The sequence below is a fragment of the Primulina huaijiensis genome, chromosome 11, assembly GCF_012295235.1.
Source record: "Primulina huaijiensis isolate GDHJ02 chromosome 11, ASM1229523v2, whole genome shotgun sequence".
Taxonomy (NCBI): domain Eukaryota; kingdom Viridiplantae; phylum Streptophyta; class Magnoliopsida; order Lamiales; family Gesneriaceae; genus Primulina; species Primulina huaijiensis.
The window spans coordinates 3,365,850-3,437,938 of NC_133316.1; the positions used below are offsets into that span (position 1 = coordinate 3,365,850).

Below are 72,089 nucleotides of genomic sequence, written 5' to 3' on the forward strand. Positions count from 1 at the left end.
CAGTAGGGCACGCGCCATTATAACACTATCTTAATTACCCGAGAATACAGAGCGACATCTTATCTATAAGCTCGGGTGGTGTGGGAGCTCTGCATCTTATTTGTAAGCCCGGGTGGTGTGAGAACTCGGTATTTTTTTTATCATCCCGGGTGGTGTGAGAACCCGGTTGTAACGCCCCGAAAATTTAAAGGTCCACGCAAATCACATGCATGCAATTATTAAATTCCTTTGTATTTTAATTAAATATTTTAATTGTATTAATTAATTATGTTGTGCATATTGACATGTTTAAATATATTTTCTACATGGTTGCATTAAAATGTATTTTTAAAGGTTATTCGAGTTGCGATCGAGGAACGGAGACTGAGGGCTGAAAAATAGAAAATATTTTTCATTAAATAATTATTTTTAATTATTTAAAATATGATTGATGATTTTTCATATTTTTTGAAAATAAGAGATTTTGAGGTGATTTTATACGCCGTGACGTAATTTTTATCGGTGTTGGATTTTCAACTAAAATGCGAGCTTTTAAGCAACCCGCCATTTAATTCACGAACTTATTTTACCAAAACCATTTTTATGATTTTATTAAATTCTAATTATTACTTATAATGGGCTCAAATTAATTGGCTTGATAGGCCTAGAGATTAATTAATGATTTAATTAGAGTTTACATTAAATAAATCACACAAACCCTATTCCATACACACAAAAACTCACGCCACCCTCTTTTGCAAAACAAAAACTCTTTCCCCCACCCCATATACTCACGGCACACATACACACATATTGGAAGAGGATTTTCGAAGGGTTCCAAGAGAACAAAAGCTAAGGTTTCGATCCGTTCTTCGACGTCAACGATTATTCTAGCGTATAATACGCAAAGACACGCCATAAATCTTTCTTTTCTCATCTATCACACCATACTATTGCTTTGAATTACTTTGTATGAAAACATGATCCTTTTTTTTTGAACAAATTCGATTTTATGCATTCTTATGTGTTTAAGGTATGAATTTATGTCCCAAAATCATGTTTTATGTGATCTAAAGGGGCTGCCATGGATTAGGATGTTAAGGGGCAAGTTTTACACAATTTTAGGGGTCTTAGAACACACAAAAACGCTGCAAACGACAAAGGAAACAAGATGGGACCAGGTTGCTGTCATGGGAGTAAAGGAGTTCGGTTTTGTGTCCTTGTTGGCATGGCTGGACTGGGCTTGGTTCCAGGGCTAGCCAGGGCCGTGAGGGGTCTGAGCAGGGGTCCTAGCCATGCTAGGATTCGAAAAAAAGTGGGCTGGGAGGAGTCCCAGCCATCGAGGACGCCCACCCGGGAGATCAACTTGCTGTCACGTTTGTGCAGCTGCTGTGCAGGGATTCAGGGGGCTCGGTCTGGGGCTTTGGCTGGGTTGAACTAGGTCCTTTAGGGTCTAGAGAAGGTGGTCTAAGGGTGGGGCAGGGGCTGCTAGGGGTTGGTTCAAGCAGGACAAGAGAAAGAATCAGAAACGTGAGGATGGTATATTACGCGCAGGTTGCTGTCCTTGAAGTCCAGGTGTTCGCAGCTTGCTTTCTAGGGCGTGGGCTGGCATGGGTAGGGTCTGGGCTTAATCCAGGGGTGGTCATGGTCGACTGGGCTTGGGGGTGGCTCGGCTCGAGGTGACCTAAGCTAGCTAGGAATCCTAATACAACTAGAACACAAGACACACACATATGCAGAAAATTGGGTCATGTTCAGTAGGCTTTTTGAGCGGGTTAGGGTCATGGTTTGGGGCTGGGCTTGCACAGTAGGGTCCCTAGATGGGTTGGCTAAGTTTTGGTTCAAGGTGGCTCGGGCGTGGCTCGGGTAAATTAGGAGATGGCTCGGTGTGTTCGATAAGGTGTCAAAAACGAAATTTATAAAGGTAAAAATTGATCCAAGGGTCCACGGGTGTGGCTCATGACTTGGAAGGGTAGAATAAATCATAAAAAGGTTATGTTAAAAATTTGGGATCAAAACAACGAGTTTTGGATTTATTCGGAATTTAATCGCCGCACGAAACGCTAATTATCGAGTTAATCGAAAAGTCTAGTTTTAAGCCTTATAAAATTATGAAAAATTAGGTTTAAGCTTAAATAATTATTATAAGTTTAAATTTTTAATTTGGGAATTTTATATTAAGATTTGGCTGAATTCGGGATTAAAACGCATTAATACGTCACATTTAAAGATTAATTTAAAAGTCCTCGATTTAAGCTAAATAAAAATATGAGAAAATTCATGTAGGCTTAAATAACTATTTGGGACATGTTAGAGTCAATAAAATTAAGAAAAAGTCAAAAACGTAAAATTTTACGTCTAGGGGTAAAACGGTCTTTTCACACCTAAAAATTAGTAAACGTCATGGCAGTGCCCTGAATGCTGTTTTATGTGCTAATATGATTATTTTCTATAGTTATGGATGCTTATGGAATTTTAAATGTTAAAATGATATTTTAAACGTTTATGGGATTTTATAAGTTAAAATGATACTTTAAATGTTTAGGGAATTTTATATGTTTATGATTTAATATGTCAAAATGTTATTTTAAATATTTTGAGGTTAAAATGATTATTTTTAAATGTTTATGAAATGTTCATGATTAAATTATGATTTTTAAATGTCTATAGGATTTTTTTTATGATTTAAATATTGACCTTTAAAATACATGTTGCATGCTTGGTTTCAAAAAATAAAATAAAAATGATATGTTATGGATGATTTTTATAAGTGATGAAAATGTAAAATGTTGAAGGAGGTGAAGTGATTGTGACTAATTCGTTAATAATGGCGATGTCGTGAGGGTGATGCTCCCAGTGGGAGCCCGACGATCGTGTTTCCATTATTGCGAATATGAGGTTATGAGGTTTGAGGAAGAATGTGAATATTGTGAGGGGACAAGGCCCCAGAGGGAGCCCATTTATGGGAGAAGGCCCCAGAAGGAGCCCCGACGATTGTATTTCTATTCGATCATGTTAGGCCAAGGCTCAGTTGACCGGTGAGAGCGTCGCTGATGTCCCCGCCGCCCAGTACTGTAGTTTTATGTAGATGGATCCATCGATCATGTCATGTCATGTCAGGAAAGTCACAATTAACGATCTGAATTCAACAAAGGAAAAAGAAAAGGAAAAGGAAAAATGTTTATGATTATGAAAAGGTTTTATGTCATGTCATGTTGAGGAAAAGGAAAAAGTTAAGGTTTATGTTATGCATATCATGAAAACGTTTTAATTAAAGTTTATGCATCAAGAAAATGTTTAAGAAAATGTTCATGTTTAAAGTTTATGCATCTTCATGAAAACGATATTTTAAGTACAAGTATTTTTCACTGTTGCATGTGGTTTTATATGTATTATTTGTTATAAAGATTATGGTGTGTTGAGTCTTTAGACTCACTAGGTGTGATGGATGCAGGTTATCATGATAATGCTAATGGAGGTCTTGATGGTTGATCCGACTGGACTGAAGGTGCCCATGACCCGAGGACCGACGCTAGTTTCCGCATATATGTTATGATTTATGTTAAAAGATTTTATGACTTTTATCATGATTATGAGTGGTTTTTGAGAGGTTATAGTATGGGCTATACTTTTCAAATTTTATTTTTAGATTTAGAAAAATGTTAGTTGGTTGTTTATTTTAAAATGATGTCAAAAATATTTTATGAAATTTTATGGTTCGGCCGAATGCTATGTGAGATTTTTTATATAAAAAAAAAATTCTAGTACTCTTAAGCGATAAAAAGGTGAGGGCGTTTCACCGGTATCTTATTTATCAGCCCGGGTGGTGTGAGAACTCGGCATCTTATCTATAAGCCCGGGTAGTGTAAGAACCCGGTATCTTTTTTATCATCCCGGGTGGTGTGAGAACCCGGTATCTTTTTTATCATCCAAGGTGGTGTGAGAACCCGGTATCTTATTTATCATCCCGGGTAGTGTGAGAGCACGGCATATTGTTTATAAACATGGGCGATATCAGGCCCCGACATTTTATTCTGAACCCGAGAACTTCGAGGCCCTGCAATTTGTTTTAAGCTCAGGAAACATTAGGTCCTGGCATTTCAGTTTTATTCATTAGTTATATATTATTCGGTTTACATGAGTTTGTTTACATAAGTAGCAAAATGCGGTAATCAAAAATGTATTAAGGAAGTTGTCGATGCCGTCTTACATCTGCTATTCTCAAGGCTACATAATCTTGCCACTCAGATATCCAATCAGTCAATTCCTGAATGTGAAGACTGGTGAAGGACTCGGAGGTTGAGATCTTGTTCAGTTGATGTCATTCCTTTCACAGCATCGCATGCAACAGAACTTGGTCAGTGGCCAGATCTGCAACTCGAGCTACTTCCAGCTCTCGCATGTATTTCCTCGCCACTGCTCTTTGTGCACGAGTGAGGGCCAAGCCGCTTTGGTACATGTTACTGATATCCTGAATTTTATACCAGGTAGACATGACCTTCACGCAGATGTATTCTTCAATGGTCCTCTTTAAACCCTCCAGATAAGGGTGTATTCCGCCCGGTGCTTGAGCGTGTGTATCACCGAAAGTGATTGTACTACTGCAAGCACTCGAATCACTTGAACTCGACATATTGAACTAATGATTATCACCTTTCGTTTCCGCCATCCTATTTATAAGCAAGTGGCATTTAATATTGAAGAAGTTGGAAGGTCTCAAGCCAATCAAAATGTTTTCTCATTTATTAGGAAGGAGTTAATCACAGCCGTTGATCTACAAACGCACAAATAATTAGGATGAATTTTGGAAGTTGAGCCGGGTAGACGAAAGGATGCGCACGAATATCAATGTGCCAGACTTATCGGATTCTCGGAAATGCTAAAGCATGCGTCATAGCCATACCACGCGGATTACCCAGGAACACCAACCAACGGAACATCTGAGCCCGAAAAATTTAAGGACCCAGTACCTTATTCTAAGCCTAGGATATATGAGGTCTCGGCATTCCAGTTTATCATTTATCCGTTATTAATTCTCGACTGACGTCAGTTAGCTTTCAATTATTTAATTCATGATATATTTGTTTACTTATGAAATTTAAAGATATTAGGAAAATAAACGACCGAGACAAACTGAGAGAAATATTTCTTGTATTATTCATTAACACGAATTACATCAAAATATTCCTCTTCTACAGCAGCCTCCCATTTTTTCAACCAACTGGTTAAAACTCCGGTGGAAGTCTTGAGGAAGCTGTCCGAATCAACAATCTGATGGAGGATTTTCCTCTCTTTCCGAAGCATTAGCTGGTAGACATGTCCATCAGTAAAGATATCTGACCACTCGGATATGTGCAAGTATTCTCGAAATTTCTTCATTTTTGCTACTAATCTGGGAGTAGTAGCTTCTCCCGTTTCATAAAAGAACTTCAGCCCTTGGAGCTCTTCCCAATAGCAAAGAATTTTATGGAAGACTTCATCTTCTATAGTAGCTTTTCGAGCCTCCAAAGTAGATTCCTTGGAAGCCTCAGTCATATCCGGAACCTTTGAGCCACTTGCACCTGCCATTATACTCCTTGGATAATAATTTGGTAAGATGATGGAAAAATAGGTGGGTTATTATATATAGGGGGAAGAGGTTGATCACAGCTGTTGATCTTTGAATGCATGAACGGTCAGGATGGGTATTGGAAGTTGTACCAGATAGCTGAAAAGACGTGCACAGATATCAGAATATCATGATTATCATCCTAGGAAACACGAAACGTTTTGGATAAGATTGAAGTTTAGGGCTCACGTCAGCAATATCCACGTGTCAGTACACTGCAATCAACCCTTAAAATCCCAAGTGATAAGGCAATTTTCCTGACCGGTCACACGAGACCAATCAGGACAGCGAGTGGACTCTAGCCTGACTAATTAAGGAGGGAGTGATGATGCCCCGGGACGTCCCGGGTCATGGATAGGCCCTGGGACTTCCTGGGCCATGAATGGTGCCCGGGTCAAGATGGTATGCTCCCAGGCCGATAGCATGACAAGATGGGTTAAGGACCTGAGTCATATAATTGCTCGAGACGAAGAGAGCACAACTTAGAGAAATCACAAAGTGAGCAATCAGTCAGTGAGCCGAGCCATTGGACCACCCGGGACATGACTTCCCCAGGACGTGGAATGCCCGAGCTCTTCTATAATTGCCCGAGAAACATTCTGCTCGGTCACCTCGATATAAGTAAAGCATTTAATGGCGTCAACTTGGTAGGGCATGCACAGCCGACCTATCTCTGACTAGAACATAAATGGTTGGCAAAATTAAGTGGGCTGGATGAGACTAGTATATGATTTGATATGTCAGAATATAAAGTATAATCAGCCACCCTATTATCGTTAATGGTCAGCGCAAGGAACGAGGTCATCATTACAATCTCTACTATAAATATCAGGTTCTTTATTTGTATTTATTTATTCTCCATTCAGATATTAACTCACATTGAATACTCTCATTTATTGCACTTTTACACCAATATCTCAACCATCACTTGGTTACATTGATATTTTATTGAGTCATTCGCTGACTTAAGCATCGGAGTGGTCACGCCGGACACCCTTCCGACACCCATTCACGAGTTCATCTCCTTATCTGCAGGTCACAGGGAAAGCCATATCTCACACTGCTCTTATTCCCTTTATTCTCGAGTGTATATATATATATATACATAGTTAAGAAAAATAAAAAGAAAATGGAGGGCATCCAAACTCGAATATTCTCCTTAATTTCATTCTCGAGTGTCGGAATGATACAAAAAAAATTAATACATGAAACTCAAAATGTAATAAATATTTAAATTTATATAAGAAAATCTCGTTTGAAAATATTAAAATATTCAGTCAACTTAAATATTATTGGTGGAAGCCTCCACCAAAATCTAGGGAAATTATATCCTACGTTGGAAGCAAGTGTTGTAGGATTGACTAGTAAAATAGAATTTTCTGCAAACATTGGAAAGACAAATGTTTTCTACACGGAAGCTGGATTTTTCTACTTGTAAGTTTTTTCTACTACTTCTATTTTACTTTATATATTCGTAATTTTAGAGCAACTCCAACTATTCTCCATACCAATCATGCTCCAATCAATCTCTATATATCATCTCCATTTTGAAGCCATGTACAGTAATTCTCCAAAAGTGTCGAATCCTAGCTGCATCTCCAAATATTTTGGAGAATGACATTATTTACGAAAATGTCATTCTCCAAAATTGCAAATACACCCTTTAAAAAAAATTTCTCTTTTATTCATTTCATATATTTAAATGTTTATTTCAATACTTTTATTAACTTTTAATGATTTTTTAGTATTATTTAATTTATTTCAAGTTTTCTCATTTTTTATTATTTATTTATTTATTGTAATTGAATTATTTTGATGAAAAAAACAAATGAAAATAATAATTAAATAAGATTGTGAAAAAATACATTACATATTTTTTTTGAACACAAATCTAATTAGATAACTTGAGATAAATTAAACATGCATACACATTAAAACATAAAAAACAGTTCACATTAAAACATATAAAATAGACGATCATAAAAAAAAATACACATTGACATATTTTTATTCCATTGCAATGATGATTAAACATTAGTACTCTCCTAGATCGGACCCCGATGGAGAAGTTCCGCTGAAAAACTGGCCAAACAGATTAGAAGATCTGTTGGCTCCATCCCCTTTTGCTGCTCTTTTCTGTCAAATGTTTTGTTGTTCTTTGAGCAAGTATGCACGGAATGATTCATCAACAGACATAGGGTTCCTCCGTAATATTTTATTTTCTTCTTTCCAAGCTAATAGAGCGTTCCTTTCTTTTTGAACACAATGAGTTGTTGTCGATGTACCTCGGCAATCGCCATTGCAGTCACCATTTTCTCACTGCATTTGGCCATGGTGGAAATATCCTTCGAGTAATCTTCAGTGGCTTTTCTTTTGTTTTTTTCTTTTTTTATGCCGATTGGTCGCTTAGTTTCCCTGATGGGCTATCTTCATCTAGGTTTACATCAAACCCAGATAGTCTCGGAAAATCTGGTGTTGGGGATTCTGTGTTGGATGAGTAGTCAGACTTGGAGGAGTTCCTACGATTTGATATGAAACCAGGTAAAGTAGCGTTGGATGACCTAAACTTCTCCTGGTCTTTTAGTAAAGACCATACATGATCCAATCTCCAAGTTGACCCAGATTGCTTAAATAAGTCTTTTGCATCATCAAGCTTTAAGCATGTGTTAGTTGTATGTTATTTACACACTAAAAGTTAAAATATTTAAAGAATATTTGAACATTTGTACTCACAATGTCTTTCCCTGAAGCACCACTTGGGTGCCTAAGTTCCACTTGACGAATACATCCACTAAAACTTTGGACAACCCCACTTATGTTGGACCATCGACATTGAAGGGCCTTCATAGTACGATGCTCTGTTGACGGACTAGTGAGTTGCTTGTTGTAACTGGCTGCCACTCGAGACCTCAAGCTATCATTTGATTGGTTTATGACAATAATAGGATTCTGGGAGATGTCGAGATAAATTGTCACAAGAAGTTTGTCCTCTTCAACTGAGAAACCAGGACCAGGTCGAGATGAATTCATTATGCTTGGAGTGAATGAATTAGGGATGGAAGAGTATTTTATAGAAGGATAGATGTTAGTGGTGATGGTCTACTATAAGATGACAATGGTAGTGGGATAGTGGATAGTGTGGATGTCATTCAAAGGCTTTATCGTTTACTATAAAATGACAATGGTAATGGGATAGTAGGTAATACTGAGATAGTGGGATGGTGGGATGTGACAACTCGATAGTGAGATGGTGGGATAAAGCTTTTGTTTTACTGAATTGATGACATGACAATTCAGTGCCATTAATTATGGGATGGTGGGATGTACCTTTATTTATGGGATAGTGGGAGTGGGATTTGACAATTCGATAATGGGATATTTGGATGTGACAATTCAGTGCCTTTATTTATAGGATAGTGGGATGTGTATTTATTAGATAGTGGGATAATGGGAGTGAGATTTGACAATTCGATAGTGGGATAGTGAGATGGACCTTTATTTATGGGATAGTGGGATGCGACAATGATAGTACTTAAGACTAGTGAATGGTGATAGAACTGTTATCTCACCATTTCGTAATCCAACTCAATATGAATTTTCATGAGGGAGGTCCTTCAAATTTTTCTTTCCTTGCATCATCGTCCTCATCTGATGGAGACGAGGAGTCCGATACCATGATAAACAATGAGCTCCAACTCATTGACCAACAACAAAAAACGATGTCTTTCCAACTTACAAGCAATGCTAGTCTCATCTCCACTTACTTCCAACAACAAGATAACACGCACCATGGAGGATCAATTCATGGCCATGCGGTGATTAATCGAGATAGAGCGGCCGCTGAGCAACGCTTATACAATGATTATTTTTCTGATTCTCCAATGTATGGAGAGGAAATGTTCAAGAGACGTTTTCGAATGTCACGTCGCCTATTCATACACATTATTACATCCATTCAAGAGCATGACAATTACTTCGTACAGAAAGCGGATGCGTTAGGTCGGCCTAGGTTGACACCATACCAAAAGATAACTGCTGCAATGCGGATACTGGCATACGGTGTGGGGGCAGATGCGATAGATGAGTATATTAAAATCGGGGAGTCCACTGCGATTGAAAGTGTAAAGAGATTTTGTCGAGCTATGATAGAGGTGTTTGACGACTTGTATCTTCGCTCTCCTAACGCCGAGGACATTGAAAGACTTCTCCATATTGGAAAACAACGTGGATTTCCTTCAATGCTTGGAAGCCTCGATTGTATGCATTGGAGGTGGAAAAACTGTCCAACGGCTTGGGCAGGACAATATACCGGTCGGAGTGGAAGACCAACAATCATTTTGGAGGCTGTAGCTGATTACGACATGTGGATATGGCATGCATACTTTGGTTTGCCAGGTTCGAACAACGACATTAATGTGTTGTCAAAATCACATCTCTTTGCTAATCTGGCCAATGGAGTAGCTCCTCCTGCTAATTATATCGTACAAGGTAAAGAATACAACATGAGATACTATCTAGCTGATGATATATATCCAAAGTGGGCCACTTTAGTTTAAACAATTCACAATCCACAGGTCCAAAGAAGAAATACTTTGCAACACGACAAGAGAGTTGTAGAAAAGATGTGGAACGAGCATTTGGTCTATTGCAATCAAAATGGGCGATAATCACAGGCCCTGCACGATTCTGGAGCAAACATGTGTTGCATGATATAATGACAACGTGCATTATACTGCATAATATGATTATTGAAGATGAGCGGGATGAGCAGATGCCAATCACATATTATCGCGAAGCACCCATCCCAGAAGTTGAAATGTGCGTGATGAACACGTCCGATTCCAAGAGTTTCTTGCACGTCATCTTCAAATCAAAGACAAATCGGCTCACTATGCACTCCGAGATGCTCTTATTGACCATTTGTGGGAGGAATACTCTAATTCAGAATATTAATCTTTAAATCACGTGTAGTTTATAATTATATCGATCTATGTATGTGTTTTAATGTAATATGTGGCTTGAAATTTGATGTCAAAATAAATGAATTATTTTTAAAAAAATGAGTCACATTTAATTTAATTTGTTTAATATCATATTACATAATTAATATTTTTATGTTAAATAATTTGGAATACAAAATATAAAAATAAAGAATTTACAAAATTTAGATAATATGAGTTGGAGAAGATTTTTGAAATAGAGAATTCAATACTCTATTTTGGATAATAGAGAATGAAAAAATGGAGAATAGGGTTGGAGATATCCTTAGGGCATTCTGAGGATATTTCAGACATTATTCAAAATAAACAGTTATCGATCACGTCCATAACAAACATCGCCATTATGCTATCATCATATATTAATCATTCAGTAATCAAATATATCGTTCGAACCGAACTGGCCTTACGTACATAACTACATAGATATGTTGTTAAAATTGAAATATAATAAAACTGAATATACAATAATTATAATGATAATAGTAGAATTAGTCGATGAGCTTTTACTGTGTAAGTCCATGAAATATTCTGAAATAAAAATTAGCAAAAGAAAAATAGGAAAAAAAGGGAAAATATAATATAATTTTGAAAATAAATTAACGGTGAAGGAAGAGAAGTGACGTACGTCTAAACTTCGTAGGTTAGTAAGATGTCACAATCTTGTTTAAGCCAATTTAGAAAAAGGAAAAAAACAAAGGATAATTAAAATATTTTGCAATATTTGTAAGAATGTAAAAATATGGATAGAGGCATTACACTTAAATAATATAATATTGTTGTGAAAAAGTAAAAATTTACGGTAAAAAATAAAAATCTCAAACTCTCAAAATTATCACACTACGCACTTTATAATATTTTTCTCTCAACTCAATTGTGTTTTTCTTCACAAATGAGAGATCTATTTATAGAAAATCTTTACAAATAATCCAAAAATAAATTACATCATTACATTCATCATCACACACAAATTTCAATATTCAACACCTAATTTTACCTAATTTTCAACATTCAAACATTCAACATTCAATATTCAAATATTCAATATTAAAATATTAATTTTCAACACTCCCCCTTGTGATGATGATCATAATGATTGTCTTCATGACGTGTTTTTATACTGCCTCGTTAAAAACCTTACTAGGAAAAACCCATTGGGATAAAAACCATAGTAAGGGAAAACGAGTGCAGTCACGTAAACTCCCCCTCATGTTGACACGAACAATTCTGCACAGATTTCGTAGATTGCGCATCCCAATATTATATATATGCTTTCTGAATATTGTCGTAGGAAGTGCCTTTGTGAAGAGATCTGATGAGTTTTCACTTCATTGAATGTGACGAACATCAATACATTTATTCTTCTCAAGCTCCTTGGTGAATGCGAAGAACTTAGGAGGAATATGTTTAATTCTGTCGCTTTTTATGTATCCTTCTTTCATTTGAGCAACACATGCAGCATTATTTTCATATAGTATCACAGGCTTCTCGTCGAATGATAATCCGCATGAGATTTGGATATGTTGGGTCATTGATTTTAACCACACACATTCACGGCTTGCTTCATGTAGTGCAATAATCTCGGCATGATTTGATGAAGTTGTTACGAGCGTTTGTTTCTGTGAACGCCAAGAAATTACAGTGCCTCCACGAGTAAATACATATCCAGTTTGGGAATGTGCCTTGTGTGGATCACATAAGTATCCAGCATCGGCATAACCAATTATACTTGGATTAGCATCTTTTGAATACAAAAGTCCAAAGTCTGTCGTTCTTCGTAGATAACGGAATATATGTTTAATTCCGTTCCAGTGTCTCTTTGTTGGATATGTGCTAAATCTTGCCAATAAATTTACGGCAAAAGATATATCAGGCCTTGTACAATTTGTAAGATACATAAGGGCACCGATAGCACTTAAATATGGTACTTCTGGACCAAGAATATCTTCATCATCTTCACATGGACGGAATGGATCCTTTTCTATGTTTAATGATCTAACAACCATTGGAGTACTTAAAGGATTTGATTTGTCCATATTAAAACGTTTAAGGATCTTTTCTGTATAATTTGTCTGGTGAACAAATATTCCACATTCTTTTTGTTCAATTTGTAAACCCAGACAATACTTGGTTTTTCCAAGATCCTTCATTTCAAATTCTTCTTTCAAGTATGACACAACTTCTTGAATTTCCTTATTTGTTCCAATGATGTTTAAATCATCAACATATACAGCAATAATTACGCATCCGGATGTTGTTTTCTTAATGAAAACACAAGGGCATATTGAATTATTTACATATCCCTTTTTCATCAAGTGATCACTTAGCCTATTATACCACATTCTGCCGGATTGCTTCAACCCATATAATGATCTTAGTAATTTCACAGAATAACATTCTCTGGGTTTTGAACTTTGTGCTTCAGGCATCTTAAATCCTTCAGGGATTTTCATATATATATTACTATCAAGTGATCCATATAAGTAGGCTGTAACAACATCCATAAGACGCATTTCTAAATTTTCAGATACTGCCAAGCTAATCAAATACCGAAACGTAATTGCATCCATCACAGGAGAATACGTTTCTTCATAATCAATTCCAGGCCTTTGAGAAAAACCTTGTGCAACAAGTCGAGCTTTATATCTTACTATTTCATTTTTCTCATTTCGCTTTCGAATAAAAACCCATTTGTATCCAACAGGTTTTACACCTTCAGGTGTAAGGACTATAGGTCCAAAAACATTACGTTTATTTAGCGAATCCAATTCAACCTGGATGGCATCTTTCCATTTTATCCAATCCTGCCGATTTTTACATTCACCAAAAGATTTTGGTTCATGATCTTCATTATCATTTATGATGTCGATTGCCACATTATAAGAAAATATATCATCAATTTCTTCTATATCTTTTCGGTTCCATATTTTTCCAGTATTAATATAATTGATAGAGATTTCATGATTCTCGTCAGTTTGTGGTTCTGACAGAACATTTTCATCATCATGTGTTTCTTCAGGAACAACATTCTCTATTTTGTGATCATCATGTGTTTCTTCAGGAACATCATTCTCTATTTTGTGATCATTGTGTTTCTCTGTGAATTTTCTTTTTTGAGGATTTTTATCTTTGGAACCGACTGGCCTTCCACGCTTCAGGCGTTTTACGACATCATGACTTTGTTCAATTTGTTTCTGTGGAATTTCAATTCGAGCAGGAGCATTTACAGCATGTATATATGATTTAGTTACCCTTTTTGCATCTGTAAATGCATCTGGTATTTGATTTGCTATTCTTTGCAAGTGCACAATTTGCTGTACATCTTTTTCACATTGTTGTGTTCTTGGATCCAGATGTAACAATGGTGATACATACCATGTAATTTCCTTTTCGGTATGTTTCTTGTCTCTCCTTAACATTGAGAAGATTTCCTCATTAAAATGACAATCAGCAAAACATGCTGTGAACACGTCGCCTGTCTGAGGTTCAAGATATCTAATGATTGATGGACTAACATAACCGATATAAATTCCAATCTTTCTTTTAGGTCTCATTTTCTTTCGTTGAGGTGGTGCAATAGGCACATACACCATACATTCAAAAATTCTCAGATGAGAAATGTCGGGTTCTTTACCAAATGCAAGCTGCAATGGGGAATATTTATGATATGCACTTGGTCTGATGCGAATTAATGCAGCAGCATGTAAAATTGCATGTCCCCATATAGAAATAAGGAGCTTTGTTTTCATAATCATTGGTCTANGATGCTCAACAATGATTCCCATAGACATACAATAATCATTGAAAGTCTGGGAAGTAAATTCACCAGCATTATCAAGTCTAATTTTCTTGATTGTATAATCGGGAAATTGATTCCTCAATTTTATTATTTGAGCAAGTAATCTTGCAAATGCAACATTTCGAGTTGACGATAAACATACATGTGACCACCTGCTGGAGGCATAAATCAATACCATAAAGTATCTGAATGGTCCACATGGTGAATGGATGGGTCCACAAATATCACCCTGAATACGTTCAAGAAACATTCGTGATTCAGTTTAGATTTTGGCTGGTGATGGTCTTATAATAAGTTTTCCAAGAGAACATGCTTTACATTGAAACTTATTATTCTGAAAGATCTTCTGGTCTTTCAACGGATGACCATGTGTATTTTCTATAATTCTTCGCATCATTGTTGAACCAGGATGTCCTAATCGATCATGCCAATTAGTTAATATTGAAGAATTATCAACTACCATGTTTGATTCAATGAGACTTATATGTGTATAATGCAATCCAGTAGGGAGCATTGGTTGTTTTTCAATCACATATTTCTTACCTGATTTATATGTGGTAAGATGCATATATTTCTCATTCCCTTCACTCATTGTTTGACTATCATACCCATGGAATATATATCATTAAAACTCAACAAATTTCTTTTCGATTGTGGTGAATACAAAGCATCATTGATCAAAAATTTTGTACCATTAGGTAANAAAAAAATATGCAATGAAATAAAATTATTGACAATAAAATACAATACAATATAACACACTATAAAACATTATCATACGAATACATAAAAAATAAAATATTTTACATATTTATTCCACCATCAAATTGATCATTATCTGAGAAATCAATCAGAAAATCTCCAGCATCAAAATGAGTTGAACCACTCAAAGGTTCACTGTGTTGAGTAAAGTTGGTCTCCTTTTCTTTTCCCTTTATTGATTCTTTATAAAGTTTACAAAGGTGCTCAGGGGTTCGACAAATACGGGACCAATGTCCTGGAGTACCACATCTGAAACAAGAACTTTCAAATCTTTTTGAGTGATTCTCATTAACACTCATATTCTCTTGATGCTTTTTCTGTGGGTGGTTTGGGACGCTCTTTTGAGATGAGTTATAGAAATAACAAGCTCGATGATTCTCAAAACCACGGCCGCGTCCACGACCATGACCACTTCCACTTCCACGTCCACAACCACGACCTCGATTTTGTCCTTGACCAAAATCTTGTCTATAACTTTGATTTTAGTTTCCAGGTTTAAATTCATTTTTGCTTACGACATTTACTTCCGGAAATGCCATTGAACCAGTGGGTCGTGCCTTATGATTTCTCATTAAAAGCTCATTATTCTTTTCCACAGAGCCATGGGATCTTTTTCGATGAGATATTCGCATTTCAAATATTCATCAAGATGTCAGCGCAAAAATATTATAGCTTTTGCTTTTTCTTGTGATGAAGATATACCATTTTTTTTAATAGTCTCGCTTAGACCCAATGATTCAAGATGCATTTCTACACCGAGAGTCAATGGCATATAATTTTTCCCCGTAATGTCGAGTGCAACAAATTCGAGTTTTGTCAAGTTTGACATGATGGTACTAAAAAAAATTATGATGCATGTTATTAGTTAATGAATATTGCAATACAAAGTAATGGATAAAAAACAAATACAAGCATTCGTAAAAATAAAGAAAACACACGAGGAGGATATTCTCCGATAAGTACAAGATTCGTGAGTATTATAACCAAAATAATTAAAAATAATTTTGTGAAATCCATCTTTTTTTTCTTCAAAAATTTGATGAAAAATAATTTTAGAGAAGAAGAGAAAGTTGGAGTTATTGAATGTGTTTGTGAGATCATATTTATAGGGCAAAAACTAGCCGTTTTGATACCATTTATTACCGTTGATGTACAAGAAAATAAATGTATGTATTTGTATAATTTTATGGTAATAATATGGTGTATATAATATTAGTAATGTTTTAAATAATTATGTATATCATATCACAATATTATAATGAGGTGTCATAAGATATTTTGTTTAAAAACCTTATAAACTTTTATACTTGTCGTATCCTTTACCGGGAGTGTGGGATGTCGTCTTAACATCCTCCCAGGATTTATAACAAGTTTTTGAAAAATTTATTTTATTATGACATTATATTATATATTAAGTATATACACAATAAATAAATAAACAGTAAAATAAATATTATTACTTTTGTTACCTTTTTTTCTGTTTTGGAGCTTGAAAAAATATGGAGGACTTTTAGAGCTCCGTGCTGATAACGTGTTGTGAAAAAGTAAAAATTTACGGTAAAAAATAAAAATCTCAAACTCTCAAAATTATCACACTACACACTTTATAATATTTTTCTCTCAACTCAATTGTGTTTTTCTTCACAAATGAGAGATCTATTTATAGAAAATCTTTACAAATAATCCAAAAATAAATTACATCATTACCTTCATCATCACACACAAATTTCAATATTCAACACCTAATTTTACCTAATTTTCAACATTCAAATATTCAACATTCAATATTCAAATATTCAATATTAAAATATTAAATTTCAACAAATATTATATAAAATGCACTTTTCTGTGTATTGTGTGCTCTACTTCTGAAATAATAATTAATTAATCTTGATTCAATAAACATGCTAACATTTCTATTTATAGTATTTTAATCAATCTCGTAAGTATTTCAACTGTTAGGTATAGTTTGGTACACATGATAAGAGAGATTGATAAATAATCCTTTTATCTCACGTTTGATATCTTTTTATAAAGCCAATGATAATATAACGGGTCTATGATAAATAATTTTATACAAAGATAAAATATCTCTTTTATGAGATGTGATAATTTTAATTTAATGATAAAAAACATCACAAATGATTTAATTTCCCTCAATATATAAAAATCCTAAACCGTATCACATATTTTTATTTATTTTTATATATTATAAAAATAATGGCGTTTTGAACTCGAGATAATTATATAAATGATTTTTATAAATATTTAAAGTTTCCTCTTGTAAAAAAAAGCCCATACCTTTCAACCTTAATATAAAATAAAAATCAAATAAATATTTTTATTTATTTTTATATATTATATAATATGATAATTATATAAATGAACTCGAGATAATTATATAAATGATTTTTATAAATCTCAATAAAATTATTAGTATTACTTGATTAACCTTAAAAATTGATATTTGACTTGACTCACAAAATCAAAGGCTCAATTATCATATTTATATAAAATATAAAATTAGGTAAAAATAAATAAATCATGCAAGCACTGTCGGCGCATGAAGAGATAAAATAATATGATCTCAAGTAACAACTTTGAAATTATAAAATTTATTATGATAAGGTTAATTTTGTCATTACAATTTAATATATAAATTTAATCACTGTTATTAAAATCATATCAAACATTAAATATAATATCCTACAACTTATTTATCCTTATATTATATATCATATGTTTATACTATCATGTGTACCAAACCCTGCCTAATAAATTAATATTCGAATCTCAAAATATATATGATATGAATTTTCAATCATGGAATAAATAGAAACCAATTTTTTCCTTCGAAGTATGATTTCTCAAATTCTTTCAATAGTTTTTTGTAGCTTTCTAATTTTCTATATCTGGATCTGTACACAATTTTTTTTAAATATATATATAATATAAATATCCGGAGATTTTAAATTAATGGAGAAATATGAATCAGAGACGAGAATCCTAGCAACATTGCGAATAATCCACGTTGCGAAACATCTGTGATATACTCAAAATTATGCTATCATTGTGCATAAAAAAATTATATTATGATTAATTTAAGGGTAAATTGGAAATAAATCTCCATACTCAACTTTATCTTAACTCCCTACACCTAAAAAAATTTTCTTTAAACTCCCTAATACAATAAAAATGACAAAATACCCTTATATGCATTAATTTTAGAGTAGGTATCTTGTGAGACGGTCTCACGAATCTTTATCTGTGAGACGGGTCAACCCTACCGATATTCACAATAAAAAATAATACTTTTAACATAAAAAATAATAATTTTTCATGGATTACCCAAATAAGAGATCCGTCTCACAAATTACGACCCGTGAGACCGTCTCACAAAAGTTTTTGCCTTAATTTTAATAATTGATTTCCCTGGACTGTAAATGGTATCAGAGCCTAGGTAAAATTATTTCAAACATACAAATTTATTATTAACAAGTAACTAAATGTTTGAGTAGGAGAATTTTCTCAAATTACATGAATTCGAACCCAGGTTCGAGATTAATTATTTGCAGGAATTATTCCAAAATTTTGGAATATTTGAAACAGGAAGATCTAACCAAGGTTAGATATCAAGAACAAAGATGAACTTATCATAGTTCTGAGGTAAACCTATGATTCAAAATAATAGATTTTTAGAAATAATACCGGATTCCTCTAATATCTCAGGAGATCTAAGAGAAATTCAAAAGACAGTAAAAAATTATGGCAGTATGTTGTATTATGTACCACAAAAAGTGGAGAAAATTCTTGAAAACAAGGAAGAAATTCTTGAAATATTAAAAGAAATTCAAACAAGAATTCAAAACCTAGAACAAAACTCAAGTTCTAGTAAAAAAACTTCAGAAAGAAGGTTACCACCATCCTTTGGTACTGAACCCTTGTTAGATCAAAGTGGGAAGGCCAAAGTCGTGCCAAAACCTTTAACTGAAGAAGACAAAATGATCAATCTAATTAAATCTGTCTCAGAAAAAAATTAATCCGATGACAATTTTAGAAAGAATTGGTCTCTAGGATCTTCAAGATATTGCAGAATCATTTGCAAACCTCAAGCTCGTAGATCTGAAGATGAACACAACAGGGGGTGAACCACCCTCCATAACCTGGTCATCTTCTCAGGAACCACCAAGAAAAAGTGTATGATCTCAAAATATGAAAGAATCCCAAACCGATTTCCATACTGGTGGAGAATCACACCCAACGAGAACAAGGTCAAGGAAGAATCAAATTCTTTTGCACCAAACATCTTATGGGAAATCTGTTTTAGAACCTATACATGCTTATGGGGTTATGCTTAACCTAGATGTATTAGATTTCAAAAACAAAGAAGATCTCATAGATGATTGGACATCAGCTATGAGAATTGCAGCAGGCACACTCGATCTCAATAGAGAATGATTCATTAAACTTTTGGAAATGAGTCTGATGGGATCAGTTAAAATTTCTTGGGACATGACTTTGGTAGAAACCAAAGAATCAGTCATAACCGGAGAATCTCTTAGTGAGATAGCCGGAAGAATGGCTACCCTGTTTAAAGCAAAATTTATAAGGGTAGACTATTTTAACAGTCAAGATACATATAAGAAAAAGAAATATACTCAAGCTCTGTATAGTCTTAAATTACATGATATATGTTTAATGGATGAATATATTATGTTATTCACTAAATATAGATAGAATTTAGGAGTCGAAGAAGATATATCAATGCAACTTTTCTTCGCCAAAATACCAAGTCTCTGTAGAGAAATGCTAATAAGGGAATATGTCCCTGTCAATCCAGATATATTGGCACGAAGAGCCTCTTTCCTCAAAGGAAAATTGGCAGAATGGTGTCATCTGACAGCATTACAAAATAATTACAAACGATTAAGGGGTATTAATAAACGTACTCCTTTGTGTTGTAAAGAAAATGATCTTCCAACAATTATTGGAAGTAAACCACAAAGGCAGAAGAGGAAAAGTTTTAAAACTTATCCTTATGCTAGAAGTGAAAGAAGTTCTTGGAAACCAAGAACAGTTTGGTCTAGAAAAAAGGCCAGATCTTATAAATCTGGGAAAGAAATGGACCATCAAGAAGTAGGATATCATCTCAAGCATCGAGTACCTCTAGAAATACAGGAAAAACACCTACAAAGAAAACTTTCAGAAGAGCTCGCACTAGAGCTAATGAAAGTTTTAAGGATTGTAATTGTTGGACATGTGGAGCAAGAGGTCATATCTCGACCAACTGTCTAGAAAATGAAAAAAGAGAGATAAAATGCTTCGATCCAACTCCGGGTATTGAAGAAGCAGTTTATTATAAGGAACTCATTCAGGTATACCAGTTTGAGGATATTGCCTCATATAAAAGTATATATATGAAGAAGAAGAAGTCTTAAGTCAGGAAGGATGTGATGAACCAGAATCTGACTGAAGACGAGGTGTTTCGACACGAAACACATTAGGATTTGTCTGGTTTCTTTAGCCAGAAAACAATATCTCATAACATGGTCCAAATGATAATGAGATAAAACCCTAGTCTTCAGAGATATCAGGGATTCTCTGCAGGACATGAGGAAAAATTATTAGGAAGTCTTGGCCTAAGAAACAGAAAGCATCATCTGTATTAAGTTTCCAGAAGGAAAATGACAATCCCAATGGAACTTACAGGAAATAGAATGGAGATGCAGTTAATTCCTTCTGAAAAAATTAAGGAAGAATTACAAAAACTCAATATAGAAGTAGCATGAACCATGTCATGAATCCATATTGGAGCAATTCAAATCATGATAAAAGATACTTTTAAATGATTCACCTATTGATATAGCTATATGCGATAAAAGATTCGGTAATCTTCAAGATTCTGTACTAGGAACAATCTCAGGAAATCTCTGTGCAGGAAAAATTGTAGGAGTAATCTATCTCAGAATTGCCTACAATATGGTAGATCGAGATTTTAGTCGAGCTTTGACGTTACATCAAAAATTCAAATAAAAAAGCCTGATGAAAGAAGGTAATAGACCGTATTCTATTACCTATCAAATTTCATATGCTCTATCTAATACACATCATTCAGAATTGTTTATTAGAAACGAGTTTATTGAAATACCTGAGATATTTGGAAAAGTTGCTCAGACAATTTATCCAGAAAGAGCTGAGTTTCCTTTAATACAGGAAACATATATCCAAATACAAAACATACAGATTCTATGGAAGAATCAAAGTTTAGATTGGAATCAAGAAGACTATCTTTTCAAGGAGATAGAGTTAATAGCTACAGGTGGGGAAAAACACCTGTTTAAGAAACCCAACAAGCACTAGAAAGCTTTTCGACAATAAGAAAGCTTAGATGCCTAGAAATATGGAAGGAAGTAGAAATATTATTTGATATTACGAAACAAAAGAATCAATTTCCTTGTAATGTCATATACTATTTAGAACAACCAATGACAGGAACTTACAACGGATTAATCAATATCGGAGAATTTGAAGTTCATATCAAATGAATTTCAGGAAATGAACAAGATCGATTGGTTCTTGGGTTAGAGTTTCTTGAGGAACATAAACCTTGGAAACGTCTAGAGTTTGGAATGGAGTTTTATGACTCATGATAAAATATGGAAAATTCAATGACCACAAGCTCATTCTCGATATGCATTCCAGTAATAATGTTATACGAATAATATAAGGCATAATATTTTACTACTTATATTGACTCAGGTGCTGGAATATGTACAGCAAAAAGAGGAGTTTTTCCAAATAATTTGGAAGAAGAATTACCAAAGATTGCTGGAAGAGATTTCTCTAGAAGAATCTTAATCTTATGTTAGGGAATTAAGAGGACTGAAATCGTAATCGGCGGTGCTGGACAAACACCTTGGTATAAGGTAAAAATACCACCGATTTATTTTCATGATACATGAGCTGTCATTCTGCTAGGAAATAATTTGCTACAAATGTTTAGGTCCTATATACAAGAAAATGATACTAGAAGATTAGTTTTCACAACACTTGTGATCACAAAATCATAGTTCAGCGATTAAGAGAGGCATTTTACAGAAAATTGCCCATTCGATTTCGCAGCAAGCGTGGTGATGACGGAAAACTTCTGAACCCAAAAATGAAGGATTCTAGATGGTTTGGAGAAAAAATGTTCCAACTAAGAGCAGATAAACAACTCAAATCAGAGGAAATAGAATGCCTCAAGATAACTCTACATAAGAATGATGTATAGTTTGAATCCAATGTATTATTAGAAGATGTCAAGAGAAAGATCAAAGAAAATTACAATGAAGATCCATTGGCATTTTGGGATAAAAATCAACTCAAAGCTTGCCTTAAAATTAAAGAGGGTAAAGAGTATGAATTTGTCCGATGCAAGCCTATCCCAATGACATAATTGATCAAAGGGATATGCAAATTATAATGAAGGAACATTTGGACCTTGATTTGATCAAAGCAGGAATTTCGCCATATAGCAGTCCAGGATTCCTTGTGAGAAATCATGATGAGATAAAAAAGAACAAACCCAAATTAGTTATTAATTATCAAAAAATTAATAAGATTCTGGAGTTTGATGGGCATTTTATACCCCGTAGAGAACATCTAATTATTTGCATATGCAATGCAAATATATTCTCTAAATTTGATTGTAAGTCTGGATTTTATCAGATTCGGATGCAGGAAGAAAGCAAGAAATTCACAGCTTTCTCTACACCACAAGGACACTATATTTGGGAAGTATTACCAATGAGATTGTCTAATTCGTCCAAGATATTCTAAAGAAAAATGAATAATCTCTTTAAAGATTATTTCAAATTCATGTTTGTTTATATTGATGATGTGTTAATTACATCTAAAAATATGGAAGAAGATATTATGCATGTTGAGATTTTCTCTGATTTTTGTAAAAAAGAAGGACTGGTTCTATCAGAAAAGAAAGCAGCCATTGCTGCAAGAAATATTGAATTCCTCGGAATAGAAATCGATGAGTCGGGTCTAATTTTACAGGATCATATAGTAGAAAAAGTGTAAAATTTTCCAAACGAGCTAAAAGAAAATAAACAACTTCAAAGTTTTCTGGGAGTTGATAATTTTGGTGGGATGTTTATTAAAAACTTAGCAAAATACAAGAAAGTGTTTAGTTCATTATTGAAAAAAGATGCGAAATTTATATGGACAAAAGAACACATACATGGACTTAGCCAACTCAAAGAGATTTGTAAAAATCTTCCGAAAATGGCTATTCTTCATGATGAAGATGATCTAGTATTATATACAGATATCAGTGATCATTTGTTGGTGGTAGTATTAACTAAGCTCACACCAAAAAGAGAACAGCCATGCAAATATTGATGTTGGCTCTTCTCAGAGGCAGAAGACATAAGATGCCATATCAACGAAAAATAATTTTATGCAGTAAAAAAGACTTTTGAAAAATGGCCATTATTTTTACTTGCGAAGAAATTTACTTTAAAAGTTGATAATACACAAGTAAAAGCTTTCTTAATAAATTTAATAGAATCTAAAGCTGAGAAAGCCAGATTATTATGATGGCAAGTGTTATGTCAGAATTATATTTTTGATATTGTGATTATAAAATCTCATGAAAATATTCTTGCAGATTTTTTAACAAGAGATGGACATCAACGATATCGATGTCATCATAAAAATGCAGAGGCATTTGAGGGAACACCTTGAAATACCTCAAAACGAGTTCAACAAGCTGGCGTTAAACGCAACTTCATCAAGTTAAGGAGGCAAGATGTTAATGTTCAAAAATTCATCAAAGATCCTCCGACAGAAGAAACACCCCTTGTTGCTTCAATAACTGAAGACGACATTTCAATCAGAAGAGCATGGGGTCTATAGGTCTGTCTAACTGAGATGGACAAAAAGTTTTCTTTTAAATTTTATCATAATTTGGTAAACGAATCATTTCTGTTAAATACTATGACAGGAAAAACCACAAGTTTCGCAGAAGATTTATTTGAAAAGAAAAGAAATCTTTTGTGGAATAGCAAGCTGCCGAGGAGTAAAGAAACTCGTCGGAAATTCTGCAACATGGCTCATGTGAGAAGATGGTCAGAACATATCTGTCCAGAATGCCCAAATCAAAAGGAGCCAGAATTTGGCAAAAGCTTCAGACCTCAATCAGACAAGAAGCATCTTGCAGAGACATGACCAAGTGGTGAAGGACCACAACCACATTTTTCTCGAGGACACCAAAAGTTGAAGATTCCTCGACAAAAATAAGTGGACATGTGACTACCATCACTTTTCCTTGGACATAACAAAAGTTAAAAGATACCCCGACAAGAGTTAGTGGGCATTTGATGAGCCCACTAAACGACCAAGAAAACTTGGACTTAAAAACAACTATAAATAAAGAGTAAATGGGAACAAGAAAATCACACAAGATTTAAAACGAAATTCGGAACCAAAGAAAAATGTATGTTACATATCTTAAGGTTTCCAAAATACGGATTAAAGTAGTAAGAGAGCATCTAGTGATTTTCAAAGATCTCTACAAACTGTTAAATGAAGCAGGAAACGAGATCTCATATGATATGATACAAACGTATATCTACTGTTTATGACAAGATATAAAAGCAGAAGAACAAGCTATTGCTAGATTAATAATCTAGAAAAAAGACAACTCAAGTTGAGGGACCATTCAACCATCCACTCAACTCACTCAAGAGATAATGCCAAACATAGCTGGAAGGCATTAAAAAAAAGCTATGGCAAGAGTTTGAAGTCCACAAATCAAATTCGCAAGGGCTTCTATAAATAACAAGACAGAAGGAAGATGAAGGCATCATTCAACCTCTTCATTGCCTTCATCTTCTTTCAAACATTGTAATATTCTCTAGTTTATGTGTGTTTTAGTTTCATAATAGCTAAACAAGTTTCTCTTCCTCTACAGGAGGTTACTATATAATAATATTTTGTATGTTTGAATAAAAGAACTATTGCTTTTGCCCCTCTCATGTATTAGTTTCAAATTGAACTATTTTACTATACACCATGAAGTAGAAAACGAAACAGGGTTGTGCTAAGTGCTGTTGAAAAAATCTGCGTCAGAAACCATCGGTTGCGATTGTGTGGTTGGGCTGTGAGGAGCAGTGTGTAAAACTCGGTGGATATAACTCGACGGCACTCCGGTCAAAGAGGTAAATAGTTCAATTTATTATACGGAAGCATGATGAGCCATTTATACAAAAAAAAATCGACCATTTGAATATGGTATATAAGCTGGAAACTTTGCATAACTGCATGTCTTTTAGGCTATATCTTTAAGAACATGTTCGATAGGTATTACAATGTCACGTATCAAATTCAAGAAAAATAAAAATATTTTTGAAAATTTTAAATATTTGGGGAGTTGAAACAAAGATTTAGTGGGATAGGAAGTAAAGAGAAAGATAAGTTAGAGAAAAGGGAGTTTTTTTTTTTTTTTTTAATAGAATTTCTTGTTCACGAATTACTTCACTGTCACCAACTTCGAATAATCGTCGATATATTATATATCTATGCCAAAAGCCAGAATTTCAATAGCCATAGTTCCCCATAAGGACCACTGAGGAGTGTTCGTCTTCGAATGGGCTTGCAGTTCTCGCCTGCGTCCCCCACCGGGAAATGGCTGGGGTTCGTCAGTGCCGTATGGGTGCAGGCAATCTCCGGCAACAATTACACCTTCTCTAACTATTCTGGTGCACTTAAAACCCTTATGGCGCTCACACAGCTCCAGCTCAACAATCTGTCCGTCGCAAAAGATGTGGGCAAAGCATTTGGAATCCTTGCCGGGATCGCCTCCGACCGCCTTCCTACACCTGTCATCCTTCTCATAGGCTCCGTCGAAGGGGTCGTTGGGTACGGCGTTCAGTGGCTAGTCGTCAGCCGCCGCATCCAACCACTTCCATATTGGGCTGTAAGTGTCGAATCCCTCGTTTCCATTGGATGGTCATGACCTGGTTTTGCAACTAAATACATATGGTACATGTAATTCGTGCAGATGTACATATTTCTGTGTATGGGAGGAAACAGCACGACATGGATGAACACGGCTATTCTGGTGACGTGTATTCGCAATTTCCGTAAAAACCGGGGTCCGGTTTCAGGGATTCGGAAAGGTTACGTCGGTTTGAGCACCGCGATTTTCACTGACCTTTGTTCCGCGCTTTTCGCCGATGACCCATCTAAATTCCTGCTAATGCTGGCTCTAATTCCCTTGGTAGTTTGCATGAGCGCCATCGTTTTCCTTCGTGAGATTCCTCCCTCGTCCTCCGCCGCCACGGAAGACGAAGATAACAAATTTTTCGGGGTAGTTAACGTTCTCGCTGTTATCATCGCGATTTACTTGTTAGCTTTCGATCTTACAGGAACTCACGGCCGTCTGTTTTCGCAAGTATTTGCTGTCATACTTTTGGTTTTATTAGCTTCTCCTCTAGCAATTCCGATATACATCTTGGCTAAGAACTTGATCCGGTCGAATTCGAATACAGCCGACGTAGAACGAGAAATCTCTAAACCACTTCTGAGCGCGTCAAAGGTGGAAGCAGAGGCGGTGGTAGAGAAGATACGGCCGGTGCTGGAAGGCGAGCACACCATATTCGAGGCTTTGAGCACTGTAGATTTTTGGATCTTGTTTGTGTCGTTTTTATGTGGAGTCGGTACAGGACTCGCTGTAATGAATAATTTGGGCCAAATGGGCTTGGCACTCGGGTATTCTGATGTATCCATTTTCGTTTCGCTGACCAGTATCTGGGGATTTTTTGGGCGGATCCTTTCCGTGTCGGTTTCGGAATACTTCATCAAGTAAGTCAACATCATTACATTTTGCATCTCACATTTGCTAGGTGTCACGAGGAGCTAACACAACGTAAAAGTTTTAGAAGTTTTTCGAGCAACACTAGGCCACTTTCAATTGGGAGGGTGCGGACAGCTTATCCTTTACACACTATTGCTGCATCAACATAATTTATTAATATTCCCTTAAAAAAAACAGTTCTTGTTTTAATGTTTCTTAAAAAATAATTATTCTGTAAATTTTATATAAATTGAAAATGGGATTTCCAAGATAGTATTTGCGCCCTTTGATGGCCTCCAAAAGTCTCAATGAGTTTGGTGGATCAGTAAATATCTCCAAAGGGCCATTAATGTTTATTAAAATTATTTTACATATATATTTTTTATTACAACGCATGCAGGGGAGGGGATCGAACCCGGAGAGGTAACCAGCTTAAGCTGGTGGGTGAGACGGGCTAAATCCCGGTCTCTTATTTTACATACTTGAGTGTAGTAGACTTCAGATTTAGCCTTAGCTATTGTGACACTAGCGCGATATGGTTGGGATCAAGTTTGAGTACTAGTGAACCAAAGTTTCTTTCAAATTAATTCACTATGCTTTTTTGGTTCCAAATTTACAGGAGGGCTGGAACGCCTAGACCAATATGGAATGCAGCATCTCAGATTCTAATGGCTGTGGGATATATCACGATGGCCATGGCTCTGCCAGGATCACTCTATGTCGGTTCCATAGTGGTCGGGATTTGCTACGGAGTTCGTCTCGCTGTCACGGTTCCTACTGCATCAGAGCTATTTGGCCTGAAATACTATGGTCTCATTTACAACATTCTTATCCTCAACCTTCCACTCGGCTCGTTCCTCTTCTCTGGATTGCTCGCGGGACTCTTGTATGATGCACAGGCTACCGAAACCGCTGGGGGTGGCAACACATGCGTTGGAGGACACTGTTACAGGATGGTCTTCGTGGTTATGGCAATTGCATGCATCATAGGATTCGGTCTTGATGTTTGGCTTTCTGTTAGAACCAAAAGCATTTATTCCAAGATTTATGCTACCAGAAAATCGAAGAAATCGTTTAATGGCCTATCGTAATGGCGAGCCGAGAATTCCATGTACTTAAGTTTCAGTCTATATATATTTTTCGAGTTATTTGATGGGATTTTGTTCAAGGTTTTCTATAAAATTTGAGGATGTGTGTGTAAGAGGGACTGAGGGGAAATTTCCCCGTCTAATGAAGTCCCAATAAATATTCATTATTGTACTTGTGAAGGATTCTTGTTTTACCTCTGATACACGTATTCAGTTCACTTCATGAAGCCGCCATTTCTGGACTTGTATTCCTCCATTTGAGAATAAAGATTGAATCGAATTGCATCTGTAAACTAGTTACAAAATTGGAACCAAGGAGGAAAAATTGGCCAAACTTGCATTAATGTTCTTGCCAGTAAAGTTGTCCACTAAAAGAAAATTCGATCTCATAGTTAGCTTAATTTAAGTTTTGATCATATAAATAATCAAAGTTTGAACTTATCATTGGACTTTCAGTTATATATTATCAGAGAGTGCTGACGTGCTGTTAGATATTATTGATATATGTCAGATATTACTGATGTGTTACAAAATATTCCAAATCTTTGATTTTTGACTTTGATATGGTGGGGTGATGACTGCTACTTCACCATGATACAATGAAAAATCATTTTTATGAGTTCCTTAATCGATGGATGAAATGATGTTACGACTTTTCATCAAGAATTGTTAATACTAGAGACGTGATAATAGTAAATCATTAGTAAATTTAGAAAACTTTTAGTGCTAATATGGCTTTATTTTGTATTTGTTAATTTAGCTTGGATCTAATTTCAGCTATATTTCTATGTATGTTTGTTCTCCCTTTGTTAATTCTAACCTTAGGAGGTAGTACAATCAGAGAATCAATGCCAGCAGGTATGTTCCATTCTTCAGAGGGGGAATATGATAAATAGTTTCCGTGTATGCCAAAGCCCATACATTTGTGGTATAATAATGTGAGCACAATTCATATATGTCTATACCATGGTGACAAGCAGCAGCAATAACATGTGAACACGGAAGTTTATCAATATCGAAAACTCGACAACGACATGTTCTTCCATTTAACTCTACGACTGCATCATGACCAACTCGAATGACGTGGTATTCACAAGTATTTATCTGAACAACTTCCATTTCTGTGACTTAACAAATCTTGATCGCAAGGTCGTCTCAGCCCATGGAGTAAGATGTTGTGTTGAAGCAACTGTAGCTTTGCGATGCTTATTAAACCACGATGAGATAAGACTTTGAATCACATCCAACAAAGCAATCATTGGTAGCTCTCATGCAAACACCAACTTTGAATTGATTGATTATGATTCATTTGTTGTCATAATATTATACCGAGAACTAGGAAAGTATGCTCTTGCCCATTTTTCTCTATCAATACTGCCCTCGAGATATTTTGTGATACCTGGATAGCTGTTTTTCATCTCTTCATACAATTCATCAAACTCAACCTGTTTATAAGCTTTAGCAGCTCGCATAAAAAACACAATTCCACTACCTTCGACTTTGGCCCTGACTTGATGTTTTGTCCAAGATGCCACATGCAATGCCCATGTCGTGCTTGCTTGTATATAGAGGCAAGACCATTGATGATTCCTTTATATCTGTCAGAAATAAAAACTAACTCAACATCATCAGATATCAATTCATGCAACTTTTCAAAAAACCAAGTCCAAGATTCTTCGCATTGATACTGGTGGCGATTTCCATCTTTTGTTGTGCCTATCAGTAAAACACCTTTATATTTTCCTGTCAAATAAGTACCATCAACTGATATCACCTTCCTCATATATCTAAATCCTGCAATACATGCAAGGTAGGCCAAAAACATATATTTGAAGCTATCATCTTCGTTGACCTTCAAATGTGTTGTTGACCCTGGATTCACTTGTTCAATCATGTACAAATATGCAGGAAGTAATTTGAAACTTTTGACAGGATCTCCCCTCAATTGATTTATGGCAAGCTGGTTCCCCTTCCAAGCTTTAAAGTAGCTAATCTCGACACCCTTATTTTGCATCATTGTTTGTATTGATTTCAAGGCAAGCATTTTTTGTTGTCCTCTGAATTTTTCCACCAACATATCTGATACTATAGCTGCACTTGCTTGTCGGTGCCTCTTTTTCGATTAGTCAGATCACAAGTATGTTTATTGCAATAAGTTCGAACCGAAAATCGTGATGATCCATTTTTTTGTGCTACCCGCACCCTCCAACTGCAATTGTCATCTACACATCTTACTGAATACAAAGTCGTGGTGGATTTTAAATCTCGCATCTCAAATGAAGCTTTCACTGCAATATTAGACAATTCTCTTTGAACATCTATTTTGTTGTCTAACTCTTTACCAAATGACAAATCAGACTCATCGGTAAAACTATATACCTGCTCGCTACAAGAACCAAGCAATATAAATTTTTGGCTATCATTGGCCACTTGTTCACCATTGTCAAACTCCAATTCAACACGTTGTGTTACTCTACAATTCACATTCTTGTTCATATTTTCCACGTCATCATTTTTTTTATTTTCACTTCCACCATTACTTACTATAAAGACGCCATCAAAGTGTCCATCTCTATAAAGTTCACCGTTAGCATAATCACCGAGATCATCACAAATATTACCACCACGATCATTATCTCGACGTATACTCAATTCAGAATCAACAAAATCATCACGATAATTGTTATCGATGTGTATATGAAATATAGAACCACCAGAATCATCATAACCATGTGAATCAAATTCATTATCAACATTATTGTCACAAATAACTTGAACTTTCTTCTCAATTTCCACGTGAAGTAAAGGCCTATGATGTGTATCACCAAGTAATAGATAGGTCAATAGACACTTTTCACTTCTTAAATATATCGGACCAAGAATCTGATCACAAATATGTATTGAGTAACTGAATTTTAATTCAAGCTCACTTTTGCTCAAGCTACAATTCACGTATACTTGATCTTTCAGCATGGACATGGTTATTTCAGCGTCATCAAAATTTATGGCTCCATATCCACCATTCAACCCCGAGCACCATTCAGGTTCTTTTCGCTCATTATATTTCCATTTTCCATCATATTGGAACAAAATAATGGTCTACGTCATTTTCTTGTAGGGAAAAAAAAGTATACTATTAACTAAAAAAAATGCATCACTCAAAATTTAAAAAAAAATGAAAATGAAAATTAAAATTATCTATGCATTTCATGTATGAACCTTTTTTTTCTAAAAAAAAAAACTAATACAAAATTTATTTTATTCTTTGATAATTCTGAAAAAAATATCAAACACACTTCTTTTTCTAAAAAAACACTAATTCAAAATTTATCCTATTCTTTTGTGATGTTGAAGAAATATATAAAAACAACAAAAATATATGTGAAAAATAAATAAATGTGAAAGTAATTCACATTCTTCTATTTTTTTCGCTTTTTCATATACTTTGCAGAAAAATGAACAGAAATAAAATAAATGATCAAAAAAAACAAATAACAAAAATTATACATACAATCATTACTCGGGATAAGCAAATGATATCAGACTGTTTTCTTTTTGTTATGAAAGATATGTAGAAGAAAGCATAAGAAAGAAAATAATGTAGAATATGGGAAAAGAGATAATGATAGAGAATAGGAGGGAAGACGCCTAAAAAAAGATATGCCGAGGAGGGAAAATCGATTAGGTTAGAATAATTATGTTTGAGCATGTAAGGGTAATTTTGACCAAATTCATATAGAAACTTCAAACGAAAGTTAGTTTACAAATTAAAATGGTTAGAAAGTCAAAAACCTAAAAAGTTATCCTATATTATGACACTAAAATCTCAAATTTGTGAGAAGATATGAGTTTCGAGACCAAATTCTCTCAATAAAAAAAAAATCCAATGATATTGTATATACTACTAAAATCGATTTTAAATCTCTTTTAGGTAAGGCTCTTACAATCTCAAAATGTAAATGTATCTAGATTTTCATTTTTTCAAATCAAATATAAACTTCAACATAATCTTTTATCTTGGCTCGCCCACAATACTTGCTAAAATGCAATTATGGGTCCTCACAAGGCAATGAACTTAATGATCTGAGGACGAGACGCATACTAAATTATTTAATCAAATATTATTTATTGTGGAATCTTTTATATGGAAAAATACCCGAAATTTATTTTGTCACTCGCACCTCCTAAGCCTACGATAGCGTATGGAATATGGAAAATTTAAATAAAGATCAAAAGTATAACAGAAAGGCATTGGTCAAGGACTTATGCATAATGCAAAACAACAACATTATACTCCACAATAGCATCACCCGAAGTGTTGTTATACTCGATCGTATTCAGCATGGCAGAGCCACGTGCTAGTCGGAAAACACCGGAGCCACCAACAATCGGCAGCTCACGATACTGATCCTTGAACGGATTGTGGCCGATCAGACTCAGTGTGCTGCCTTTGTATTTCCCACTTGTAAACACAAAATTATATGTCATATGGAAGCCAAGCTTCTCCAACGCGGACGACACGAAAAGGCCCTGAGCTCGGCCAACTATCTCTGAATCTGGGCTCGACCCTGAAGTTAATAGATCGTCTATGGTGGCGATCATGCCGAAATATGTAGGGGAATGAATCGTATAGTTGGATAGTGCAATCGGAATATTGGTCGGATTTGGGCCGCTAACAATGTCATGAAGGTAAAAACGAAGCTCGGTCACCTTTTGCTTCAAGTGAGGCAGTTTTTTGTACCAAAGTTTCATTTCTTCGGGACCCTTACCAACGCCTGCAGGCCCATTATGCCCATGCACCACAGCTACGGTACATAGTACAATCGAGCAAAGAAATAAAATAGAGCCCATCTTCTCCATTTTCTTCCTGCGCTCCTCTGTAAATTTCCAGCCCTGAACTGATAAAACATAGATTTATTTTAGTCTATACCCTTGAGATTTGTTATAAAATACGGAAAAAGTAAAAGAAAAATTCGTTGCCAAAACAGGAAGGAAGAACAACTTTTATTACAAGTTAAAAAGTGCCAAAATAGAACTTCTGGAAGGAAAATTCTCAGAGACAGCAATGTTCGCAAATATGAAATCATAAAGAACTAATATTTATAGAGCAGTCAGCAAATGAAGCTTACATCGAAAAATCACCAGTGAAAAATGCCGAAGAATGGATTCAACTTCAAAGGCTCAATCGGAGAAGATGTGGAACACGTCTTTGAACAGAAAAATATATTTCCGTACGAAAGAAGAACTTAAAAGGCTGGCGAGTCCCTTGCGTACGGCTGACGTTCCATCGACAGCCGTCAACCGACCCCTGTCAAAAATGACGGTCGGCCTCCAAAATGTTGTGAGAACGATATAAAATGTAAGAAACTCGTATAATATCTCGATTAAATTTTTTTTTTATAACAAAAAGTAATTTCTCTAGTGTAGAATATGTATATAAAAAAAGTATATTATATTGCAAATGAAAATATATTTAAATTATTTAATTATGAGATATTCCCACATATCGACATAATTTGTGTTACGTTTGAAAAATACATTATAAGAAACTTTACAATAAATGTTTAAAATACTTGGTAGATTTTTCTTTGTATACCCTTTACATATAGGAAACATATATGGATTAATAGATTTTTCTCCGTTAGACGAGTTGATCTGATCTATAATCATCATGAAAGATAATACATTAGACATAAAAACGATATTTTTTAATGAATTGAATCGTGTCGGACATCTATATCACAAAATTGACTCATTCGATAATCTAACAAGAGTTTCTTATGATATATTTTTCTAAGCCAAACATACTTCAAGCAACAGTTTAGTCCATACCCGAGGAGATTTGTGCGCGCGCATTCTTTGACCACTTTATGTGAAGCCATCATTTTAATTTCAGCTACCCACTAATGCGATCACACCTCAAATGGTGGTTGGAAAATATATATAATGGTACATGATCTAATTTTTGTTTTGTGTACATATAATTTATTTATTTTTAAATTATTTTTAGATACTTCAATTCAATATTATTCACAACATATTTAGATTTAATATTATAGTAAGCCTCTTGTAAAACGGTCTCACGAATATTTATCTGTGAGACGAGTCAATCATATCGATAGTCAAAATAAAAAGTAATACTTTTTCATAGATGACCCAAATAAGAGATCCGTCTCACAAAATACGACCCGTGAGACCGTCTCACACAAGTTTTTGCCTTAATATTATTATCATCTTATATATTTATCTTAAGCTAACTATACTAGTAATTATCTAAATATAAAATTTTATGATAAAATATTAAACAATATGACATCATATGTGTAGCTAGTTATATAGTTATATACCACCTTGACTTGTTGACTTAAAACTTAATGATTTAATACCTAAGCTTTTAAAAATTCAAATTTAAATATTATCTCAGTCAACTCAGAAGAACATTTGTTACATCAAAAGTCTAATTAATGCCACGTGTGCTTGACAACTTTGAGAAATTGATATTCCAAAATCACCGAAAACATGTTTTCATACATCGATTTTTCTGATACAAATATTTTATTTGGATCATCCATAAAAAAATATTATTTTGAATAAGTTTCTTGTGAGACGATCTTAAGAATATTTATCTGTGAGACGGGTCAACCCTACCGATATTCACAATAAAAAGTAATACTCTTAGCATAAAAAATAATATTTTTTCATGGAGACCCAAATAAGAGATCCGACTCACAAAATACAGTCCATGAGACCGTCTCACATAAGTTTTTGCATATTACTTTGTCAAAATTATTAATTTTTATTGTAAATATTACAGAGTTAACCGATCTCACGAATAAAAATCTGTGAGACCGTCTCACGAAAGACTTAATCTTCCAAAATATATATACAATTTTATAAATAGAAATTCAAGTCTTAGATAACTAACAATGTATGTGGAAAAAACACTTGATAGTTTTTTTTATTTATAAATAAACTAAGGTAATATACACTGCAAAAAAGTATCCGTATAGAAGCAGTTTTTTTAAAAAAGAAATTTAAGAGCGATTTTCGACTTCTCTTAAGCTTTTACCACCAATTACAAAATTGTTTCTCCCGTTGACGCACTTATAGCTTATAGAAGCGGTTTTTTTAACTGTTTGTAAAAGTTGAAACACCACTCCTGTTGTGCACTTTAAGAATATAGAAGCAATTTCAAACCGATTCTGAAGTCTGGAATTTAGGAATGGTTTGTAGGAGCTTTTTGAAGCTATAGGATGCAAGAACGCTTTAAAAGCTTTAGGATTGTAGTGGTTTAAAATCGCTCTTCAACTATGTAATAGAAGTAATTCAAACCGTTCATGAAATAAATGATATATAAGTCTTTTTGGAGTCATGGATTTGGACCGGATTTAAATATGCTTCTAAAAAAGCATATTTTAAAATTGATTTCAAAACTCGATATGAGATTTAAAAACGGTCTGAAACAATTTATTAAAGAAATTCGTCATTATTTTTTTACTTTCTATTATTTTTTTTTTCACAAATTAATATAATATAAATCTCAATACACTTCATCAATCAATAACAAAAATTAAATAAATACTCATTTATTAAAAATCTTTACATTTAAAATATCAACAAACAAAAGCAATTGTATGTGCATTTAGTGGAGTACATATGGTCACAGACATCGAATTTGACGAGAATGTTTAGGATCGAACACCTTACGCAATTTCATTGAGCAACGCAAAATATTTGGAAAATGACAAAATATTGATATCAAAATCACTCTTCTTAAAAAAAATGTACCTTTCAGTTGTGATTATGTTTTTAAACAATGCTAGATTATCATCNAAAAATTACTGTGGTATTTTAAGTAAAAGCAGAAATGGCTTGACAATCTACAAAAAAAATTAGTTACTCTGAGAGTCTCTTCCTCAATTAATAGCATTGATATATATAAAGATATGAGTTAGACAAAATCATTTGTGAAAAAAAATATAACCGATTTATAGAAGAAGTTTATAGCAGTAGTTTACACAAAACTACATGTAAATGTGCTCGATAGGATCGGTATTATAAAATATTCCTAAATTGTGAAATAATATAGCAGTAGTTTACTAGAGATGTCAATGGGACGGATATGACTAAACCCAAGACCCGTCCCATGAAGAAAACTTTGACCAATTACTGGTTCTACCCCGGTTAAATATTATTCGGACCAGTCCCACCCCGAATACGAAACGGGGCCGGGTAGACCTGTGAGACTCGTGAGACCCGATTTTTTTTAAAATAAAAACAGTAATCTTCTTTTCACATGACTGAATTATGAAACAGACAAACCTCTAAATACAACACAATAAAAAATTAATTCATGTCTTCGACCATACATAATAATAACAAACAAAGTATTTTCACGACATAATGAATTACATAAAAAAAGTTACTAGCTCTCCAAAAAAAAATCTTAACATCTCCAAAAATAAGTCATAACATAAGTTAAACAGATCAATATAAAATCAGCGAGTAGTCAATATTTCAGACACATTCTTCGGGATCATCTTGCTCTTCATCAAAAATGGTGGGACAAGTTGGTAAACTACTTGAAGAATTAACTACAAAATTAAAGAGAGAAAGTACATTGAACAAATAAAACTGTAATTTAAAACTGTAAAAAAATGTAATTTAAAGAGAGAAAGTAAGTACAGTAACAAAATTAAAATGAAAGTACAATAACAAAATAAAACTGTGATTTATTTACATTTCACCTCATCTCACAACCATCTTCGTGAGCACATCAATGCTTCCAAAGTCGTTGGATTAAGCCTACTAAGATGAGGACCAACTATTCTTCAATTATTGCTAAAAGCAGATTCATATGCAACAGTTGACATAGGAATAGCTAAGACCGTTACGGTTGAGGTGGGCTACTAAAAAATAAAAATTAATAAAACTAAAACCCTAGAGTATTTATATCCACATATATGGGGTGGGTATGAGGCGGGTATTATAGGACTTATGACCCGCCCCATACCCGGACGGGTCTGAAAAATTGGACCCGAAACCTGCCCCATGACCCATTTAGTATGTCCAAACCCGCTCCATACGGGACGAGTCCATTGGAGGTCTGGGTGAAATCCGTACCCATTGACATCCCTATAGTTTACACAAAACCACATCTAAGTAGTAAAACAATAGAAACGGTTCAATGCCAACCACTTCTATTACGTTTTTTTTAGGAGCGTTTAGTACAACGGCTTCTGAAAAAACACTTCTAAAAACTAATTTCCTTGTGTATAAAAGTGTCGTTTAATTTATGGATGTTGAGATTATATCTTAATCCTCCTACTTTATAATTGTGATCTCTTGACGTGCTAAAAGGCTTTCAACAATAACAGGAAACATTGTCAAATTTCTTCAGTAAGATGTATTTTTATTTCCGTTATCCAACTTATCAAATTTGGTTGTTAGTCCTTTCATTTTGCTTTTATTGGTATTTAATCATATTTCGTCATAGCGCTTACATGAAATCGAAAAATTGTTAACATGTTCATCGTCATGTCAGCACTTTGATGAAATAAGACTAAAACCAACAAAAAAATAAATTACAAGACTAAAACTTAATTTTGACAAGTTTGAAGATGAAAACAGATAACATCACATATCAAATGTCTGACTTGGGTATTTTCCCTAGTGGCCACCCATTTCCACAATAACAACTCAAAAGTGGTCGCCCATTCCTGGCACGAGTAGCCGCTGTTGATGATTCTATTCGTTTGGACTCTATTTGCTATCCGTTATTTCATTGTTATCATTCATACATCGCATAACATTACATTTTACTTGATATTATTACATGTCATTTATACGCGTAGTAATTTTACTGGCATATCGTATTGAGGTACGACTCTTGTTTTGTTTTTATGTTATAGTTGTTTTTTATGCCATAACAGATTGTCCATGAGGATTTGACTCTTCTGGTGGAGTGTTAGCGAATGGTGCATATTGTTGTGTTGGTTTGTGTCTGAGTTCCAAGATATTTATGTATTTTATATTGGTTTGATATATTTTCCAGGGAGATGCCATGTGTAGCTGTATTGTGAAGTTTTTATGTCGGTTTGGATTTGGTTTATAGTGTGTTGTGTCTAGTCCTAGCAGTGCGTCTGTGGAATGTTGGTTTACTTGACCTTATGTTTGAGCGTATATTGATGTTATCGTGTTTCTAAAATTTTTGGGATGTCGGTCATGCCGAATTTCTGTAGGACTTAAAGGAAAATTTTAATTTGTTCTTGTTGCACGTTAATTAATCCTGATTTTTTTTGTCATTCTATGCTAATCAGGATCATGAGCCCTGACATTTGGTATCAGAACGTAACTGGAATATGCTCGAATTAGAGTCTAGGACACTCGAGTGTAGACATAAATAGAATGATTGTACATGTTTTTGATTACTTGCTCTTTCTTATTTATATGCTTTGAATTATATTACTTAGCATGGTTTGAGATTGTAGTTGATTAAGTTTTGACATTTAATTTAGTATTTTCCAATTAGCTTAAGTTTATTATTTTATTATCTATATTGAGCCGATCATTTTATTTCTATATGTGAATTAAATCTTTTTGTCTTGTAGATGACACCTAGAGGTATGAGCAAAAAAAGAAATGAATTTGTTCAAGAATCAGAAGCCCAAAATGTTTCAAAACTTAACTAGGGAAGACAGAGGTCACGATCTCCGTGGAGGAGCACAAAATGTTAATGTTGAGTATGAAATGGATCAGAAACCCCAAATACCTCAAGATAGGTGCGAAGTTAGTAATATCAAGTTTAATAATGACGTTGATCAACTAATAATAGGAATGGGTGAAATGGAATTAATGCGTCCTCCTCGATTCTTTGGAATTGAAGATGGTGAGAAAGTTGTAGCATGGTTAATATGAAACACTTGTTTAATATGTCGGAGTACACTCCAGATTTTTAGCTTAAGTAGGCTACTTTTCAGTTAAAATATCGAGCATAGTTATGGTAAGAAACCACTGAGGAATCTCTTAAAGAATCAGGTGAAAAAGTTACTTGGGATGTATTTTGTGCACAGTTTAGTCGAGAATTTTTTTCCACCTTCGTATTACTCTAACAGGAAGCTGAATTCAATATATTGACTCAAGGTAATATGACTATAGGATAGTATGCCTCTCAATTCTCAGCGTTTCTTGCCTATGTTCGCCATGTTGCTGGTGGTGACCGAAACAAGTTATCACATTTTAAGCAAGGGCTAAATAGAACCATTTATAATTTGGTGGTAGCTAAAGCGCCTGCTAATTATAATTAGGGATGTAATCGAGCCGAGCCGAACTCTTGAATATTTGAGCTTGGTTCGTTTATAATCGAGCCGAGCTCGAGCTTTATTTAACGAATATATGCATGGCTCACGAGCTTATTCAAGCCTTTATCGAGCCTAAACAAGCTTAATAAATATGAATTATACATTAAAATTTTCATTAAATTAATTAAAAATTAAATTATATATTTAAAGAAAAATATATTATTCTTATTAAAATTTTTAAATTTATTATAATAAATAAATTTAATAGATTTTTCTATATATTTCATAAATAATATGCAAAGTCAATAAATCAAATATCAAAACTATTATTTTTTCATCTAAAAGATTACTCATGAACTTACCAACGAACATGTTCACGAGCTAACGAGCCGAGTACTGTAAAACTTGAGTTTGGTTTGTTTATCTTCGAGCCTCATTAAACGAGCTTTTATCGAATCGAGCTTCGAATAGCTCACAAACGGTTTGGTTCGTTTACATCCTTAATTATAATGATACTGCAGAGAAATCCAAGAATATGGAGGCAACCTTACTTTGGGAAGAACCACAGCCAGCTGATCCATCTTTTCCTTAGGGTACATGGAGCATTGTGTTGATGCCAATCAGTGCACCAATATACCGACTTTTATTAAAATAATAGCCTTCATAGTCCTATCAGTGGTTTAAGCCGCAAAATTTCAAGGCCAAGGGAAAAAACTTCAAGAAAAAGTCATGTAATAGTTCCTCGAGTTTTGGCAGTCAGCATGGGGAGGTTCAATTGGGGTCGTCAGGTGGAGTATTTTGTGACTGTTGTGGTGGTAATCATTACAGAACTCAGTGTACATGGGTTCAAGGGTCGTGTCATATCTATGGGAAAATTGGACATTATGCTAGAGCATATCTGAATTTAGGAAGACAATACTTTCCTCAGCCTCAGTTTAGTCAGGTTTTCGGAGGACCAGCGGCTACAAATTTTGTACCGATCCGTCTTTCCTGCAGTCGAGCTATCCTAAGCATAGAGGTTCTGCTCAACAACATTTTCCAAGGCCACAACAGGATCGAGTACTCGCTCTAACTCAGGATCAGGTCCATGAGGGACCGGGCGAAGCTATTGTAGGTATTTGTCTTTTTTTTTTCTGGTCATCCTTCACGTATACTGATAAACACTGGAACATCTCATTTGTTTTTATTTGCTGTATTTGTTGATGAGCATGAGATTGTTGATACTCCGCTGATAGATACTGTATGAGTCTCTACTCCTGTCGTTGTATGTTTGATGTCTCGTGAAATAATCTTGAATTGTGTTATTGGATTTGATGATAATATTATGATAACTAATCTAATCAAGCTAGCCATGTCTTAGTATTCTTGGATTGGATATTCTAGAAAATTATTGAGCTCGTTGACTATTTTAATGGAGTTGTCAGATTCAGACCGTAGTATGACAGTAAATAAAATTTTTACGGTAGTGATTCAAAGTCACTTACTCCATTCGTTTCAGCAATGGAATTTTTTAGAATTTTGTCAACAGGAAATGAAAGATTCATGATCTATGCCTGTGATGTGACACAAAGAATAGGATTGTAAGTTTCAAATATTCTTATTGTCAAGGAATTCCCTGATGTATTATCCTATGAGATTCCGAAAATTTCCACCTAAAGGGAAATAGATTTTGGTATTGAGCTGATGTCATGTACAAATCTTATTCGTCACGCCCCAAAACTCATGGTTGACACCAGCGTTGTATAACAATCACACAATCGAAACAACAAGCCTTTGTAGCACGGTGTACACCGAACCAGTTTATAAATTGTAATTCAAACGGAATAAACATTGTCTTTACAATAACGAAATCCAAAAAAAACGACAGAGTTTGATTGCGGAAACGTAACACTAAATTAAAAGTTCAATTTAATCTAAAATCTTGAAGTCTCTCGTTCACCAGCCCCAAAAATGGTCCGATTCCTCTTCCTCGAATTCCTTCTCGGATTTCTCTGGGAAAGGTTGTAAGGGGTGTGAGTATTTTGGGAAATACTAAGCAAGTGAGGGATATCGAACACGACATAAAAATTTTACAACATTTTCGAAAATAACATATAAATACAACATGCTTTTCATAATCGTAAAATCATATCCGTATCATAACAACACTGCGATTTTTCACCTTTAACGGTTTACGGAAGTCAGTCCCTAAGTTTTAATCATCTAAGGGGGCGAGGCCATAAAATGGTTCTATCCCACTGTGAAGGGCCATATGTTTGAATTTCACCCATTTTCAGGGAATCCTCACAGTGTCAACACATAAACGTACCAAAATTTCCTAAAAACATATAGACGGGAGACGGTGCTCGACCGAATTTTTATTACTGTTCTTTTAAAAAAAACCGAAAACATGTATGCACAAATCCGAAACTTTATGTTTAAAAACAAGCCCACTTACGGTGTATTTTGATGCTAAAAACGTAGGTGTTTGGCTTCGGAAATTGAGTTGCTTCTCATTTTTGCTCGGACAGTACTTCGGCTTCGATTTTTAGGCTAACTTCGGGACGATTTTCGGACAGAGTTTCGGCTAGGATGGCTGCTGAAATTTCGAAAATATGTAGCAAGGAATTTCGAAATTTGTGTGTTGAATGAGTAGGGATGGTGTGGTATTTATAGGGGAGGAGAAGGGAGTTAATTATGGCACTAAAATCATGCTCAAGATTGGCATAAATCTCACAATATTTGCTTCCAATTTCCTTGCCATTGTTGCTGATTTATCTTCAAATTTCATGGGATTTAAATCCTTGATTCCCACCCTAATATTTTTGAAAATATGGTGGCTAGTTGAGGGGATTTTCGAAAATATGCAATATTTACGCCTTAGTCTTCTAGGTCTAGTATATTACCTTCCCATCTTTGCAATATATTCCCCAAATTTCGAAATTATGCATGATATGCATGACTTAATATTGTATTTTCAAGGTATTCCATTATATCTCCTCAAATATAAGTACCTAAAAATATAGTAATAAAATCCTAAAAATTCCTTACAAATATGTAATTATATGGTGGGAAATATGGTTCTTACATCCCTCCCTCATTATGAGGAGTTTTGTCCTTGAAACTGGAGTTGGCTCGATCTCCAAATAGGTAGGGATATTCTTTTCGCATCTTTTCTTCAACTTCCCACGTTGCTTCCCGCTCTGTGTGGTTGGACCACTGCACCTTGACGTAGGAAATGATACGTCGTCTAAGAACTTGTTCTTTGGTGTCCACTATTCTGATGGAGACTTCTTCGTATTTCAGTTCTTCTCCCAAGTTTCCTTCGGTCAAGAGTGGTTCTACTTCCAAAACATGACTTCGGTCTGGAATGTACCTCCTTAGTTGGGATACGTGGAACACATTGTGGATTCTTGACATGCTTGGTGGCAGTGCCAGTCTGCATACTAGCGTGCCCACTTTTTCCAAGATTTCGAATGATCAAACATATCGAGGGTTCAGTTTCCTGGCTTTACTAAAACGGACAACTCCTATCATAGGCGAGACTTTCACAAAAGCCTTCTCGCCCACACTGAACTCTATAGGCCTTCTTTTAAGATCTGCCTAGCTCTTCTGTCGGTCTTGAGCTGCCTTGAGCTTTTCTCGGATAACTTTAACCTTGTCCACTGTCATCTGTACTAGCTCGGGTCCCACCATGGCTTTCTCTCCCACTTCATCCCAATAAAGTGGTGATCGACATTTCCATCCATAAAGAGCTTTGTATGTTGCCATTTCGATGCTGCTATGATAGCTGTTGTTGTAAGAAAACTCAATTAAGGGTAGATGAGTGCTCCAGTTGCTACTGAATTCAAGGGCGCATGCTCGCATCATATCTTCTAAGGTTTGTATGGTTCTCTCAGTTTGTCCATCGTTTTGAGGATTTGAGGATGATAGGCCGTACTTAGGGTTAATTTCGTTCCCATGACCTTTTGAAAGCTTTTCCAAAAAGCACGAGACGAACCTGGAGTCTCTATCCGATAAGATGCTCACTGGCACTCCATGCAGCCTCACAATGTTGTCCATGTATAGTGAAGCCAACTTATCGAGATTGTAATTCATGCGGACGTGTAGGAAGTATGAAATCTCTGTGAGTTTGTCTATGATCACCCATATACCATCGTGGCTCTGTCTAGACTTTGACAATCCTACCACAAAGTCCATGGAAATATGCTCCCATTTCCACTCGGGAATTTTTAGAGGTTGCTGTAATCCTCCAGGTCGCTGGTGTTCTGCTTTGACCTGCTGGCATACCTGACATCTGGAGACGAATTCAGTTACATCTCTTTTCATGTCATTCCACCAGAAATTACTCTTTTTGATCCCTGTACATTTTCGTACTGCCTGGATGGACTGAGAATTTTGACTTGTGCGCCTCTGCCATTATCTCTTGGCGAAGGTTGTTACTGTCGGGCACACACAGTCTTCCTTTCATCCATAAGATTCCCTTGTCATCAATCTGATGATCCTGAGACTTCCCTTCTCTGACTTGCTCCTTAAGTTTGGTCAGTAGTGGGTCTCGACCTTGGTTTAACTTGACGGTCTCCTGCAGACATGGCTGGGCCGAGAGGGAAGCTAGAGTCACCTTGCCTGGGCCCTTCCGACTTAGCGCATCAGCCACGTTGTTTGCTTTACCCGGATGGTAGCTTATGGTCAAGTCGTAGTCTTTCAGAAGTTCGATCCATCACCGTTGCCTCATATTCAGTTCTTTATGGGTGAACAAGTACTTGAGGCTCTGATGGTCTGTGAAGATTTCACATTTAGCACCATAGAGGTAATGCATCCAAATCTTTAAGGCGAAGACAACCGCTGCTAGCTCCAGATCATGAGTGGAGTAGTTCAGCTCGTGCGGTTTCAACTGCCTTGATGCGTAAGCGATAACCCTTCCTTCTTGCATGAGTACGCATCCTAGACCTTTCTTAAAGGCATCACTGTAGATAGTGAAATCTTTATTTTCTACGGGTAGGATCAACACTGGTGTGGATGCGAGTTTCTCTTTCAATGTCTGAAAACTCTTCTCAAAATCCTCATTCCAGATGAAATTAGAATTTTTCTGGGTGAGTTTTGTCAATGGCAAGGCTATCGAGGAGAACCTTCGACAAACTTTTGGTAGTAGCCTGCCAATCCAAGAAAGCTTTTGATATCGGTGGCGTTCTTAGGTTTCGGCCACTCTGTAATTGCCTCTACTTTCCTTGGATCCACTGACACACCTGCTTCCTAGATTACGTGTCCCAGAAATGACACACTCCTTAGCCAGAATTCACACTTGCTGAACTTAAGCTTATTCTCTCTTAAGGTTTGCAGAGCAAGGTGAAGGTGCTCTTCGTGGCTTGCTTCGTCTGGGGAATAGACGAGAATATCGTTGATGAATTTCACTATGAACTGATCCAAGAATGACTTGAATACTCTGTTCATCAGATCCATGAATGCCTTCGGTGCGTTTGTCAGACCAAAAGACATCACTGTGAACTCATAATGCCCATATCTGGTTCGAAAGGCCGTCTTGGAGATGTCTTCAGCCCTAACCTTCAACTGGTGGTAACCTGTCCTCAGATCCAGTTTAGAAAAGACGGAGGCTCCCTTAAGCTGATCAAACAGATCGTCTATCCGAGGTAGAGGGTACCTGTTCTTGATTGTGATCTTGTTCAATTCCATGTAGCCGATGCACAATCTCATACTCCCATTTTTCTTCTTCACGAAGAGTACTGGAGCTCCCCATGGAGACACGCTCGGTCGAATTTGCCTTTTATCTAGCAATTCTTGGAGTTGTTCTTTCAGCTCCTTGAGTTCGGTTGGTGCCATTCGGCAAGGTGCTTTAGAGATTGGTGTAGCACCGGGAACCAGATTGATATCGAACACTACTTCGCGGTTCGGGACTGTCTCCGAGAGTTATTCTGGAAAAACATCTGGGAACTCTCTCACTATCGGGATGTCCTCCAGTTTCAGCTCGACTTCTTATTTTATTTCACCGACCATTGCTAGGTAGATGTCTTCTCCGGATTTCATGGCCCTCCAAGCTTGAGATGCGGAAAGCAGCGATTTCCGTTCCTAGGATTTACCGTGAAACACGACTTCTTCCTGCTCTGGGGTTCGGAGTTTGACTCTCTTTCCTTTACAATCTACTATCGCGTTGTTTCTTGCTAACCAATCCATCCCTAAGATGATGTCGAAATCGACCATGATTAATTGTGTAAGGTCTAAATTTAAGACGACGTAATCCAACGACATGCGAATCAAGGAAACTTGAAAAATTGCTAATTAACTGATTTAAATTGCTAATTGATTATGTGAAATACATTCTTGTATGTAAAATATGATTTTATTATCATCATGCATAAAATTGTATTTGTAAGGAATATTCAAGTTGCGATCGAGGAACGGAGACCGAAGGCTGAAAAACGCAAAATGTTTTTATTAAATAATTATTTTTAATTGTTTAAAATATAGATAAGGGTTTTTCTTATTTTTGAAAAATAAAAGATTTTGAGATGATTATACGCCGGGACGTAAATTTTATCGGTGTTGCTTTTTCAACAAAATGCGAGTTTTTGGCAACCCGGCTAATAAATTCACAGATTTATTTAAACAAAAACCTTGTTAATATTATAGTAAATTCTAATTAAGGCTAATGGGTTTAATTGAGTGGCTTAATAGGCCTAAGCCTAGTTAGCAAATTAATTAGCTATTTAAAATATTAATCACCTAAACTCTTACACTATTATTCACGGCCACACACTTTTGAAATTAAAAAATTCTCTCCCTAAAACCCTTCAGCACTCACGGCACACACTCACCTCAAGCCAAAGGTTTCACTCTGTTCTTCGTCGTCAACGTTAATTCGTGCGTATAAATACGCAAAGGCACGCCTATTCTTTCCTTCAAACCATCATCACATCATAGTATTTTTTATGCATGAAAAGTTTGCAAAACAAGTAACACTTTATGTATTTTTTGTTTTTGCATGTAACATGAAAGTTTCAAGTACGATTTTTGATCCAAATTGTGTTGTTTATATGCATAAAGGGGCTGCCATGTCTAGGAAGTGTTATGGTATTGTTTTACATGAATTTTAGACTCCTAAAACACCACCTAAAAACCACACACGAAGCTAAGAACAAGCTGCACACAACCTGCTGTCATGGAAGCAAAGGATTCGGTTATGGGTTCCAAGGGCTTGGCTGGGTCGTGGCTTCTGTCCAGGGTCTAGCCAAGGTCTGTGAGGGGTCAAGAAAGAGTCCTAGCCACGCTAGGACTCAAGCTAAGTGGGCTGGGAGGAGTCCTTGTTGACAAGGACTCCTACCCGAGAGTTGCTGTGAGGGTTGCGCAGGGTTCAGCTGTTGCGCAGGGAGGGTGGGGCTCGGCCTGGGTTCGAAGGCTGGGTTTGAGTGAGTCCTTAGGGTCTTAAGTCAGGGCACGACAGGTTGGTTCGGTGGTTGGGCTATCGGATAGGGTTTTGGAAGCTAGAACAAGAGTCCTTGTCATTATGCAATTCTCAGCCAGCTTAGGCTAGGAGTGTGGGGGCTTCGTTTTTCTTTTTGTTATGGTTTTCGTGGGATCATTGGGTCCCGTAGGGTACTCTAGTGTGTTGGTCAAGGTTTGGATCAACATGGCTTGGGGGTGTCTCGATAAAATCAAGAGATGGCTCGGGGTCGAAGATAAGGTGTCATGTTAGGGTTTTCTAAACTTAAAAACTTGAAAAACGGCTCACGGGGGTCGAGTCATGGTTCATGGGGACTAAAATAATATAAAAAGACTAAATTTAGAATTTAGGAATTTTATATTAAAGTTTGGGATTTTTCGGAATTAAATAGCTTTCAAAAACGTCCAATTACGAATTAGTTAAAAACCCTAGTTTTTAAGCTACATAAAATTGTGGAAATTTTAATTTAGGCTTAAATAATTATTTGGGACATGTTAGAGTCAAGAAAATTAAGAAAACGTCAAAAACGTAAAATGTCACGTCCGGGGGTAAAACGGTCTTTTTACACCGGAAAATTAGTAAACGTCATGGCAGTGCCCTGTTTGCTGTTTTATATGCTAATTCCACATGTTTATGAATTTTTATATATTGAAATACGATTTTTTTCATGAATTATTAAAGGTGAAATTGGACATTTAAAAGATATGTTGCATGCTTGGTTTCAAAAATAAAACAATATTATATGCATGTTTTTATTAAGTGGTGATAACATGTTGAAGGATATGAAGTGATTGTGACTACGACATGTTGGAGATAACGTGAGGGTTATGGTCCCAGTGGGAGCCCGACGATCGTATTTTCTTGGATACGGATACGGATATGGATACGGATACAAATATGTTAATACGTAGGCCAGGGCCCAGTTGCCCGGTGAGAGTGTTGCTGGTGTCCTCCGCCGCCCAATACTGTTGTTTTCTTTAGATGGATCCATCGTCCAATGCGATCAAGAATACGAGTCACAATCACGATCTTAATTCAACAAACAAGAACATGAACATGAATATGAATATGGATACGAATATGGACATGGACACGAATATGGATATGATATGAATATGTTTATGTGATATGTTTAAGATTTTTGAAAATGTTTAAGTTTAAAGTTTATGCATTATTAAGAAAATGATATTTTAAGTACAAGTATTTTTCACTGTTATATGTTAAATGTATTACGTATTACTGGTTATCAAGGATAGGACGTGTTGAGTCTTTAGACTCACTAGGTGTGTATAATGCAGGTGATATAAATAACTATGAGATTGGAGGTCTTGAGAGTGACTTGCTGGACTGTCGGAGCGCATAACCCGAGGACCAGCTCTTCTATTTTCTGCATTTAAGTTTAAGATTTTAAGTTAAAGATTTTTACGACATTTTATTTATGTTTTTGAGAGATTTTGAGAGGTTTAGTAAGGGCTATACTTTTCAACATTTATTGTTTTTTAGGTTTGGTCAAACAATTTACGATTTCTTGTTTGACTATCCCCTTTGGATTTTCAAGTACTAGTTGGAGGTTTTATTTTAAAGTGGTGCTAAAGTAATTTATGTATATGTATATATATATATAGGCCAAAAATTTAAGGGTTTTTTTAAAAAAAAAATTTCTAGTACTTTTTAAGAAAACGAATAAGCAGACGTTTCAAATTGTATCAAGTCGACGCTAAAAGTCTGATTACTGATACTAATCTTACAATATCTGTAAATTTCGTGAGTTTCAATGGCCCTACTTGTAGGTGTGGCTACTCGAAAGGGCTCAGTTAGTTTCTCGGGCTTACATCTTAACTTCTTAGAAAATTTCTTAGACATAAAGGAATGTGTAGCACCACAGACAAATAACGCATAAGCAGACACTGGTTGAATTAGGATGGTACATGACACTACTTCATTGGCATCGTCTGCCTCTTCCTGAGTTATGGCAAAGACCCTGGCATTCGGTTTGTTCTCCCGTGGCTTATTGGCATTCATTCCTGAATTTGACCCGTCTCTTTTACCTGGTCCAGTTGTTCTGTTGGTGGCGTCTGGACATTCTGCCATACGGTGTCCTGGTTTCCCGCATCCAAAGCAGACACCGCTCGCTTTACGATACTCTCCCAGGTGTCGTAAGTGGCACGTTGGGCAAGGCTTAATATCTTCGTAGTTTGTGGCAGGCGAAGGCCCTTTTGATGGTCCACCAGACTGGTTAAGCCTCTTGAAAGTCTGACCGTTATGTGGGGATTGGCTACTCATAGGCCTTTTGTTCTTAAATTCCTTTTCCCGGCGCTGGATATCAGTTTCAGCTTTGATAGCTGCGCCCATCAGGTCTGAAAAATTCGTCGGTTGGTAGACTGCTAGGGCTGATTGGATCCTGCTGTTCAATCCCTTCTTAAAGCGGTGCAGTTTCAAAACTTCGTCCGCCATGCTTGCAGGAGCATAAGATCATAGGGCATTGAACTGGGAGGTGTATTCCACAACTGACATGTCTGGAGCTTGACTGAAATTTTCAAACTCACTCAGTTTCTGCAGTCTGACCTCGGCTGGATAATACTGTTTCAGAAAAGCTTCTCTAAAACGCTGCTACGTGATTGGTCCTGCAGCTGTCATGGCTGGCGAGATTGCTTTCCACCACTTGCCTGCTCTATCCTCTAGGAAAGGCACAATCACATCCATTTTTAGTACCTCAGGGACTTCCAATCAGGGTCGGCAGTGTCACTGAAAGTTGGACACCTGTTCTTGCGCAGTGATTCATAGTGGAACTTGACTCCATGCTGAGGTGGTGGTGGTGGTGGCTGATTAGCATTCGGGTTCACTAACCCTTGCAGTGTTGTCGCCACGATCGTGGCTATGGCCATCAGGTCGGCCTAGTTAAGACTGAACCCAGGTGGAGGTCCATTGTCCTCTTCGTTGGCATTGTAGTTAGCATAACGGGGGTTGCGGTTTTGCCTTGGAGGTCTACCGGCCATTTCCTACAATTAAACATTTCTAAGAATTTGTTGTGCATAACGACATGATTGAATAAATAAGTTATGCTGGAACAACTGAAGTTAATAAATAAACATAACTTTTATTAATTTTTGAATATAGAGGAACAACTGAATGCAACAAATAGTACTGAATGAAAACAAATCGTACTGACTGAAATAAAATAGCAACAATGGAAAGATAAACTCCTAGTAATAAGGAAAGGTCACTAAGATACTCTAATAATCTATCTCTCCATCCCCAACTGCTGCTATAGGCTCATCTATCTCTATCGGCTCCTCCTCTTTCGGTTCCTCCTCTGGCTCTTCCTCTTGAAGTATCTCCACCATGTGGGTGAGCTGGGCATTCTCTTCCGTGAGTTGTGCCACCTGTGCCTTAAGTCCCTGTATCTCCGCATCAGCCACGTCCATCTCGTCGTTCCAATGCCTGTTTCTTTTGCTTGATTTGGTCCTTCAGAGCTTCAACTTGCTGGGTCAGACGTTGGTTCACATGAATTCTCCAGTCTCCTCTTACCCTTTGAATTCTGTTGTTTCTCTCCCTTCAGCTCTTTGCGATAACGCTCCAAATCCTATCGTAACTTTCCATGTTGATACTTGCACTGTTCTATGACATCTCTTAGGTCCATGTTATCACCTCTAACTAGCTCACCCTGGTAAATTGCTTGGTTAAGTCGGACACAAATCTCCTCCTTCTCGGCGGCTAGAGTCTCGGCCTCCCTCTTCCTCTCACTCAGTCTGGCTCTAAGTCGTTGAATCTGACGGGACTGAGAGTGAAGGGCAAGCTCATTCAAACAAATGACAGCTTGGGCATGGGTGCGAGGTCGCATGGGAGTAGATGGAGCCATTTCCTGAAATCAAAAAGGGAAAATGATCAGAATCAGAAGGAGACAATATAGAATAAGGGACAATATGCAATATACATGTAATTTTCGAAAAATATACAAGTATTTTATTTTATTTTCTTTTTTTAAAAAATGGAAAGTTTTGAATTTGACATATGCGTTCGAATCATATGTCGAGAGGATTCCGGAACAATCGACGGAATCGAATTCGGAATTTCCTATGCTAAGTTATAGGGTCTACGAATATTTCCTAAAACGACAAAAACGAAGTTTTAGAGGCCTAAACGAAGGAATTTCGAGTTTTCAACTCCTAAACGGGTGCGAAGGCCTAAACGGGTGCGAAGGCCTTTCTCGAAAATTCCACCGAAATTTTTTTTTTGAAATTTTTTTTCTCATTTTTCCCCAACCGGATTATTAACCTGGCGGCTCTGATACCACTTAAATGTCACGTCCCGAAACTCAGGGGTGACACCGACGTTGTTTAACAATCACACAATCGAAACAACAAGCCTTTGTAGCACAATGTACACCGAACCAGTTTATAAATCGTAATTCAAACGGAATAAACATTGTCTTTACAATACCGAAATCCAAAAAAACGACAGAGTTTAATTGCGGAAACGTAACACTAAATTAAAAGTTCAACTTAATCAAAAATCTTGAAGTCTCACATTCACCAGCCCCAAAACTGGTCAGATTCCTCTTCCTCGAGTTCCTCCTCGGATTTCTCTGGGAAAGGTTGTAAGGGGGGTGAGTATTTTGGGAAATACTCAGCAAGTGGGGGATATCAAACACGACATAAAAATTTTACAACATTTTCGAAAATAACATATAAATACAGCATGCTTTTCATAATCGTAACATCATATCCGTATCATAACAACACTGTAATTTTTCACCTTTAACGGTTTACTGACGTCAGTCCCTAAGTTTTAATCTTCTAAGGGGACGAGGCCATAAAACGGTTCTATCCTACCGTGAAGGGCCATATGTTGGAATTCCATCCATTTTCAGGAAATCCTCACAGTGTCAACACATAAATGTACCAAAATTTCCTCAAAACGTATAGACGGGAGACGGTGCTCGACCGAATTTTTATTACTGTTCTTTTTTTAAAAAAAAAAAAACCGAAATCATGTATGCACAAATCCGAAACTTTAAGTTTAAAAACAAGCCCACTTACAGTGTATTTTGATGCTAAAAACGTAGGTGTTTGGCTTTGGGAATTGAGTTGCTTCTCGTTTTTGCTCGGACAGTACTTCGGATTCGATTTTTAGGCTAAATTCGGGATAATTTTCGGGCAGAGTTTTGGCCAGGATGGCTGCTGAAATTTCGAAAATATGCAGCAAGGAATTTCAAAATTTGTGTGTTGAATGAGTAGGGATGGTGTTGTATTTATAAGGGAGGAGAAGAGAGTTAATTATGGCACTAAAATCATGCTCAAGATTGGCATAAATCTCACAATATTTGATTCCAATTTCCTTGCCATTGTTGCTGATTTATCTTCCAATTTCGTGGGATTTAAATCCTTGATTCCCACCCTAATATTTTCGAAAATATAATGGCTAGTTGAGGGGATTTTCGAAAATATGCAATATTTATGCCTTAGTCTTCTAGGTCTAGTATATTACCTTCCCATCTTTGCAAATATTCCTCAAATTTCGAAATTATGCATGACCTAATATTGTTTTTCCAAGGTATTCCAATATATCTCCTCAAATATAAGTACCCAAAAATATAGTAATAAAATCCTAAAAATTCCTTACAAATAAGTAATTATAAGGTAGGAAATATGGTTCTTACATTATTTCTAAAGCACCATACATTTTGGCTCCAACGAAGTAGAAGGAACATAAAGAACAATTACAAGATTTAATGGAAAAGGCTACATCAGACCAAGTCGAGCTTTTTCTTGCACTGCAAATCCTCTATAACAATCAAATAAAAGTGTATACTCGAATGAATCGCAAGTGTACGAGTCAAGTTATAATATAATGTACAAATTTTGAATATCGTCTCACAAAGACTGTATCACACAATTATTATTTTCAGAAATTAATTTTATTATAGTGTAAACGATGATTTGTATTGTGAATTATCTACTGAATTCAAAGCAAAATATAATTCAAACTGTAAATGAAAATGAGCAACTCAAAATGAATGTTAAGAATCAATTGGAGATGAATTTATTAGGAATTTCGGTTTACCTACTTTTTATTAATTAAAATAATTAAACTCGACTTTTTTTTCATGCTTTTGATATTATTCCCTAAATTATTAACACATTCTCTCAAGATATGCTAAAATAATTCAACACAATTAAATAATTAAATGTCTATAACTATTTATCAAAGATGAATTGCATGCATGATTTATAGATCGAATCCTCTAACTTTCGGCCTATTAAACAATATCAACATGTATTCAATTTAAATGTGCATCCAAATTGTAAATCCACGAATTGTATTACTCGTTCTTTTGCAAATTATCCAAGTACATACAACATATCTCTCATCTACCAAAGCACAAAGCCAGTGTTCGCACATCATTTTAAATTTACACAATATATTCTTTCATGGAAGTTAAATGTGTATGTGTGTAATGTTGGTTCTAGGATCATGCATTTCAAAATAGATCAATTCTCAAAATCTACAAAAGACTTCGATCAACATGTTGGTGCAAATTTCTCTCTGCTACATCCCATTTTCCAATTACCAACCGGCGAACATGCATTGTTAAAAATTTATGGGCACAACTTATGGTTAAATCGAGATAACCGAAGGCAAGATAAAATAGACAAAAGGAAAGAGTACAATGATATATCAATTTCTGCACATTCAAATTTCTTTCATTTTATGATGAACCATGTTTACACGAAGGGATGAAGTTAATTAAGGACCAAGATAACGATTTGACCAAACTCAAAGCTCAAAGCAAGGAAGAAAAAGCTCATGAATTCAAGATCGATCACAGCAGAGTCCTTTGGATGCTATGGCAACATGTAGGAAATTCCGGAAGTTTTTGTTGGAAGAGTCTATCAGGAAACATTCGGTGTTCTTGATGTTACCCTTCTTTTCTTTCGCCAAATAAAAAAAAACCTCTTAGATTTTTAACACTTTATAAACATTGACCAGCAGAGAACTTTGATCCCAAAAAAGACTGTACATCAAATGGTCACAAACATAGATATGGAGAATGTAAAATTGAAAAACACAGCTTACCCTGAACAGTGCACAATTATCAGCTGACATGAGAAAGCTCCTTCCACTAAGGATAATAATACCGACACAAATATATCAATTCTTCTGGGTGTCTTCATTCTCCAGAGCCATAAAAATAGTTGTGCATTGATGAACCTAGGTGTGTCATGTCAAAGCTACGCCACCAGGCTCTGGGGCTTGCACGGGGTGAATGGAGAGGTAAAAAGATGCACCTAGGTGTGTCACAAATAGTTGTGCATTGATGTTTGCAGGCATAAGGTTGTGCCTATCAAAGACGTGTGGCCAAAACAGAATATTATCATTGTTCTACATGGTCGAGAATAATTGGCTCTTCAAATTTACTGGAAAGACTTGTGAATCCGCTTAGGGATAGAATCTATTATTGAGGTCTAACAGGGGTATCAAATTCTATAGTGAATCCCACAAGACCGCAACTCCGGTTACGCATGCAAGAGTGCAGAGTCTGAAAATTTTGTACAATAACAAGTAGATAAGAATATAAAGTCTGTGTCCCTAAGTTCATGCCAAAACAAATCTGCATGCTTATGAAGAAAATGTCGCAAGGGTGTGAGAGAATCAGATTCAACGCCTACTGGCCCATGAAAGTTGTCAGTTTTCTTCTCGTATCTTGAGATGAAAAGCGAGGTGGCAACTTGTACGATGACAGTGGGATCAGGATCTTTAAAGAATAGCCAGCAGTTCCCTTTTTATCCATGGTTCTATCCTCCTTAATATCATTTCTTTTGATTCAGTGCTTTCCAGAATTCACTGCAAATTTGAAAATAGGTACATTATCCTAAGTCAGGGTACATAACAAATATGTCTCAATTCTATGAGATACCTTATCTCCACATATTCCTTAATTAGTTCATATTATCTTACTAGAAGGGACAATATCCTTGTACCTCGAGTTGAAAGAGCATTTTAAGCAACTGTATAGTCACTGATACGATGTTCTTTTAACAAATAGTATGCTAGTTCTCCTTAATGAATAGGACCTGACACAAGTGTTCATCCAATCCAGCTAGCTACTTCCACTTTCAGAAAAATTGACGAATAATGATTCTGCTTCACTCCATCAGACTTAAATTTTAACATCACTAATGCCCTCTTTGCATATCAGAATCACAATCCAGCATACAAAATGAATAGACCAAATACATTTACATAAGTACATTAGCAAGTAAACCTGCATTAGACTACTCTTCTTAGGAGAAGGAACTGCCCACAACCGCTTTTCATAGATGCTGAAATAAAAATCAAATGAACACACCTTTATTTTGAAGCTATTTAAATAATCCAGTAATTTACTTTCAAGAAATTACTTAAAATATGGCATCTCTGCCTAATCAAGGAAGCAACGAAAAGTTTGGTCTTCAGTGGCAATACAAATCCCGCCACGCCATTGTTTGATTCTTTCATGTATAACATCAACCCCCTCATCATTTACATGCCCAAAAGATATTCTATTTAGCAACTACTTATTTTGTGATAGTCTACTTGACTGTTGTCTGGAATTTCTGATTAACCTGCACAACAATTTGGTAGAGCAACTGAATCAACTAGAGGGTGAGGATAATGAATGTCCATATTGAATCTCAAATTGAGGGGGATAACGAGGGTGATGATGATGAGATACCCGAATTGGAGGACCTTGATAAGGGATATGAGGCGGCTGTAGGGAAATTATAAATCAATGATGACAATGTTTGAAGTTTAACAATTAAATTTGTTGGGATGCAACCAAAGTCCCACATTGGAAGATCTACAGAAAGATCATGGGTTAATAAAGATGGAATGATATCTTCATTGGTATGAGGCCTTTTGGGTGGTTCCAAAAGCAAAACCATGAGGGTTAAAACCCAAAGTGGACAATATCATATCAGTGTGGAGATATGCGGATTCCATTGGTACTAACAAGTGGTATCAGAGTCATGGTATAGATCGAGCCGTGTGGGTAGAACCTCGATATCTAAACGAAGGAGGTGAGGGCTCCCTGTAAAAATCGTTGATTAAACTCTCGAGGTGGTTTATGCTCTCAGTATTCATGTAAGGCGTGCGCTCCAACGCAGTGAAGTGGAGTAACCTCGATTGGAGGACGAATAAGGCTTGAGGGGAGGCTCGGACCATGAGAATAATAGTGGAACTTCGTTTGAGGGGAGGATTGTTGGGATGCAACCAAAGTCCCACATTGGAAGATCTACAGAAAGATCATGGGTTAATAAAGATGGAATGATATCTCTATTGGTATGAGGCCTTTTGGGTGGTTCCAAAAGCAAACCATGAGGGTTAAAACCCAAAGTGGACAATATCATACCAGTGTGGAGATATGCGGATTCCATTGGTCCTAACAAAATTCATAATATTCATTGATCAGTCCATAAACAAACATCAACATGAATGTAACAATCAAATTGTATTGAGCAAAAAAAAAAAAATTAATCATGCTAATTACAGGAGAAGCTTTGTCGTAGGAGTACAACAACATATAGTCATAGACCAACCATGATTTATTAGCATGAACGTATCGGAAATATAGAGAAAAGAAAATCGCAATATAAAAAAAAAAATTTAAATCAGTATAGAGTATTGACCGCTATGATACCAATTGTTGGTTTCTCAAAACGAATTTCAAAAAAATTTATATTTTCGCGGAAGTTTGGCATAGATCGAATCGTATAAAAGAATCAATATTTTCCACCAAAATGTTGAACGGTCAATATCTATATTAATTTAATAGATAATCAGCAAGATATAGAATATACATTTGTCGAATGAGATCGAAATGCTTTGAGTTATGACACCGTAATTCTTCCACGTCTACTCTCCCGAACCAAAAAATTGATGTGTGGGCGTCACCAAACCTTTTGGTATGTGTATATACAATTTCTTTATTGCTTTCTCTTCTTTTTTTCTTCATATTCTCGGTACACCGATATATTTCTCTATTTATAAATCTCAACTACTGAGAAAAATTACGAAAAATATATTATTGTGTACATTATCTCAATTTGTTAAGATTTTTGAATTAGTTTATATCAACTATTATTGTCATTTATTTGGAAGATGCAAATAAATGTAACACCATTTTTTCCAATTTATTTACTTATTAACTCTACGTATGTTGGATCAATACCATCACGATACTCTTCCAATTTTATAGTTGAATATCAATAATTTGTGTTCAATGTTAAATATATAATACTGATTTTCGGATAAATTATACTAGAATTATCATATCTTGTTCCAATTATCTTTTGATATGGTCATTTACTTGGAAAAAGCAAATAATTACGACAAGTATTTTTCCTATTTATTTGATCATCAACTGTATGTGATGTTGAATCAACAACACCACTACTAATTGTCACAACTTTGCTTCGTACTTATTTAATTTAGTATTTAAATATACGTGATGTTGGACCATTATCGTCATGATGATCTTCTAATTTTATAGCTGAAAATCATTAATAACATCAAGTATTGTTAGGGAAATTTCTAATTTGTGTAACCAATTTGAATGAAATAGTACTGAAATTGTCAAAATATAATACTATTTTTGGAAAAATTATACGGAAGAAGCAAATAATTGTAATAACTTTTTTTCGTACTTATTTACTCATTAAATATATGTGATTTTGGATCGACATCACCGTGATGCTCTTCCAATATTATACTTGAAATCATCAACAATATCAAGCATGTTATGGATATTTATTTGGAATATTCAGATAATTGTAATCAACATTATCCTATTTGTATGGTTGGATCAACAATATATGCCAAATATATCCTATTTGTTAGGTTGGATCAACATTATTCTGTCAATCATCGTGTTGTCAATATCATTTACTTGGTACTTAAAAATCATGTTATAAAAATCAATACGTTATGCTCAGATTACAATTATGGACCCAATTTGAACGAAATAGTACAGAAATTGCGAAATATAATAACGATTTTTAGATAATTTTTACCGGAATTATCATATCTTGTGTCAGTTATCCTATTGTTTTAGTTAAAAGATGCAAATATTTGTTGTTAGAATCATTAATGTGTTTAGAAGGGGTGAATGAATATTTTTGTAAATTTTTTACGAGCGATCATGATACTGTTAGTTGTGCAAGACATGTTTTCCTCAAATCTAAAGAAACAGGCGGGTATATACTCAAATATATAATGTCAACAAGAACAAATAGATACGGTAGAGTAATGACACATAATATATAGAAATTTGAAGGTAAAATCTTTATATATCTCGCTTTCTTCCACTTCAAAAAAATTCACTAGAAGATTTTGGTTTACAAATTTATTGTAACAACCTTCTTCAATTTTATGTATATCCAATGTCTAAGTTGAAACTCCTAGTATCTTTTACAGTGATTGAGACCCTTAATCAAACAATCAAAGCACCACAAATATAACAAAGAATGAATCTTAAGATTTAAAATGTTTACAATTCCTCAAACTGTCTCTAGTAGAAAACAGTTGAGTAGCTATTTTTCAAGCTCTAATGATTCTAGTAGATATAATAATATCTTGAAGAAAGAATTGTTGAGCAAAGTGTGATATATAAGAAGTGTGCTCAGAAATCTTTCGCGTATGCAAATCTTTTTTAAATTCTTTGCTTCGAGTGTATATCTTTTTCTCTGTGCGCCTAATTATTGCTTGTCTTCTCTATATATAGTACCGGTGTCCTTTTTCTCATTCAACTGCTCTTTATATTGTAGCCCAACCGGTGTCCTTCATTCAACTGCTCTTTATATTGTAGCCCAACAATATGGACACACATCACTATCACAAGTTGCAGCTTTCATTAAATTCTTTTTAAAGTCTTTCATGTTCTGTTCTTTTAAAGCCCACTAAGCACTGAAGGAAATACTTTATTTTAGATGAGAGTTTATACGATATATATGATCTTTCTATTTTAAGTTGTCGACTTATCACTTGACTTTCACAAAATATCCTTAGCTCTATTCAGTCGAGAGATGATTTAGTGTCTCTCTAAGCGGTCTGATCGGATGACATATTATTCTAGTGTTATTGTTGAAATATTGTTATGCTTAAAGGAAAGATTGAATTTTATTGAGAAAATGAATTTCATTATTACAAGAGAATAAAAATAGAACAAAAAAATCCAAATATACTGTGAGAACCCGAATTTCCAGCATTTCAGCAGCAATGCAAAAAGTTCAGCAGAAGCTAACAATTCCAGCAGCAACTAATATTTCAGAAACTGGTATTTTTCCAGCAGATAGAATCCAGCAGCAGACAACAGATAGAATCTAGCAGCAGAAGAGTTTAGTAGCGCAAGATTCCAACAGACAGTTACTAATTCAGCTTATGACTTGTAACTGAAGCATTTAAACAAGGAATAAAGGATGTTAATGTCATATTATGGTCATTAATGGGGAGGCTAACATTCAGAATTTTTGCCTATAAATAGCACCCTCAGATCTCTGAAATGGTGTTACACAAATCTTGAGATTATTACTTGAATTTTAGAGCAAAGAGAGTGCTGATTTTCGAGCAGTAGAAACCAGTAGCAAGAACAATCGGATTTCCAGTAGACTCCAACCGAAACTCTAGCAAATTACAGTAAGTGGGCTTACGTATAAATATATTGAAATCAGTTTTATAATTTCTGTTTTAAAGCACAGTTTCTGAATGTTTGATTTCTGATATATGATTTTGAAGCACTGAAACTCCCTAGTGAACTAATGGTAAGAATATATATTCTGAACATCTCTGAATTCTGATTTCTGATTCTGGTCTCACCCCTTATAGGAGAAAACATATAGGGGACTGATATCAGTTTAGTCATGAAATTCACTAACGTGCTCAGTGCTTACTAATTCTGATTTCTGTTCTGAAACCTGTGATTTCTGAATTCTGATTCCTTTTCTGAAAATAAGAGTTTTCTGTATATTATTATATTACTGTTTCTGTAAAAATGGTGTTTGAAAACTAGGAGTTATTCTCGTCTCTGCTTACTGAGTGACAACCATATCACTCACCCACCAAACCCATCTCAGATAATAATACTGAAGAAATGTTAGAAGAAGAGGAGCAGATCCAGTTCTGGGGCTGGTGATGAAAATCGTTGTTCTCAGTTCTGATTTATATTTTATATTCCGCTGCATCTGTTCAGACATTGTATTTTCTGGTTTTACATTTCCGCTATAAAACATTATTATTTGAGTTGTATCAGACAATGAATATTCAGTATTATGAATAAAAGACTGGTTTCTGAAATTCTGTACTTTTGAGGCTTGTTGTTTTTTAATGTAAATTTGAGAGCAACGTCGATGTTGATCAACTCCGTCCCGGGACGTGACATATACCTAAGCATATAAATTTAAATTATATGCTCCCTACTGAACCAAGAACAACCCCCACCACCTGATTTTTCACCGTTTCCTCATATAAGCTTATTTCTTCTTCCTGTCTTTTTCTATTGCTTTATCTACTTAATTTTTTGTCCTCTTCCGTCCTTCGAGATTGAGCTTCAAGCCATTGAGGAAGAGATAGTTGAAGCTATCTTTGATCTAGGAGAAAGTCATACATGGAACCAGCTCGAATACATTCAATTCAAAGCTCCTAAAGATCAAGTTGTTGCTGAGATTGTGATGCTTGAGAAAAAGTTAGAGATACCAAACATTGTGGAAGAACTCCCTAAAATTCCAACCGTTGATGATTCAGCAATTCAGACCGACGGTCAAGAGGATCAGTCTGAATCTTTGAATGATGAAGCTCCATCATCCCCATGCAGAAAATGCAATGTGAAGATCTCTCAAAGGTTCCTCTAATCTCTGTGGATAAACCGGTCAAGTCTCTATCCTATTTCGACTATGATCAAAGCAATATGTACACCTTTCTCACATGCTAGAAGACATTACTGTTGAGAAATGTTGAAATTACGCTAATGAAGATATGAACCTAAAGTCACTGCCAAGTGCCAACCACTCCAGCCGGTAAACAGATAATTAAAGATCCCATTGCTTCACCTAAAATTCAGTCTGGCAAAAAGCTGATTATATATAGAAAAGAAATTGAGAAGGTACAAATTGAAAAAGTTTCTTATCGGCCACCTGAACAAGTCTTGGATCAACCTGCCAGTGCCATCTTTACCAGTCCAACCAGTGGTACTATGGAACACCAAGCTGGTCCCTCCTCTTCTCCAGATGATTTCTTAATTGAAAGAGACTCTCCGACAAAGACTCCCTTTGACCTTCTCATGTCTCAACTCATCTCAATCTCTCAATCCATGAATGACATAGAAGTAAAAACTATGCTCACCTAGTGCAGTTTGACAATTTCAAATCTCAAATTATAAAGAGCGTAAGTGCCATTGAATCCCTATTCCGATTGACCAAGGTCGATCAAACCCAAATAAAAAATCAAGTTGTCACAATGAAAATTGAACTTTCAGCTCAGATTTCACGAAATCAAGTTTCATGGACACTAAGTTAAAAGCTTAAGTTGCTCAGGTTAGACAACATATGGATGAGCGGTTTGATACCTTGGGTGGCCAGTTGCAAGAAATGTTTATGCAAAGTGATGATTCCAAATAGGGAGAAATGGTGGACTACGAAAATATTAGAGAACAGAAAATTCGAGCTGAGAGAGCCAATTATGAAGAGTAAAAAAGATTAGATGATAAGAGGGGAAAAGAAGAGGATGAGAGAAGAAGTAGAGGAGGTGACACTAGTGGAGGTGGAAGTTACATAAGATAGGTTTTTCCATTTTCTTTGTAGGTGTATTAGGAATTACTTTTATGCACTTGTCAAAACGACATCTCATTTACTTAATGATTTCATTCTTTTTTCATTCATCACCTATCTTGCTTGACTATAAACATTTTGTATATACTTGCAGCTTAGTTTTGTCATCACCGAAAATGGAAGAAATTGTTAGAATAATTCCATTACCTTAAGTTTTGGTGATTGACAAAATAACAGCATAAGCTGTATCAGATCAAGTCCCTCTTTAATTAAATTTTCTGGTTTTCAGACCAATTGATAAGTTTAAGCTGTTCAAACAAGAGCATCAAATGATCAAGCCATTTTGGCCAGAAAGGCAAGCCGCAGAATGTCTTGATTCTAGCTGCAAAATGTCGTCTATCAAACTGACCGACAGTACATACGTTTAAACCATTAAAAATCCAACAGCAATGCCACTGGTCATAAATGAGTTATTTCAAATAGGATACTGAAAGTCAAGTTGTTCAAAACATGACATATTTAGAATGATTACACAGTATCCTACCAACTCGCGAATGACAGAAAGTTAAATATTTTGGACTTGGTGTGTCAGCTTTATGAAAAACAAGAGCTTAAATTTACAAAATCAAAAGGAACATTAAATGAGCATTAAATATATATACGACGACTGAAAGCGACATATCCATTCTATTAGGTGATAGTATATATGATCGTTGAAAAGCAAATTCGACCTTTGGAGCTATTCAACTATAAATATTCATATTTCAAAGAGAAGAAGATGATTGAGTTTCCAAAAACAACCGATTCTATGAATTTATCTCAAGCGTGTATATTTTCTAAGAACTTCGAGCACTATAAAGATTTCAATATCAAGTTGGTCGCTTAACACATTCTTTTCAGAGTATATCAGATCATCAAATATCAACATGTGCTACACAAACAAATCAAGCCGTCAAGACTGATCATTGGTTTTCTGGTAAACCGAAGGATCTTAAACATCCGAATTTGTAAAGTGATCACTAAATTTTTTAGCTTAGGCAGTAATAAGTTCTAGCTGAAATGAGTTATTACAAGACGTTATAAAACCAAAGTCTTTTAGTATAAACATTCCTAAGTGCAAGAAGAGATGACGTAGGAGTATTATCTCCGAACATCCATAAAATTCTTGTGTTATTTCATTACGCACTTTAAATTCTTACAAATCATATTTCAAGTTGTTTCTTGTTAAACTGCAAAAACGCTTTATAGAGTTCATCACTAATCAAGCCGGATCGTTTATGGACTTGTATGTTTTTCAGTGGTCCAGCAAAATTATCTATTCGAGAATATTTTTTAACAGCCTAAAAACGGTTAAGGAATGCTCAAGTTTGAAGAAAAATTTTAAAAAAGTTTATTCACCCCCTCTAAACTCTAACTATATTTCAGCATAATATCAGTTGATTATGCGAATCTCTAATATTTTATAGTGGAAGATAATATCATAAGTTAATTATCCAAATGTTAAAATTCACCATATAATGAAGAAAAACATTTCAGATGTATCATAGAAAAATCTCATATATTAGATAAAACAATTTATTATTATTATTAGTAATGAACAAGTCTTAGAATTGATGCATAGTAAATGTCAGTTCATAACTGTTAACAGATGAACCAAATCAATCCAAGATAAATATCGAATGAGATTGTATGATTTGGATTGGTTTTTGTCAATCACAATATCAATTATATTATTTTTAAAAATTTCCAAAACAAAAAATTAGTTTAGATGGGAAAAAAAACTACGTAAACTGAGCCAAAACTATTTGTAATATAATTATCATATATAAATTTTAAAAAGGAATAATTATAATTTAGTTATGAATTTTTGTTTATTAACGATTTTAGTCTTCTATGTTATCAAAATTAGGTTTTAGTCATGTATCTTTCAATTTTTGAAAATTTTAATCTGTGCCTTCTGCATTTACCTCTTATGTATTAATGCAATTGGTAGTAACTTCACTTACATGCTATTATTTTTGCACTAGATAAAAAAGACATGTGTCAAATACCCTTAATATAAGGGTGATGTGTGATACCATTGTCACACATGAATTAAAAACAAGAGATTCAAATGATTTATAATGAGTTAGAATTGATTCCTATAACAACTTGTGAAGTACATAGTTGCTATAGGAATTAATTGTCCGGTCGCTCTTTCCAAGACTAGGTTGCAGAGTGAAAAAATTATATCAGAAACAGTCACTCTCAAGTATCTGAAATATAATTTTTGTTCAAGCATGAGTGGTTCTGATACCACTTGTCGGAGAAAATCCACAGTATCCATCATGTTAAATCATTCATAATTTGACTGAAAAATTAAATGGAAGCGTAACTGAAGCCATACTCCTGAATTCTTTAGAACGTATCTGGATCTTCCAGATCTACGCGCTCTTTTGCTTGAAAGAATCCTTTACTTTTCTTCTCTAAACTATTTTCTTGATTGGGGAGAGAATAGAAATGTGATTGCGCGTGATCTGAGGACCATAACCCATATATACATAATATCTATTATTATTTTTTGATATTTCTGTTTTAGGGGATCATAAAAAAAGAAATTAAACTTATATCTCTGCACATTAAAGATCACAACTTATTAAATATATTAAAGCCCATTAGACAAATTTTTATTCGATCACTTTAATGGCTGACTTAACTTAATAGACAACTCGCAACGCATAATTATTCACATATGAGTTCATATAAATAAAATTGATACAACACACATCACTTCGTCACTTCCCTCATAATGATTCCTTCCTAGATAAAAGAGGATGAGATTGAAGACGAGCACCCGAGTATGGGGCTGGTGAATTCTGGACGACATTTTAAGTTGCTGCTATTAATTTTTTTTGTTTTTTTTTTCTGTTATTATGTTTTATATTTGCTACAGTATTTTACTTTATACTCGACGTAATTTCGAACGTTTTGAGAAATCTACGTACGTAAGGCACAAAGAAATAGCATGTTTGAATCTAAATTGAACCAGATTTGGAATTTGAAACTAAACCAGAGGATTTATCAGCTCGGTCTATTACTGCATGGGATGTAATTGCTAAGTTGTTCATTTACCCATTTTCCAGCCCCCGCGATTAACCTGTAATTGCGCAGTTGAGAAGCAATATCACATCCTTTATGCAAAAGAATTAATGGGCATTGACCGAGGCTTGAGCTAGATTCAAGAAAAAGATGCGGCTGTGCCTGATTATTTACTCGATCGAGAACCCGCTTGATGTACGTTTAGTTCTGTCTAACACACAAGATTTGCATATATAGTGACATAATTATAAACGGATGTCCTATGTAAAGCCCCGGCAACGTTCCTATATGATGCATGCTGTTTTCCAAGTTTTATGGGCTCACACGTCTTTATCTCACGTTGCAATGAATGTTAATTTGTTGGCAAACATAATAGTACTTCACTTGCTTCTAACATTGTAACATATTAAAAGATTATTGAAGTTTCATACAATACTTCATCAAGCTAGTTCGAGACTAACTTTTTAATTTATCCAAACTCAACAAATACCCAAAAGTATTTTGATATCGTTTAAACCGAACTTGAATAGGAAGTCGAGTTTGATGAATTATAAACAGAAATTATTCAAATTATTCTTATTTATATTAATTTTATTGGCCCCAAATTTTTTATTTCAGTAAATCATTAACTCAACGTATATATGTAATAAAAAAAATGAAGCTCTTTCCAAAGTCGACCTGTTAGACGGTGGCCTCCTTGGCCTAATAGAAGGTCCGGCCTGGTCGTAAGTCAAAGCAAAATGGTACATTCTCTAAAAGCTTGTAGACTTATAATGGATTGGTGGAATCAAAGACGCACTCATCTCCATAATTCAAAACACTTTATGATTTCTCATATTGTAATTCTTTTAAAAATTTCAAATTCGGCGCCTGAGTAAAAAGCTTAAGTTAGGCCTTTAAAATTGATATTTATTTGGGCAAAGAATTGAGGACTTATTTAATTTGGGAAATAGTCTAGTTTCGTGGTTCTTAAGAATATGCCATAACTGTTAATTGATTAATTAATGGATAATCTATTCCAGCTGCCCGACGACTTCTTCTTTTTTTATTGTCCTAATTCTACCTTCTTACTTCTTGTCTTCTTCTTCTTCTTCTTCTTTTTTTATTTTTCCAGATTTTATGTGACTATTATCTCATACACCTAAGAAGACCAATGACACCTAAAAATAAACAAAATGATCCTATAAATTTGTCAATTTCGTGCTTTTTTTTGTTAGTATATGAATGTGGTTTTGGTTCTATAAATTATGTTATGTTTTGGTTTTTGGTATTTTCTACCAAAATGCTGATGTGACATCGAAAATTGCTGATCTCGTACTGGGAAATGCTAACATTTCTTGCTAGAGGTTCAACACTCCATGTATTTTTATATATGTTCAGATTATATGAATTTCCCATCCTCGTAACATAATAATATGACCTCTAACATTATAAAATGGCATGTTTATGCACAGATAGGAGTATTTCTTTAAATTTGATCGAGTCATCAGATATTAAAACTATTTATTACTTGAAAATTAAATTACAACAATTATGAATTTTTTAACCTCCTTCTATTAAAAACTATATAAATGAGGGGTTAAATGTATTTATATACAAATTAAGTAGTTAAACTATATAAATTAAGTCGTCCAAGTTGATTCTAGGAAGCAATATCAATTTAAGATAATGATAAATAAAAAAAATGTAAACTTATAAGTATTTCAAAATCGTGATTGCACCAATATCAAGTTAGGTCAATTGATACTTTCATGGGAATGGGTATTAAAAATTAGCCAAATAAAAAAAAGTTTTTTAAGAATAGAGTGATAGGATAATTTAGTTATTTTGGAGGTAAAATATTAGTATATTCTTATAGTTAATATATAAAACTTAGATTTTTATCCAATTGAGGGGGAGACATTCATTACATCCATATGCTTCCTCTTCCTCTCTAAGTATTGATTTAATATTACCTCTAGTTCCTAAAGCAACGGAAGGAAATTCATCTCTATATATTATTCTTAAAATATTTTTCATATCATATATTATAAATTGTGTGAAACGATAATTAATTCCCATTTTTGTTCCACCAACTGTCAAAAATTATATTAAAGTTTAACACTTTGATTTGGTCGAGATGTATTATATAACTTTATTTCACAATCAAGAAAGTGTCCAAATCCACAATTCTAACATATCAAATTTCTGGGTTTTCATAATATTCATTTATTGCACCACACCAAATAGAAAAGAAATTAAACGTGAATACAAGAAAAATAGTTCTGCTAGCGATACATTTGAGCGTTCTTATTCAATATTGTTAAAGCTCTATCCTTATGCACTTGACAGCAAGCTTTTTCTGGATTTGTTGACGTAAGAAACATAAATGTTATATTCTAAAACACCGTAGTTCGTATAAGGGTCGTACGAATAAGTGTTGGTGATAGCATATCCACGCGCCATGCGGAATATTCCGGTGCCGCCTACCACGGGCAGCTCACGCTTAACGTTCATTATCTGATTCCTTCCTAAAATGGAGATCGTACTTCCATTATACTGGCCAGACGTAAAAACAAAGTTAAGATACATGGCTAAAGCCGAGGTCTCCAAGTCAGCGGAAGTGATCAGACCTTGAGCCCTTCCTAGTTTCTCCGAATCTTTATCAGGCCCGGCTGTAAGCAGATCATCCAACACTCTAACTTGGCCGAACGTGGTCGTTGAATTCGCAGTGATGGAAGCTTTCGCAACCTCGTACACGGTTGGTTTTTCGCCACTTAGGACGTCTTGAACAAAGAAACGTACCTCGGCTACCTCTTCTTTCCCACTGCATATGTTTTGAAACCATTCTAACTCTCCATTTGGCCATTGTTTTCTGGCATAAGAATTTGGTATTGATACCATCAATGGGGAAAGCATTAAGATCACGGCTATTAGGTTGACCATTTTTGGGTTCTTGAGAAAATGAATTTGAGAATTTACTTGGAAAGATTATTGATTTGATCTGTCAATTTGGTAGATGATAACTGGATTATATAGGGAAAAATCAACAAGGGGCAATTAACTAAGCCACATTTTCTACGTCCAGTGGCTATAAAAAAAATATGGACAACGAGATTTCACCTATTCTTCATTAAGATATTCAATTCTGAATTCAACAGCGGAAAAAAAAAAATAGGAACGAGGATAGCATGCTTTAAATAGAATATTTAAAACATATTCATAATAAATAAAAAATTATTACGATTGGGAGAAGTGGATTATTGTCTCTAAAGTTTGAACTGATCTTCGACGAGCCAAAATTTTTAATTTATTTATACAACATATACCGTATTGCCAAGTCCGCATCCATCGTCTTTTCAGAATCTTTCATGTTTATATGCCAAAATCAAGGGTGGCTATAGCTAAAAGTTGAAGTCTCGAGATGCGCATTCGTTATTATATGTAAGGGTTGGAGTTTATATATCTCGAGACTTCAANATTTAAGACAACATGCAGCGGAATGTTAAGTTTTGTAACAAAAATTAACTTTAAATAAATACAATGGACAAGATTAAATTTGCACAAGTATAAATACTTGTACGGTGCCTCAGGACAAAAATTAATCACTAGAAAACCAAATTATTTATAAAAATAAATCACTAGTGATCTTAATTAAAATCAATTTCCTCAACACTTTGAGAAAGCAAATGCTTTCTAAAAACAAATAACCAGAACAAAACGTAAACAAGAAAGCAAAAACGTGAGCCAAAAACTAGAGCAACAAAAACGATCTTCAGCTAACTTCGTCACGGATGTTGTCTGCAGATGTCTCCAACACTCAAGACAACACGCAGTATCTGCACTCTTCAAAACTGCACGTCCTTTGATGAATTATATCTCTGAACTTCCACGGCGTGCACAAGTGCGTATATATGTATGTATGATTCGTGAGGAAGGGAGTCGTCCCAATGTCCTTGTACAGACTTTATCTGTACAAGGAAACTATTTCATTAGGAAAGTAAGAGTTTTAGTAGAAATAAACTCTTTTTAAACATTAATACCATATTTCATTACATCATTATCGTAAATATCATATCTAGAATCTATTTGCATAATTATCTCATTATCTTAGAAAAGCAAAATCATATTAAATATTATACTCAATCAAATCAACAAGGAAAAAATAATATTAGGAAAATTATTTAAAATATCAATTAAATTCAGTAAAATATATTTCCCTTCAATCTCTCCCTTTTTGCCTTTCTGGACAAAATGAGATCAAACCTATTTATCCTTATTTTAGGTCTGGTCATCTCCCTCTGAGTTAGAGAATTTTTCTCCCTCTGAATAAAACAAGGATAGCACAGGTGTTGTGAGTTTTGTTGGCAACACTTGAGACAACATCTGCATCATTTCATTAACATTTCATTAAGCAAATACATCAGGCGCAGAGAAATGATATAAAGCCTAATCAAACTAATGACTGATAGAGCAAAACAAAACACACCAAACAATAAACATAAAAGCAAACATCAACCCTCAACCAAAACACTTAATTCCCATCATCCCCTTCATCAGAAACCTCTTGTTCTTTAGTTCCAGAATCCTCATCTTTTTAGTGGCCTTGGTCCCAGATGGACCAGCTTCGGTTTGATCAGTTGCACCATCTCCCCTATTTTGTCCTGGAAAGACACCTACCTCCAAAAGTAGCATGTGGTTGGCCACAAGATCCTCATAACATGCAATGTCTGCCTTAGCCTAAAGGATCTTGGTAAGGGCATGATCAATTTGTGCTTGAATTTCAGCTACGGTGAACTTCACAAATCCATCTGCCAGTGGAGTAGAGGTGGAGCTTTGGGGAATTCGAGAACCAGCAGGTGATGTAGGAGACTCAGACCAGGGAAGGTCAACTTTCCTGTTACCTTTGAAAAGGGCAGGAACAATCTTCAGTAGCTCGCTAGAATAAGTTGATTGATCGGTGATCTCCCGAATAAATCCTTGTGATTCAAGGATACAATAAATGAGAGATGGAAAAGGCAACTAGGAGGATTTCATCCCTCCATCAGCATACTGCAGTACTGTTTTGAAGACCAGCCGCCCAAAATTCAGAGTGCAATTCCCAATTGCAAATAGGGTTAAAGCTTGGGACTTTGTAACTACCGTGGTGTTTGTGGACGGGGTCCAGTTCCGGATAGCTATTTTGTGAAGTAATGAATATAGAGAGGTAAGATTGGCAGCCGAGACTTTATCTGGATGTGTAGGAAATCATTGAATCAATCCACCAGTCAGAACAGAGATTACTTCATGTAGGTCTGGTCGAGGACCTTCATCAATTGCAGGTGTGTTGTAGTGGTCATTGATGATCTATGGATTTAAGGTGTACACTCTGTTGCGCACAAAGACTCGACCAAATTTAGCTGAACTTTTATCTCCTACGCTGGGAGAAAAATTGGCGTAGAATTCCAGTACGGACTTGCAGCAGAATGGTAAAACAGCAGACACCGTAGACAACATTCCTCGTGATTTGAAGAACTTGATCAAATTATTTCTGGAGAAGGCTTCCATGTCAATATTACGTTCTTCAACAAAGGCCCTATTAGTGTAAAGAGACCATTGTGAGAATGCCGCCTCAGTATAGAACTTGGTGTTGAAGCTGCTGTCCAGATCATAATCATTGAGGTCCGTGTTGTCCGAAGTGTCCTCAACATCGGGCACAACATCCTGTTCTACAAACTCATTTTCTTCAGAAATGTCATCTTCTTCAACATATTGGGCCAACGTGATTTCCTCCTCACTGGATGGTGAGGGCTTTGGTGGAGGAACAGGGGGTACATCCTCATCAGATTCAGTGGCCTCGCTGGAAGAGGTGCTGCTGAACTTAGGTGGAGAGGCAGCCTTCTTGCGAGCCACAAACTCGTAGTCGCCATCATCCGAGTCATCTCCCGAAGTTTCTGTCGGATCAATCAACGATGGGCGAATGGAGGGCTGTTCCTTGTAGCGGAATCTATTTCCAGGTGAGAAATCAGGGTTATACATTGCCTGTCTTTTTGAGCATCGCACCGGTGGTCGTGGTGGTCTTGGGAACCTAAACATAGGAGGATTTTAAAGATCTGCTGGGTTCCCTGGCTCTCCTGGTGCAATAACCTCCAACGGTTATGGAGTTAGAACAGCAGGGATGATTTGTAAATTTTGAGCAGTGGGTGTTTCGTCAGATGATACCGGAGTTGGGGCAACATCCTCCGTATGACCCATCTCACTTCTAATGTCGTGAGGATCGTATCCCTTTCCTGCCATGGATGAAGTTTAGATTGCGAGAAAAATGAGGAATGCAGATACACAGAGAGAAATCGCGTGAGGGAGACTCGAAAAATTGAGAAACTATTATGCAGATAATGATGCGTCACACGTTGTAAATCAAGAAGATAAACATGAAATCACAGTGAAACGGTAAAAAAAATCAGTAACTGATTAACTCTAGCGGTAAAATCAACGGGCAGAGAAAAAAAATAACCGTTACTATTCTTCAGAAATTATCGAGATAATTACGTGCAATGTCTTTTCAAAGTAATTCCAGAAATAAAACCCACATCAAATTTAACTCCACTAATCATCAAAAACACTTGAATTTGATTCTTTGCAGAATCTGGATTTTCATTGAATTTTTCCTTTGTTGAAATACTCATGTCCTTATGACACAACAATATTCACAATGATACGTTTATGCATGACCTAGTTATGCCTAATAACAGAATGTAACACAAATATAAACAAAAAAATATGAGGTATGTTTACAGATGAAGTGTTGTCACAAATGTTGGCAACATCTTCCGACAACACGCACAATTCCAGAAAACAATTTTAAATTTTTCTTCATACTCAATGATTTAACAACTTTCTGAACATAGAAGTGGTAGCTCCTACACTAGAAAAACGGTCTACATTAGACTCTTCTAGGTATATTGTTCCATTTTTTTCTATTTCTGTGTTAATTTTAGAAGGGGTAGCTCCCACACTAAAAGCATAGCCTTCATTGGGCTCCTTTAAGTAGCTTTTTCCATCTTTCCTTCTAACACAGCCCCAAGGATTACTATTTTTTAATGTTTCTTGGGTTACTTGTCATATTGGTTAGAGTCAAGTTACCATTCATCAAGTCTTTTGAGACTAAGTTCACATGTGTAGGTGTGAGAAATTAAATTATAACAAGGAATTGTACGTGCATCAGAAAACTATGCTACACAGTTTCAACACAGCATATCACAGTATGAATGTAATGCAAAATGCCTGAGTCCTAAAAATGCACATTCATGTTAGTTGTTGTCCTAGATGTTGTAACATCTGAGACACCATCTATGAATGTTTAGGCAGAACAGATGATGAGAGATTTCCTAAGGTTGGAAAACCTCTCAAAATCTAATGTTTTTGTGAATATG

General features: G+C 35.3%; 3 protein-coding genes across 6 annotated transcripts; 1 reads left to right on the forward strand and 2 right to left on the reverse strand.

Annotated features, from left to right (window-relative positions):
- Positions 1-25,727: 25,727 nt before the first annotated feature.
- LOC140987417 (protein NUCLEAR FUSION DEFECTIVE 4-like) lies at positions 25,728-28,326 on the forward strand. The gene is made up of 3 exons (XM_073455911.1): positions 25,728-26,117; positions 26,202-27,004; positions 27,616-28,326. The coding sequence occupies exons 1-3, from the start codon at positions 25,788-25,790 to the stop codon at positions 28,085-28,087; spliced, it is 1,605 nt and encodes a 534-aa protein (XP_073312012.1). The 5' UTR covers positions 25,728-25,787; the 3' UTR covers positions 28,088-28,326.
- Positions 28,327-32,186: 3,860 nt separating this feature from the next.
- Positions 32,187-33,373, reverse strand: LOC140987402 (dirigent protein 22-like). 4 transcript variants are annotated; one of them, XM_073455890.1, is made up of 2 exons: positions 33,214-33,373; positions 32,187-32,982 (listed from the first exon to the last, which is right to left on the reverse strand). In XM_073455890.1, the coding sequence occupies exon 2, from the start codon at positions 32,942-32,944 to the stop codon at positions 32,348-32,350; it is 597 nt and encodes a 198-aa protein (XP_073311991.1). In that variant the 5' UTR covers positions 32,945-32,982; positions 33,214-33,373; the 3' UTR covers positions 32,187-32,347. The 4 variants fall into 4 exon arrangements, with proteins under 4 accessions (XP_073311991.1, XP_073311992.1, XP_073311990.1 ...); XM_073455891.1 differs by having other exon boundaries at positions 33,227-33,360; XM_073455889.1 differs by lacking the exon at positions 33,214-33,373 and adding an exon at positions 33,096-33,180.
- Positions 33,374-66,905: 33,532 nt separating this feature from the next.
- LOC140988578 (dirigent protein 22-like) lies at positions 66,906-67,702 on the reverse strand. Its single transcript, XM_073457589.1, has one exon. The coding sequence runs from the start codon at positions 67,621-67,623 to the stop codon at positions 67,015-67,017; it is 609 nt and encodes a 202-aa protein (XP_073313690.1). The 5' UTR covers positions 67,624-67,702; the 3' UTR covers positions 66,906-67,014.
- Positions 67,703-72,089: the final 4,387 nt, after the last annotated feature.

Coding starts and splice junctions, on each gene's coding strand:
- LOC140987417 (XM_073455911.1), top strand. CDS start 25,788: ATGGGCTTGCAGTTCTCGCCTGCGTCCCCCACCGGGAAATGGCTGGGG. Junction 26,118..26,201: donor AACCACTTCCATATTGGGCT/GTAAGTGTCGAA, acceptor TAATTCGTGCAG/ATGTACATATTTCTGTGTAT. Junction 27,005..27,615: donor GTTTCGGAATACTTCATCAA/GTAAGTCAACAT, acceptor CCAAATTTACAG/GAGGGCTGGAACGCCTAGAC.
- LOC140987402 (XM_073455889.1), bottom strand. CDS start 33,171: ATGATTTCATATTTGCGAACATTGCTGTCTCTGAGAATTTTCCTTCCA. Junction 32,983..33,095: donor ATTTTGGCACTTTTTAACTT/GTAATAAAAGTT, acceptor ATGTTTTATCAG/TTCAGGGCTGGAAATTTACA.
- LOC140988578 (XM_073457589.1), bottom strand. CDS start 67,623: ATGGTCAACCTAATAGCCGTGATCTTAATGCTTTCCCCATTGATGGTA.